This window comes from Populus alba, chromosome 8, assembly GCF_005239225.2.
Source record: "Populus alba chromosome 8, ASM523922v2, whole genome shotgun sequence".
Lineage (NCBI taxonomy): Eukaryota > Viridiplantae > Streptophyta > Magnoliopsida > Malpighiales > Salicaceae > Populus > Populus alba.
In genome coordinates, this window is record NC_133291.1 from 8,341,610 (window position 1) to 8,406,094 (window position 64,485).

The 64,485-nt window shown below is 33.3% G+C and overlaps 4 protein-coding genes, 2 long non-coding RNA genes and 1 pseudogene across 14 annotated transcripts; 4 read left to right on the forward strand and 3 right to left on the reverse strand.

The window, feature by feature from the left end:
• Window positions 1-9,755: 9,755 nt before the first annotated feature.
• LOC118039889 (lipid phosphate phosphatase 2) lies at window positions 9,756-13,305 on the forward strand. 3 transcript variants are annotated; one of them, XM_073410872.1, is made up of 9 exons: window positions 9,756-10,092; window positions 10,815-11,031; window positions 11,240-11,327; window positions 11,443-11,552; window positions 11,905-11,995; window positions 12,346-12,534; window positions 12,630-12,689; window positions 12,802-12,864; window positions 12,989-13,305. In XM_073410872.1, the coding sequence occupies exons 2-9, from the start codon at window positions 10,831-10,833 to the stop codon at window positions 13,165-13,167; spliced, it is 981 nt and encodes a 326-aa protein (XP_073266973.1). In that variant the 5' UTR covers window positions 9,756-10,092; window positions 10,815-10,830; the 3' UTR covers window positions 13,168-13,305. The 3 variants fall into 3 exon arrangements, with proteins under 3 accessions (XP_073266973.1, XP_073266972.1, XP_034902605.1); XM_073410871.1 differs by having other exon boundaries at window positions 9,760-10,092; window positions 10,810-11,031; XM_035046714.2 differs by lacking the exon at window positions 12,802-12,864 and having other exon boundaries at window positions 9,784-10,092; window positions 10,810-11,031.
• Window positions 13,306-15,935: 2,630 nt separating this feature from the next.
• LOC118039888 (amino-acid permease BAT1 homolog) lies at window positions 15,936-26,265 on the forward strand. 3 transcript variants are annotated; one of them, XM_073410870.1, is made up of 9 exons: window positions 16,673-16,691; window positions 22,424-22,508; window positions 22,620-22,880; window positions 23,949-23,967; window positions 24,056-24,275; window positions 24,390-24,571; window positions 24,851-25,140; window positions 25,238-25,367; window positions 25,710-26,265. In XM_073410870.1, the coding sequence occupies exons 3-9, from the start codon at window positions 22,756-22,758 to the stop codon at window positions 26,055-26,057; spliced, it is 1,314 nt and encodes a 437-aa protein (XP_073266971.1). In that variant the 5' UTR covers window positions 16,673-16,691; window positions 22,424-22,508; window positions 22,620-22,755; the 3' UTR covers window positions 26,058-26,265. The 3 variants fall into 3 exon arrangements, with proteins under 3 accessions (XP_034902603.1, XP_073266971.1, XP_034902604.1); XM_035046712.2 differs by lacking the exons at window positions 22,424-22,508; window positions 22,620-22,880 and adding an exon at window positions 15,936-16,329 and having other exon boundaries at window positions 16,431-16,691; XM_035046713.2 differs by lacking the exon at window positions 16,673-16,691 and having other exon boundaries at window positions 22,091-22,508.
• Window positions 26,266-27,740: 1,475 nt separating this feature from the next.
• Window positions 27,741-34,163, forward strand: LOC118039886 (putative zinc finger protein At1g68190). 4 transcript variants are annotated; one of them, XM_073411009.1, is made up of 7 exons: window positions 27,741-27,859; window positions 28,708-28,777; window positions 28,879-29,410; window positions 30,316-30,681; window positions 31,485-31,715; window positions 32,444-32,754; window positions 33,878-34,163. In XM_073411009.1, the coding sequence occupies exons 3-7, from the start codon at window positions 28,886-28,888 to the stop codon at window positions 33,945-33,947; spliced, it is 1,503 nt and encodes a 500-aa protein (XP_073267110.1). In that variant the 5' UTR covers window positions 27,741-27,859; window positions 28,708-28,777; window positions 28,879-28,885; the 3' UTR covers window positions 33,948-34,163. The 4 variants fall into 4 exon arrangements, 3 of the variants coding, with proteins under 3 accessions (XP_073267110.1, XP_073267111.1, XP_073267109.1); XM_073411010.1 differs by having other exon boundaries at window positions 27,748-27,859; window positions 29,041-29,410; XR_012170563.1 differs by having other exon boundaries at window positions 28,708-29,410; window positions 32,444-33,606.
• On the reverse strand, window positions 30,040-34,415 carry LOC118039887 (uncharacterized). Its single transcript, XR_012170564.1, has 3 exons — window positions 34,283-34,415; window positions 31,558-33,770; window positions 30,040-30,644 (listed from the first exon to the last, which is right to left on the reverse strand). It is a non-coding gene; the product is annotated as an uncharacterized lncRNA (long non-coding RNA).
• Window positions 34,416-35,878: 1,463 nt separating this feature from the next.
• On the reverse strand, window positions 35,879-36,861 carry LOC118040038 (alkane hydroxylase MAH1-like; annotated as a pseudogene).
• A 564-nt stretch (window positions 36,862-37,425) lies between these two features.
• On the forward strand, window positions 37,426-38,568 carry LOC140955843 (uncharacterized). The gene is made up of 2 exons (XR_012170481.1): window positions 37,426-38,109; window positions 38,289-38,568. It is a non-coding gene; the product is annotated as an uncharacterized lncRNA (long non-coding RNA).
• A 19,292-nt stretch (window positions 38,569-57,860) lies between these two features.
• LOC118039885 (LEAF RUST 10 DISEASE-RESISTANCE LOCUS RECEPTOR-LIKE PROTEIN KINASE-like 2.5) lies at window positions 57,861-60,430 on the reverse strand. 2 transcript variants are annotated; one of them, XM_035046709.2, is made up of 3 exons: window positions 59,640-60,430; window positions 59,444-59,500; window positions 57,861-59,344 (listed from the first exon to the last, which is right to left on the reverse strand). In XM_035046709.2, the coding sequence occupies exons 1-3, from the start codon at window positions 60,310-60,312 to the stop codon at window positions 58,233-58,235; spliced, it is 1,842 nt and encodes a 613-aa protein (XP_034902600.1). In that variant the 5' UTR covers window positions 60,313-60,430; the 3' UTR covers window positions 57,861-58,232. The 2 variants fall into 2 exon arrangements, with proteins under 2 accessions (XP_034902600.1, XP_034902599.1); XM_035046708.2 differs by having other exon boundaries at window positions 57,861-59,347.
• Window positions 60,431-64,485: the final 4,055 nt, after the last annotated feature.

Consider the following 64,485-nt stretch of genomic DNA (forward strand, 5'->3'; position numbering starts at 1 on the left):
TTTTACCATGAACGCCCCTTGTTTAATTTGTTTTATAAAATCCACAGAATGACATGAATAGATGAAACGGAAGGTAGTGAAGAAGGAAGTGGATTCAAGATTGGACATTAGGGTTAGGGTTTACTTTTTTATTTAAAACCAATTAACATGTCAAAATGACACCGTTAACAAAAAAAAAAAAAAAACATTTTCCGTCAACAAAACCAAAACCAAAAAAACGTGAATAAAGAATGAAAACTTTGACTTAATAAATGCATATTTTTGTATTTAAATCTTTCAAAATTATTCCAGATATTTATTTTAACTATCACGTAACTAAATAAAAAATTGTTTTAATATTTCCCTCGTGCCATCACACGAACGTAATGAAATAAAATTATAGAATGGCAAAGCTAACATTTTTTCATAGATTGGATTGGATTCTTGCTCTGGATTAAAAGATACAGCAATGCATTGAACATCTTAAACCAATCATAATTCTTTTAGCGAAAATGTATATATCTTCAATCAAATTAAAATTCAAAGCTGCAGTAATATATCTAATGATCAGATTCAGCTATAGCTCAAGAGCCATTTTAGCAATGACTCAAGGCTTCCATTTAATAAAAACTTTCTATTACAAATAAATAAGTTATAATATTTAGCAATATAAAAATTGAAAACAGCGGCACCTGTCGTGTCATCCACTGTGGTTTTCTTTATCTTTTCCCATTTGACGCGGTTGTTGTCGTAGCTATCAACCTAACTTCTGTCACAAGGCAACAACCATAGTGCTATTAATTTTCTTTTTATAACAAGATATTTCTTCCTTGATTGGAAGAAAGCCATCGATTTTCAATACATTTTACTTTCTGACTCCTCTATCAAAATCAAGCAACGTAGAACATGGAAAATATTTCCAGCTTTACTGGAAAAAATAACCAAAATTTGAACCTGTTTTCATGGGTGAACAAACTTTTAAAAAAGAGGGAAGACTCTAATTTTGCCCTTGTAAATTCATCAATGTTCCACTTCTATCCTTGCAGCTTTAAACTTCTTAATTTTACTCCAGTAACTTTTAATTTTCCTCTTTCCTGCCAAAATAACTAATAGAAAGAGAACCTTTCATGTTTTTATTTTATTTTATGCTCACCTGTATCTCATTTCCCCCCCTCCTGAATCCACATATATGGTATAATATTCTGAAAAAAACTATAAGGATATAAATGGAATATTGGATGAATACACAGGAGCAAAATTTAGAATAAAGAGGAGCAGGAATTACGTTTACCCTAGAATAAACTCATACTCTGACGAAGGGTATGATGGAGTGCATGAAATAATGTATCGAGAAGCCTGCCAATCATAGTGTTCCACGTGAACTATGTATAAAGCCAATGTAGTCGTCATGATTTGCAGACATTTTTTCTTAATTTAAGTGTCGGACACAGCAAGAAACGATGGTGTATCAGATCGGATGTTCCTAAGAGGATCGTCAAGTTGGTGAAGGTGTAAATAATTATAAGCTACGACACTGACTCGGTTTTTTAATGACTTGGAAGTGAACTTAGCTGAGGTCGATCCTCGTAAGCGATAGACATGGAACTTTCAAGCCTTTAATATATACAAAAGTGCTAGTTATCTATCTCAAGTTTTTGTTTTTTTAAAAAAAATTAATATTTTTTAAATATTTTTATATCATTTTAATTTTAATATGTTGATGTTAATATTAAAAAAGAAAATGAGTGGTTTAGACAAGGATGCTTATATGCTTGCCGAGCCTTGTATTTGCCGAGTAAAGCAGGTACGATGATGTTGACACATGGACAACGTAATAGGATTAATTATTTAATTGCTTAGGAAGTTATCTGTCTTTATCCATGGAGTGATCATTTATATGCTATTATAGATATAAATATACAATGCGTTTATAATTTAATTTTATCATTACCATCCAAATTAACCGAAGAAATTATATTCTAGCCTTTTAACCCTCTTTTATAAGAACAGGATAGTTTAATTGAGTATACAATTCTACATCAACCACCACTTTTATTTTATTTTAACGTAAAAAAATCCAATAATCTTTATAATTAGTCTTCAAAATAGCTAAAATTAACAACCGCACAGATATTTTAATATTTTGTCAAGAAACAACGGTGGCGAGTTTCAAGATAAATAATACTTATTTGCTGGATTTTTTAATGGAACCGTACGTGGGCAGTGGCGTAGCTAGAAATTTCTTCAATAGATTTAATTAGTCAAAGCCATTTTTTAAGAACGATTTTGTTGCTATGACGAACCTTGATGTTTTTATAAAAAAAAATATCCACGATGTATTTTATAAAATCATAACTCAATCAATATTTATTTGTTACGGGATAGATACCTTGAATGATATTAATTTGTTGATTCCAACTACGAAACAATCCATGATAATATCTTATGATTATAGAGAACAATAGTATAAATCTTCTAACTATAATAGACATCACATCTGAACCATAGAAATAAAATTATAATATGGAATGCCGAATGCTCTATACTGAAAAAGAAATATTTAAGATAAAATAATTTGAGTTTGTAAAAATAGACGTGTACGTTAATATAGAAGTTGAAATATAAATATCGAAGAAAAACTTTTGAAAGAGTTGAGGAGCAAGAAAAAAAAGACATCCCGTTTTTTACCCGTACAAGGAAGATGTTAGCCTTGTGCGGGGAACTGGAAAATGCTTTGAAAAAATGGAGAAAAAATAGCTATTTGATTGTTTTATTATGATAGAACGCGTGCCACAGAGGGTATCTTGTGCAAGTATAATAAATATTTTGAAAAATAATACATATCCTCTTCAGTTTTGCCGTATCTATCCATCAAGAGATATCTTGTGCAAGTAGTAAAACCAGAGAGATAATTAAATTAATTTTGTAAAATGTGAGGATTAAAACAGATCTTAAAAATTTATTTGATGAGTAGATGAGATTTGATACGATTAGATTAGATTAGATGGGAGCTGAGGAGATAAACTGGAGAACTATTGACTGGAGAATTTCATTTATAAACACAGAAAGTTAAAGTGACCGAGGCCCTCAACAAAGGAAGGGTCGAACCTCTAGCAATGAACCCGAGAGAGAACAAATTGTGCCGCAACAGCAAGTCAACAAAGGAAGGATCCACACGTAGAGGTTAATGAATGTTTGGTAATGTGATTTGTAATATTTTTTTAAAATATTTTGTATTTAAAAATATATTTAAAATAATTAAAAATAACTTTCTTTTATTTTTTTAAAATTATATATAATTTTGAAACTCACTCATATACAAATGTACAATCCCAAACATCCTATAATAACCCTTACCCTTTGGAAACAGCTAATCAGGTCTGAGACGTGGCAGCTGATTTAGGGTGTTTCATAATGTTAGTTTTCTTTTAAATATTTTTTTATTTAAAATATTATTAAATTAATATTTTTTTTATTTTTTTGAAATCAAAACAATATGAAATCATAAAAAAAATATTACTATAAAAAAATTTTTTTGTAATATTTTTAAAACATAAAAATAAATACACCTTCAAAAGATATCCTAAGAGATTTTTTTTTAAAAAAAGAAGTTACCCTAGCCACGCTCCTTGCTTTCCGGTTCCTCTTTTTCACTGATTTGGTCATCTGACGGGTCTGTTTCAGTTTCACACGCCAGAGACCGAAACTTTTCTGGCACCATTGAGAAAACAAATCACGGCAGTATTTTTTTCCGTAACTCTCTTGATTGAATTCCGGCCCAGGGGAGACCAGAAAATGCCTTTAAAATCTATACAAAAACTAACCATTCCCAAAGTCATGTGATTGGCTGCAGTAATAGGAAGGAAATATTGTTGAAAATTAACATCCCTGAAATGACTATCATCTTCTCTTCACACTTTTGTATGATCTGTGCTTCAGATTTTTGTGAAAAAAAAATCTGGGGGCCATGATCTGTGCTTGTGAGAACATGGATTGAAGGAGCTTAAGTTATATCATGCTGGGTGTATGATAGGTCAGCGTCCTCTTAGACCCGTTTATTTTCAAGGATGATTTTGTAAAAATATATATTCTTTAGATTGTTTAAATATATTAATTTTAAAAAATTTAATATATTTTTTTAAAACACACAACACAGTGGAAAATACACTCTTAATTCTATCTTGGCTCTCATGTTTGGAAGTCTGATTGCGATAGTTTTTTAAAGTGTTTTTTATTTATAAATATATCAAAATAATATTTTTTTTATTTTTAAAAAATTATTTTTGATATCAACGTATTAAAATAATCTAAAATTATCAACAAATTATTAATTTAAAAAAATAATTTTTTTAAAAAAACACGAAAAAACAATCTCAAAATATTAGTTAAGAATTTTAGCTTTGTCAGACTTTGACTCTCTTCCACTATTTCTCTCTCTCTATTTATCTTGTTTAGATTTGTTTCTTTCCCATACCGTTGCCAGTGACGCTTTTCAAAAATGGAAGATAAAATGTTAGGAAGATAGTGGGAGTAAAATAAGAAACGAGATAATCTGAATTGACAGTGAGGATACCAGTACACTCCACCTATGGAGCGACTATAAAATTTTAAAACATAAGAAAATATTATGAATTTTTTTTAATTAAGATAAAATTTTCTGTTAGCATATCTTTTGTTTATCTTAGAAAACACAATATTTTTAAATAAAATTGTTGTTTTTTTAAAAAAATATATTTTATGATTTTTTAAAATAGTTTAATAAAAAAATATCAAAATAGTGTGTCCATAATTTTATATATAATTAAAAATTAAAAAATCATAAATGTGATAAAATAATATCCAAAATATATTAAAATTTTTAAGAATAAAAAATGATTTTAATTGAATTTTTATGAACAATTTATTATTAAAATTATTATTTTCAAACTGGATATATAATAATAATGATAAAATAATATTAAAATTTAAATAAAAATTATAATAGTATTTAAAAACTATATCAAAACCAAAAAATAAATAAATTTAATAATATTTTTATGAAGAGAAAAAGGGGGAATAAAACACAATAAAGGGTAATGCTCTACTTGCCTTTGTTTTTCTTTTTTTTAAAAAAAAACTGCGGATATCCTTAGTTGATGCATACTTCGACCAATCTTCTAGAATCCTGAAATTAATAATTAGATAAATTTCAATAACTTAAAATATTTTATTTTATTTTATTTTATTTTTATTGTTTAAAGAGATAGATAACAAATCTTTTATTTTAATAAAAAAAAAACAATGCAAAAGATATTTGCACCTCGCAACACTCTAATTTTAATTAATTAAACTATGATATAAAGTTATTAAAAAATATTATATATATTTATAAATATAACAGTTAAACAGAGGGTTACTAGTATAATACCCTAAGAAGGGGTAATTAATCTGAAGGAAGAGGACCAAGCAGTTTGCTTTTCCGTACTGGGCTGGATCTTGGTTAACAAAAATCCACCATATGAAATTACGAGATCCAATCTTGTCGGAATATGGTTCATGGCATTATAGTAATTTTCTTACCCGTTCCAAGCCCACCCCGAGTTATTTGCACGGAGTTACTCTCATGTTAATGGTGTTGTCTGTCCTGAAATCCTGTTTAACTTTTTTCTATCCATACCATCTCTGTACATTACATTAATTTTTTAAATGATTATATATTATATTATTATAAAGTATATTATTTTTCTTAATAGCTACATGACACTATAGAAAAGAAAAGAAATTAATTAGAAAATAGATTATCATTGAAGTGTTTTTTCTTTGATTTTTTTTCCTTGTATCACCATAAATTTATTATCTTCAGTTAATTTTTTTCTTATACTTTAAACGGGTTAGAATGAAAAAGAAGAAGAAGAAGAAGTAAATGGGATGTCCACTTTTTGTGCATCGAAGGAGAATACTTTAGTATGATAAAAAAATGCTATAATTTTATTATATAAAATAAATTAAATGGCCAAATACATATATATTTTGTTTACCACTGCTTTGTATTTTCTATTAAGATGAAGTTGAGCAAAAATGAATTAAACATTAGATTAATTATTTCAAATTCAAGGCGTCAATCAGACGACAATATTAATGATGAATCAATGCACAACAGGCTCAGCAACTTTTAAAACCCAAAAGAATAAAAGAATAAAAGAACAGTCACCCACTGTATTGAATATTGATACCCAGAAGCTTATAATGGACTGGATCACCGAATCATTCATCCGCAGCTCACCAGCAACGATGCCGCGAAAGGATTAAAGTTCATAATCATTGCTATTTTCACTTCTATCTATTGCCGATCGATGGAGCAGTAGAAAAAGGATTAAAGTTTGGTGGGTTCGAAGAATTTAACCTGATGCTCTTGGAAAGAACGAATGAATTTTACTCTCCCATTATAAATATTCCACAGGCACTCATTGCCGTCCAAGTCATTGCTACAGTTATCAAAGTGGTACAGTTTTTTTTTTTTTTAAATATTTTTTATTTAGAAATATATTAAAATAATTTGTTTTATTTATTTTTAATATTAGTATATTAAAATAATAAAAAATTTAATTCCAAACAAAAAAAAAAATTCAAAACATTATTTTTGCAGTAAAAACAAACATGTGCCAAATTAAGGTCCAAGACCTTGATACAAATGAGAAGAAGTTTTATTGTGATTTCCGAGTCATCAATTATTTTCTACTTTTCCCTATCACCTAGCACTTGCCTGATTGCTTTGATATCTTTCCCGTTTATATGAAAACGTTAATGATTTAAGTGATGGAACCGCAGAATAGCCAAGTTGCTATATCGGTCGGAGAATAATTGCATTTATTGATTTATGAGCGACCAGTTGCAAATAAAAGATCCGTAGCTGGTGGAGACCACCTCAATATATATATATATTGAAAAGGTAGAGAACAAAGAAATTATTATTAGGATATGTTCGGTAGAAGGTTAAAGGAGGAGGTGAAAATTTACTCTTATAATTTTTCATCTTCCACTCATGTTTAGTATATTTTTTAGAGCAAAGGAAAAATATTAAATGAGATTAACATTTAACCTTGGAGAGGGAGGAGTAAAGGATTATTTTTTCAAGAGAGAAACACTTTGAATTTAATTTATGTTTTCCTTTTTTTTCCCCATCTTTTCCATTATTTTGATTCCATCTTAAATTTTTTAACACAATATATGTTATCTGATATTTTTGATAATCTAATATTTAATCTAATTCAAACGAGACCCACTATTACCTATAGTTTTTTTCAATTCTTACAGTAAATTTGTAATATCTCATCTCTTAATACTTTTTATATCCGTAATATGTGATCAATAAATGCTTCTCTCTCCGAATTTTAATCTTGCACTAAACATAATTTTAGAGTAATCTTTTTTTTTTAAAAAATAATTCTGAGATGGGACGATGATGATGTGATACAAAGGTGTTTTTACTTGGAATGATTCCTTGGAATAATAGAAATGTGATATGAAAAATGGATTTTTGTGTTCGTCAACCCAAAAAATAATGACATGGGAAAATGTAATATCGCATGCTCTTGGCTTGCTTTGAAATTAATGCCTTTATAATCTCTCCATCGTTGAAAGTTTTGCACATCGTTGGTGGCCGACGTGAACACATTTGGATTTCTCGAAAAAATCAGAGTTCCAAGTCTTGCGATTCATTATCACGTGATATCGTGATTTGTATTCTTTTAGCTTCGTAATAATCCCATTTCACACACTTTCTAGCTAGCTTTTCGAGGCCTCAGCCACGGCCCCTGTACGTCGCTGAATCACTTTTCTGTGGTAATTATTTCTATCTCATGCTTCATCATTATCTCTGTGTCTCGTGTTCGACAAGTAGAAATGGAGATCAAAGTTCAAATATATTGGTCTCCAGAAGATATTCTCTTCCATGCGATCCCTTTTTCCCTTATATATAAGCCTCAAACAATCATAGTATAATATACACGCATGCAGCATTATCATTATCAATCAAGATCCTCAGCTAGCCGTTAATTTAGAAAAGATTCCGAAGCTCTACCATTAGACATGATACACTTCTCGACTTTACATTTCAACTCTTGCATGGACTTTTATTCCTCCAATACCAAAGTTTTTTTGAACTCTTCATCAGGAATAGTTGCTATCAAAGAAGATGCCACTACCGAGGCTATCAAATCAACTATCTTTGGGTGTCATTATTGAATCTTCTCATAAATTCCCCAAGGCTTTCACTTCTTCCCCATTTCAAAAAGTTAACAGTGACATCGAAGTCTTTCAATGTCTCCTGCCTGTTGTGAAATGCCTCATGAACTGTTTGAAAACTGCAGATGGAACCGGTTTTTTATTTTCCCTTTTCGGCCTTAGAGATTGCTCGTACTATGAAGTTATAAACTTCATCCTTCCTCACGAACTCATCTCCCACATCTTTTCATTTAAAGGTCATACAAATGCTTCCGATCTGGATCTGTTCCTCGCCCTTCGAACTACCATATTAGGATTTAGTGGAAATCGTTGATCCTCCGTGTCATGTACACTCACTTTCCGACTCTAATGTATTTTCTTCTTATCTGTGCTCGGAGGGTTGCTGTTTTACTCGTGTGCGTCATTCGCATTATGGCTTTTCGCCAGAAACCCGAAGATGGAGCCACCGGTGTCCCTCTCTATTATTTTTATTTTCTTGTTATAACAAATAAAATCATAAAAAAATAAATTATATTATAGTTGTGGACCTGTGGTCCAAGATAAAAAGTGCAAGGGAAGAAGCAATAAATTAAATTATATTTTAAAAAAACAGGGGGAAAGACACGAAAACTAAAGTTTTTCCTTAAATGTCTTCATCGAAACAGTAACGATAACCAAACCTAATGTGTCTTTCTCTCCACTCAACTGTTTCTATTGATTGACGCCTCAACTCCCATGTGATGTCATCTTGTATTGTGAACTCTTCCATTTTCACTCCAGTCTCATGTGCAGATAAAATCAACTGATATTCTTTTGATTTTAATTATTATTTTTAAACTGTAGAGGAACTGATGTTAATGTTAATCATCTAATCACATACTGCAGAAATTCGGATATCAATTATCACTTGGTTTTTGAATTTCTTATCAAGATAAATCTCTACAGTGTCTCTTTGATTTCTACTTTTGGTCCCTGTGGAGGTGAAACATCTGATGTGTTTCGGGCATGTCATCTTAAAAGAGCACGACAGATAATGGATCGATTTTATTTTTTTTTAATCTTAGAAATACGCTCCTACTATTTTTATTCTTATTCTGTATCTTGTTTTTTGGTGGACTAGTGACAGATACGGTGATTAATTTTCAAGTTGAAATCCTAGTGTGTGTTTCTACCATCAGACTGAAAGAGAGTTTACATTAGCGGTTATACAATAATTAGGTTCTTGGAAAACTATGTGTCTTTTTGAGGAGGAGAGTGTCCGAGGCAGCAGTTGTTCAAAGCATGCAACCCACGAAACTTTCATCCGAAAACGACAAGTATTAGTATAAAATACAAGGCCGTCTACGCCGACGGCTTATATAGGGAAAACCTTAACCGCCACCCCAGCGGCAAAAAATCAACTTCAAAGTGCCCTCGTTCTTCTTCCTCCCCCCTCCCCCCAACCGTCAAAACTGAAAGCGCTTTCTTGCCTCCGGGATCCCACCCAAAACCAAGCACTGTCGTGTACCCCTTTATATATATACGAAGGAAAACAGGCGACAACTCTAGTGCTCTATAATAACACACGGTTCGTTTTCACCTTTTTGGCTGTGTATCAGTGCCAAATCATTGTCTTGTCTACCGCCCATGTTTTGCTTTGAAATTACTTAACTCCTTTTCTTTTTGTTTTATTTCCCCCTTCTTTCCCATTGAAGATAAGTATTCCATTCTTTTCACCTTTTCTTGTCACTGACTAGTACTCTTCGTGCCCTCTTCTCGTTCTCCACTTGTCTTCCATTCTCTTCCAGACTCATTCTCTGGCTGCTTTTCTTTTTGTGTAGAAAATAATTTCATTGCTGAGTTAGCGCATCAATGGCGTGGAGTAATATGTTCTCATATTTTTCTTTCCAGAATTTCCATCGTATCTTCCAGGTTAGTTGTACAGTATAATCTTTCCTCTTTTTTTTTTTCCTTCTTCTGTTTCGCCATCATCATCATAGGAGTTCTTTAATTTTGCAGGCAAAGTTTGATAAGTGAAATTTACATAATATTTAATTGTATTTGAAAAGATATCATTTTGCATGCAAGATTTGATGAGATGAATTTACATAATATTTTATTATGTTTGAAAAGATATCTTTTAGGCTTGCGAAGTACTTCTGATAAAATTGTCATCGCTATGTATAATGGACCACAGTTGTCCATGGATTTCTGGGGATTGGACGAGGAACAAGTTTTAAAACTAGATTTCATGGACTCTTTGAGTCTCGGGTTTTCATTTTCACCAGAATTGTCTGTCGGTAAAGATGCGCTAAAATGCTTCAACTGTTTCCAAGTTTTTCTACACTGCAAACAAGAATTGATGGCTTACCAAACAAAACAGATACCATATAGCTGTATACATATGTGTAATATTACTTGAAATTTAATATGTGTAATGCTAATTATAATAAATTTCATGTCCTGGGATTCTGCACGAATTTGATTGAGAAATTAGATTTATTTAAAATAACCACAGCCACAAAAGGGAAGAAAGAAACACGTCACGAAACGGGCAATAAGGAGAGATCGGCTTTTGTCTTAGCACTTAACTTTGCCGGTCTGAGTTTTTAGTTTTTAATTTTAATGTTACTGTATTTTAAAAAAAAGGGCAGAGTGAGGTCGGCAGAGATGGGTACACACACTATCAAATCTCATGGAACCAAAGTTGCGAGGGATCACATACTGGATTGGCTTATTCTAATGCTACTTGTGTTGATTGAGGTCATTCTCTATGTAATCCATCCATTTTACCGATTTGTGGGAAGGGATATGATGACAGACCTGAAATATCCTGTGAAAGAAGACACAGTGCCTGCATGGAGTGTTCCTGTAAGTTAATTTTCTTCAGAATTAGCTCATCTAGTTGTTTGTTATACGTGGACGGGCTTTAAGTTTTCAGAAAGTTGATTGTATTATGTATTGATTGAACATCCAAAGTCAAATTAAGATTGCATAATACTTCATTTTTCTGTTTTTGCTTCATTGCGGTGTTAAGGAGAAGATAATTCATCAGGGTCTTTACCTTTTTGATACTCAGATGTACGCAGTTTTGTTGCCCGTTGCTGTTTTCCTTTTATTCTATATACGAAGGAAAGATGTCTATGATCTGCATCACAGCATCTTAGGTAATTAATTTCGTTTGCACTGTGCTTATTATGTTTTACCTGTGCCTTTTTTCTTTCATGTTTGCTTCGACGTGAGTGGGATATTAATGAAGATTTGTTTATAAACCGAGAGCAGGCCTCTTATTTTCTGTGTTGATTACTGCGGTCATCACGGATGCAATAAAAAATGCAGTTGGCCGGCCTCGACCAGACTTCTTCTGGCGCTGCTTTCCTGATGGGAATGAAGTATGCCTCTGTTTCCGACCCTTTCCTTAACTCCTTGGTGCATTTTTTTAATATACATTTTATATATATATATATATATATATAAGCACGTTTATTCTATCTCTTATAAGAGCTTTACATCCCGTCAATTTTCTCTTTTCAAGCGATGCCTTGACAGCAGTTCTGCTTTTCGACCATTTCAATAATCTTTACTCAACTTTTATCTTCCTTGAAGTTACCATGTTACCATGTTCCCAGCTAGCTGCTATATTCTGATATTGACCTTCGAATATAATTAATTGTTTGCTTCATGTTTAGTTGGCACTGTTACTATTTCCAATCCTTTAATTTTATTGTTGTTTGCCTTGTTCAGCTCTATAATCGGTGGGGAAATGCAGTATGTCATGGTAGAGAAAGTGACATTAGGGAAGGACATAAGAGTTTCCCAAGCGGCCATACTTCTTGTAAGCTACGTACAGTTGTAGCCATATCCTGCAAATTTTTATATGTTTGTTTTGGTTGATTTATACTATGAATTGGAAATCTGAAACCTTACCGATGCTATTATTTGGCCACTTTTGACGTTGCACTTCCTATCATTTGGATCATTATCAAAAAGAAATATCAACTCGATTGTGCAAATTAAACATTTGAGAAACAAAGTACTCTCAAGTTCTTGCTGATCAGTAAGGCTTGGGACTTTTCAGGCAAAAGACAGTCGTTGCTTACTATTTTACAGCAGCTTTCCAAGTAGTGAGATACTTGAATGCCATGTGAGATGTAATAACTGATAAAAAAAAGTGCTGCCATGCAGGGTCCTTTGCTGGATTAGGTTTTCTCTCAATTTACTTATCTGGGAAAATCAAAGCATTTGATCAGAAAGGGCACGTGGCAAAGCTGTGCATCGTTTTTTTCCCTCTGCTTATTGCATCTCTAGTAGGCATCTCTCGAGTTGATGATTACGGGCATCATTGGCAGGATGTGTTCGCAGGAGGTCTTCTAGGTTTGTTTTCTGTCATCACTTGCTGATAGAGAAAGCTATATATATAGACATGGAGTTCAAAATCTGACTTTAGGACCTCTTTCACATGGTAACAGGGCTGGTTGTGGCAGCATTCTGCTATGCACAGCTATTCCCACCCCCATATAATGATGAAGGTAAGATTTCCATCGCCTTTATTTCCCCAGCTTAGTTACAGTTGCTACGGGCTCCATGTTTTCTAGATCTCTGAATAAGATGTCGCATCCCTGCTGTGTTTTCTCTTAAAAGGCAATAGCATCTTTACTTTAACATCTTGTCGCGTGCGGAGTGCGTCATCTGGACATGTTAGAAGTTCGTTCTCAAGCAGCGCTGTGTCATTTTTTCATGAAAAAAACCTGCAGAGAGAGTGAGAGTGACTCTCTAATGATAGTGATGAATTTTTCTAAGCCTTCCCTGTACGTATTCTTGACCGCAGGATGGGGACCTTATGAATATTTCAGAGCTCTGGAGGAGTCACGTTCCAATACAAATTCAGGGGAGTCTGTGAATGAACTTGACGTGCAGCCAATGAGTTTAGCCGTTGTGAGTCAGCAAGTCAGGAAACACGGAAACGAGTTTGCTGCTTTGGAGGATTTGGAATCCGGTAGGAGGTGACTATGCATTTTCTAGCTTGTCATCTACTTTTGTCAATATTTTGTATTAGTTGGATTTTTTCTTCTCTACTTTTCTTTTGGTCAATAGAATGAATTATTATAGTCAAATGAATAAATGAATGGTAGATATTTGTGGATACCTTATAGAGGGATGAGAAAAATTGATTAAATTGAAAAAACTAAAAAAAAATAAATTGAAAAAATCAAAATACAGAAGAAAACTAATTAAATTAATTGAAATATTTTAAAAAAATTGATTCGATTTGGTTTTTATTTGAATAACATGAAACCAAATCAAATTAAAAATAATCATTTCTATTTTGAACAACATATTATACCGTGATCTCATGATAAAAGAGGCACATGTATTTTTTATAATCAAAATATGTATTTTAGTTGATATTCATAGTATTTTCAAATGAATTTATATATATATATATATATATATATTAATTGAGATTAAATGTTTTAATTTAAAAAAAAAAACAAAACAAATTTCATCAACCTTCTAGCTAACTCTGTTGAAGTTATGTGATAAAATTGCTAAGGAATGATGGTCATGTTACTTAATTTAGCCACAATTTAATCAGCTAGGCCTGGTGTCCTTTTTTGTTGGCTAGTATAATTTATATTTCAACCAATTGGCAAGTGACACATTGAAATTTTAAAAAAAAAATGATAAAAAAGATATATTAAAGTTTTGATTATAATATTACTAATTTCATCAAAAACAATTTAATAAAAAAAAAATGTCACCAATGATAACATAAATGTGTCCCATTTGCTTCTAGAGGTTGCGAGTGACTTGACATTTTCTCACGTTGAGATTTAGCATCTCAATGAATACTTTATAATAAAATAAAATAAATTGAAAAGGGAAGTTCATAACTTTATCTTAGTGGTGCATTGCCGGATTCGTTACAATGCGTTACATAAAGCTACAAAAGAAACAGAACATGGAAGGGGACATCCATTAGCAAACTGTGAAATGGTAGGTTGGTGGAATTCTGGCTTGTGATTTTTAAGGAAAGAAATCCGCATGCTTTTGAAGCACAATTTATTGCAGCTAACATGAGCAGAAGAAGACTGGTAGCTGGGATGAAACTTTACAACAAAGCACGGATCGTGCAGCTTTCTGACTCCTTGTATAATTACTATCTAGAAATCTTACGTTGCAATGAGAGTAATTAATAATATTTTATTAAAAAAATACAGATACATAAAGAGAAATCATAAATATAAATATTTTTATCATTTTTAATTAAGGTTATTAATCTTGTTTTCTTAGTTGTAACAACATGTTTCGGTTTCAAAGTGTTTTAACTTGTGTCTTTTAGATTGTATATATGCATATAATTCAAAATATTAATTTAATAAATATAATTTCAATTCAGATAAAAAATTAAATTAACTTGAAATTATATAATTAAAATTTCAAACACAAATAAAAAGGTGAGTGAGATTGATATGACCTTGGTGACTAGATGGGTCTAAAAACAACCTGGACGATTGATAAAAATATTGTTTAACTGAAAAATAATTTGATAAAATATTTTTTTTAAAAAAATATTGAGACGACAACATATTGAGTCAACCCATAATAACTTGAGGTAACCGCTCAAGTTCATGACCTGTGTTATAAGAACATGATAAACCTTAAATAAAGCAAATTAAAACAAAGTATAAAACTCAATTACCAATAAACTCGTAATTGAATGATAAAATTAAAAAAAAATCAATATATAAAAAAGAACATAATAAAATGACATTCACGAACAAAATGCAAAAATATTATCAATAATTTTGCAAGACTTTTCTAAACTATGATTGTTTTAAAATTTGAACTTGAGATACAAAAATATGTGAGGAGACTGCTCTTAATTTAAATCCGATTCAACGATCTGACCAATAGATATAATTGATATTCTAAAACCAAATAATATTTAAAAAAACAACAAAACACTATTTGACCCAAGCAGAACAACCATAACATAACTGTAATGTTCTGGCCATAATTTGGACGGCATTTTCAGGATGGAATAAGATTCTAATCAAAATAAAATCTGCTCCGGTTTGTTTTATCTTTTAAACTAGATATACATACCATTTTAAACGCAAGGGAAGTAGTAATTCTGATATATATGACGTAAATGTTTTTCTTTTGTGACAGCGGAAAGCGTATACCGATGGAAAATGATGCAGTTAGATTACAGGTGATACGCGCATTTTCTTTGAATTTAAAGTGCTCGCCCTTTAACTCCCTGTTTTTTCCCCTTCTCTCAGGTCAGCTACATCCTCTTCTAAATCCCTGTATGCTCTGTTTTCGCTCACTAGTCATCTGAGTCTATGATAACAGCGTGCTTCATGCTATTTCATTTTCCGTTCATCGGAGTCGTAATATTGATGCCCGGCACTGTTCGTTTTGGACTCCATCCGAACTGTTTGTTTGCTGACAAGATGAAGGAAAGGACAGGAGATTGTAACTTGCTGCGTCTTTTTTTGCTCATATATAAAAGGTTCAAACTCAACGTGATTAGACTAGTCAAATCATCTCTCTACATGCCTTTATTTTTATTTTCAAATATTTTGATGTATTGATAAAAATAATAATTTTAAAAAAATAAAAAATATTATTTTATTTTAATATATTTTAAATAAAAATATTTTTAAAAACCCAAGTGACCGGAAAAAACACGCTATAACAGTTTCAATCGTGCAAACAACAACTATACAATTGCCAAGTGGGTCCTCAAAAAGAACAATAAAGAAAAGCAGTATGTGACTCCCACTCTATCATTTCTCTACTTCTTGGGAGCAAAGCTGCTTGCCAGTCGAAAAGGCAAATAAGGCAAGAGATTTACAAGAAAGTTGTTTGACTGTTAGACTGGAATTGCTCCTTTTTACAGCAACCAAACTCCCTTATAGAAACAAAAACATCAATCGATGTTAAAGGCTTGGACATCAATCTTTGAAAAATTCTGAAACAAAACATCACAGTCTCCCTTTCAGCTTCTCAAGAGATGGGAGGCGGAACGACAGATCTGAATGAAGACACAGCAGGTGTTTATCTCCCCCTTCGGAATGAAGATGGGATTGTTAATGCTTCCGATGACAGTCGATTGAAACAGCTGGGTTACAAGCAAGAACTTAGCCGTACCCTCTCGTGCGTATATCCTTTCCTTGATCATCTCTCGATAAATTAAACTTCCCGTCTATGTTTTCTTTTCCGCTGAGTATGGCTTGTTTATCTTGCGACTTGTGTAGGCTAATTGCAAATTTCTCAGTGACCTTCTCCATTGTGTCTATCCTCACTGGTCTGACAACGATGTACAGTACGGGTCTAACCTATGGCGGGCCAGTTACGATGGTATATGGGTGGCCGATGGTGGGTATGCTGACCCTCACCGTGGGGATGTCAATGGCCGAGATTTGTTCTGCTTATCCTACTTCTGGAGGGCTTTACTTTTGGAGTGCAAGGCTTTGTGGCAAAGATTGGGGGCCTCTTGCTTCTTGGCTCACTGGCTGGTAAGTGCGCTTCTTATTTCTTCTTAGCTCTCCTTTTTTTATTTAATTAAAGTAGTCGATGGAGATCCCGTGATCTGTTTAATTTAAACCTATGCATATATCTGACCAGTGATAAAACAATGAGTGGAGTACAAGTCTATTGGGCCTCGTTATGCCATTCTTGTTAGGCCATACATTAGTTTAATAAGATTTCTAAGATAAAAAACTCAAAATCGGTGTTAGGTAAAAAAACAAAAGACCGCACGCAAAGTTTATAAGCAAATTGTTAATAAAAAAAATTATATATTTTCTTAATATATTTTAAAAAATTTATCCAATTTGTAGCGGAATACAAGATAATGTACTAGTTGTTAAGGAAAGGATGGCATAACTAGCCGGGAGTTCTTTGAAAAAAAAAAACGATTTTTTTATTCTTTCAATGAAAGTTTTGGACTTTGAACTGTGGTTTGATAAAAGATGGTTTTGACCATTGAAATTGGGCGTGAAAAAACATTTTCTGATTGTTTATGATTTGTGTCAAATGCCAATGGCATCCTTGCTGTGGCTCCAATCCAGCCCAGAAGGCTCCACTCTCTGTGGTTTGACGGCATCATATTTGACGGGCCCAGGCCCAATTCAGAGATAAAAAAAAATCTAGGTATATCTGTAGTTCAACTAAAGCCGTTAGCCCAAATGCAGAGACGTGATGGTTTTAAGGCCCAATCTGTTAAAATAGAATCCAGGAGGGCTTTACCACTCAAATGTCCAGAATGCACCCAGCATTGAATAAAAAATATATACCTTTAATTTTTTTTTATATCAACACATTAAAATAATTTAAAAATATATATTTTTTAATTTTTAAAAAACATAAATTTAACTATATTTCTAAACACCTGTAGAGTTTATTAATGGTTACAACGTATATGTCAGTCTTTTTTATTTTTTTTTTAAAAAGAGAAAATCAGTCATGCTTTATAAAGATAGGACTCCTAATTACTCATTTTTAGATTTGTAGAATTATAGGAATAGGATTGCTCCTTCTTTTTTTCTTTTCTTTTTTTTCCCGTCACAGGCAGATATGATTGCCTTTCCACAATCGCAACTCGAAACTTCCAACTTGTTAGGATAAAAACACGCGTCCGATATTCTGCTTGGAGTTATCAGCATCGGAGTTTCAACCAGCTATTCTCGATACGTGTTTACACTCCCTACTCCACACTTAGGCAAGTAGTCACAATTATTTTCTGTGTTTGGTTACGTGGTAGCTTTCATATTTAGTGCCATTATAATTTTAATGTGTTAGATTAAATACAAACCACACATTTTATTTCATGGAACCCATAAAAAGCTGCGTTGCAACAGCAGGCGTAGCAAAAGCAACGTGTGTTTGTTTTTAGGGTAATTATTGTAGTTGTGATTAAAAAAAAAAAAAAAAACATTTTTTGCTGATTGGTTCATATAAAATATGTGTTTGGTTAAAATTCTGGTTTGATTTTATTTTGTAAGAAATCATGATATGATATGTTTGGTTAAAATTGTGGTTGGGGTTAGTGTTGTATAGGAAATGACTAAAATAACATAAATTAATTTATTGTTTGTTTTAATATGAAAAATAACATTTAGTACAAACAATAATTGGTATAAAAAGAAAATTGTTCATTTTAAAAATGAGCATTGTTCATTTTAAAAAAAAGGGACATTATTGCCCCATCAAACTTGTTGCAATCCCATCATGAACATAATGCATACGCGAAGCTCTCTAGTGCCCACGTGTTTGTGATTGTGTAACCACGTTAGTTAAAGTATCAGCAAGACCAAAATCAGGATGACAATTAAACTCGTTAAATGCAACATCTTGAATTAACTTCCTTCGAATGTAGTTATGCAGTGTCATTGATGCTACAACAATTTAAACTTGTGTTTTGTAAGGAAACACTGTCATGTTTTGCAAAATTCTCCACATTTTCTTCCAAACTCCAAATGTACGTTCCATTACAGATTTGATAACTTAGAATGCCTACTTTGAGCCAACAGTTGGGATCCTTCCCAACTGAATCAAAGGCTTAAATTTTTTTCCTGTGTAAACAATATTGTCCTCTTTCACTGCCTATAAATAGAGGCGGATTTGATGGCCTAGGAGAGGAAAAAATCAGGTTCAAAGTTGGCCAAAAACCAGCCTCTCTGCCTTATTTCTGCAGTTTTTTCTCTCCCTCCCTCTCTCTACCATTCCAGCCATCACCAGCTCCACCATAGGAAGCCACCAACCGACCAACGCGAGCCATCGTGAACCTTTCTCTCTTCCCTGCAAACCGGTTTCTTTCTCCTACAGCAACTCTAGTGCCCAAAACTTTCCACGAACACCGTTACCAGCCTCTCGCATTCCACGACCAGACTACCTCCAACCTCACTCTAGGAGAGTGACAACAACGTTTTCTCCTTCGCAAGGTTGCCTTCCATTTCACTTTATTGTTTGCAACTGTAAAGTTGCATGCAGAATGTGAACTTACTATTCATGTTCTCCCAATAATTCACTCACTTGGGTAGGGCCAGTTTTGGCCCAGCTTGGCCCCAAAAAATGAAAATAAATTCAAAATCCCCTTTCAATTTTTTTTTGTGATTTTCTCGTATGTTTTTCTATCCATTTTGCATGATATCGTGTTGTATATTTACATCGTAAAATACAAATTTGGTATTAAAATATCGGTTTTCTCCAAAATATTTCAAAACAAATTCGAAATATTTCCAAAAAATCTCAGAATATTTTAAATTAATTTCTCCTTTCTAAAACAAACAAAAAAAATATTTTGTTTTCATGCATATAGTCAAATCCTAAAATTTTTCCAAGCATAGCTTTATAAAAAACAAAAATTGCATCCTTTTCATATTAATTTTTTTTTTCAAAAAATAGATATTGTAATCAGTTTATGATTATCAATTAGGATTTAGCCAACAGGTCAAAAATCTTTTTTCAATTTTTTTTAGGATCTAAATGTAGATTTTAATACTTGGGGGGTGTAAAATTACATGATAAAGTAAACTCTCATGTATTAAAGATGCAAGATGTAAAAATACAAAGCTAAAATTCAGACTTTAAAACGGTTAGGATTTAACCTAATAAGGTTGGGACTTTCTCATGAAGAGAGATCTGCCTTGAATTTTGAAAAAGACCAACAAATAGAAACCCGATTTAGAAAAAAATAATTAAACAACAATATAGTTTATCTTAGGTAGGGTGCACTGTAGGTGATACGTTTTTTCCTTGCACAACTAGTCCCTTACCCGAATTTTTACAAATCATAGGTTTCTAGTGACCATAATAATAGGTGGCGACTCCAAAACATTAATCATGATTTTATGATTAAATTCAAAAACCATTCTTAATACATAACACCTCACACAGGAGGCATGATAAAAAGCCTTCACAATCGCCAAACGACATCGCAGCGCTCGCACCCCGCACGCAACACATATCATGTCATGATTTTTAACAAAATAAAATCAAATCATAATTTTAATCGAAAACACATTTTATATGAACCAACTACAACAATGAAAGTAATTTAAAATTACTTTTATCGAACAACATCTATAATAATTTTTTCACATTTTCCCGCTAGCATTTATATCATCACTGAACGCAAACAGCTAGCTCTGGTGATTGTTAGGCTTTTTCAGAATCAGTCTGACTGATAAGGAAGGGTCTCAGGCCTGACTTGTACATTGTATGTGAAACGAAAGTGCCTGCATTTACAAAATATATGGTATTCAGGTTTGATAGTAGGGACCATCTTGACAATTACTATTCCAAGTCTCGACCATTGAATTTGTGCAGTCACATTTACTGCATAATGTATGAAATGAATATAATATATAGTATGTCTCCTGGAAAATATCCTCCGGTGAGAAATTCTCTTGGCTCTTGGCTCTTGGCTCTTGGCCAGGTCGAATCTTGAAAAGGAAAGTTGATATCTACAGATGGAAAATGGATATCCACTGTATGGAAACATAATGCATATACATGAACCAGGAAAAAGAAGTACATGCAGCCAATATAAAAAGTAATAATTGCATGTACGGTAACCTTTAGAGTTAGCTTAGACCATTACACTATCCAAGCCTTGGATGCATATAGTGATATAAACCATCCCAATCCTACTCATCTTCGAAGAATTGGTCTGTGTGGTTACTGTTCATGACGAACTTCATCCAGCTTCGAATCTTATATTCAAGCTCAATTGTCGGTTTCTTAGTAAAATGATAAACGTGTATCATTTCGAATGTTTAATGAATTTTATATCTGCACTCATTTTTGTAAAAAAAACATCCAGTGTCAACTAAAAATAAATATTAATTTTAGGATAGGTTTAGCGTCGTGTCATGTAGCACACGTCGTAAAAAAAAACATGTTTTACATGTTTTTCTTGAGATGTGCCACGCAAATAACACTCTCTTAAATATAAATATTGTTTCTTAGCCTCATTGTAACTGCAGGCCTTGTTTGATTTTATTTTTTTTCTAATTATTTCTGGAGAGATTATGTGAAATTTTCTTTCGAGTAGATTTTAATATCTTCCCTTGAAATATATGTTTTGTTTAGATTTCCCCCTAAATCTTGTTTTCATATCAATCTCCCCTGAATTTCCAATCTTGTCCTCATCACATACTTTTTTCAGACTCTTTTTTAGAGCTGCAACTTGTCAACGAGATTGATAAACCCATTATTTTACGTGCTACTTCTCGCCCCACCTCACCTCACCACTCCCATTTTCCTTATCTTCTTTTGCAAAAACTTTAAATTTAAACATGACTACTTTTATTTAATAAACCACAGGGCAAGACATGCTGAGAATTTCATCACCGGCGTTAAGTGATATCCCCTAGCTCCCTTTTCCCCTGAAAAAGCACCCACACAAAATTATATCCGGACAAGAAAATCCTCGCAAATCACAATCCAAGATTCTCTTTCGTGTTTCTTGGTAAAAATATTATTTCCTTATTGTCCCTTTTAACTTTATGTGACCAAATATGAAAGCTGCCATCAAAAAATGGAAATTATTTTTCTAAGAAAATCGTTGGTTGGTGAGAATAATAGTATTTTAGAAAAATAAGCTTTAATTAAAAGAGATGAGTAAAAAAATAGAGAAAGAAAGAAAATATCTGTAAATACATTGAATCAACCCTGTATTATAAAAAATATTTTCATAAAGTGTTTTATGAAATTTTAAACCTTTTTTTGCTTTAATTTTTTTATTTTTAGATTATCTTGTACTATATCAACAATAAATTTTAAAAATAAAAAATATTTTAATATATTTTTAAATAAAAAAACATTTTAAAAATAGTTTTTATTACACGGAAATAATGAAACCAACAGTACAAAGTAAAGTTAAAGTCTTTAATAATGATTGGGATGGTCACGCATGCTATCGAAATACAAATGATATTAACCAAACTGTTCATCAAAACTTTCTCATCGCTTATTATTTTGTCTAAACGACATTAAAAAGGAAAAACACCCTGCCCTTGGTGTACTATCCACTTATCCAGGATAGCAGTGAGATGTTTACCATAGTTAACTATAAAGATTGCTTGCGTCGACAACAGGCAAACAAAGATAAAATTTAGACATGCTGTAGAGTACAGGAATGGAGGGAACATAACAGACAGAGAGTTAGAAAGAGAGATTGATTGGTTTTTTGCTACTGATTCTCTATCTCTCTCATCTTTCATGGGTCTTCCAACTCATACAGCTGAAAACGGCGGCGGTTTCCTTGATTCAGGCACTGCCCGTCTTAAAGAGCTTGGCTACAAACAAGAGCTTAAGCGTGATCTCTCGTAAATCTCTCAAGAACCCTTTTCTTGTTTCCTGTTTTGAAGCTTTCTTGGCAACCTTCTCCTTCTGATGAATCACCAATGAATTGGACCAATATGGTTAAAAAATTGCAGGGTGTTTTCCAACTTTGCGTTTTCATTTTCGATCATATCAGTGCTGACTGGTATAACCACACTTTACAATACTGGTCTCAATCTTGGAGGGCCAGTTTCGTTACAGTATGGGTGGTTCATAGCTGGTGGGCTCACCATGATTGTTGGCTTGGCAATGGCTGAAATTTGCTCTTCTTACCCAACTTCTGGTGGTCTCTACTATTGGAGTGCAAAGCTTGCTGGTCCTAATTGGGCACCCTTTGCATCTTGGATAACTGGCTGGTAATATTTCTTGTTTCCTATAGGTTTCTTGGTTCCTAATTCATCTTGCTAGCTTAGAATTTGATTGTGTTTTTGGAATTCTGTGGTTTTGCTTTCACAATTTATTTGCCTTCATTTCTCATGACCGTATCGTTGTTACCACCAACTTTGTTAGTCCTTTACTTCAAAACATGGAACTTTTTAGGCTGCACAAAATTTCCCGCAGTAGCAGCCATGACATAAGGGTCTCAATGTGCTTGATGCTCTCTATTTTCCTTTCTGGGTCATGGGTTCAGAATCCCTCCATTTTTAACTGTGGGAACCGTTTATAGGCTGGTGTTTTTCACATTATAGGCCGCGAGAACTTGAAGTTTTCTTTGAAATTTTATGCTTGAACTTTGCTCATTGTACTGCAAATTGAATTGGTTAATTAGTAACCATAAGCATGGAGTCAGAGTAATATTGTGACGAGCCTGAAACAATCACAGGAGGATGATATGCTGAAATATAATGCGCTGGAGTGGTATGGACATACTCCTTTTCTTATTATGCAGTACGGTTGAGTTCATGAATTTATTTAGCTTGTGTGCGCATGCTTCAAAATGTATTATAGCATCTGCATTGCAAGAATAAATGTGGGATCCAACAAGCTTTCTGGGGGATGCTTGCAGAGAAATTCAAATAGTTTTAGCCACCAAGGAAAGAAAGAAATGGTGATTCACTAAATGTAGTTTTCACACTGACCTTCATTTCAGTGAGGGTGAATTAAGACAAACGATTGATTTGTTTCTATACAACACCTCAGATATATACCACGCTTGAAACTTGAGTCAACAAACCATAGTAAGTGCTCTTATTCTGTATTGAGCTGAATCTTCAGGGAATTGTAGGGTATCAATTTAATTATCTAGCATTCATTGCTTTTCTCCAGCTTATTCTTTTGAGTTCATATCACTGATATAGTTATGTTGTCCTCTTTGGTTTTTCAAGGAAAAGTTAGATATATAGCTGGTACAGTCAACCACTTTTGCTAAGTTGGTCCTCCCTTGAACAAACTCTAATGCAGTGAATTGTCTTTTTTCCTTGCAGGTTCAACATTGTTGGTCAGGTACATCTAAGAATCCATACTCGATTTTGCTGCCTTCAGTTTCCACTGTTATAAATTCTAACCACTTCATGTACATTCTTATTTCCAGTGGGCTGTTACAACCAGTGTAGATTTCTCACTTGCACAGCTGATTCAGGTTATCATTCTCCTAAGCACAGGTGGAAAAAATGGTGGTGGATATGAAGCATCCAAGTATGTAGTTATTGCTATGCATGGGGGGATTTTACTCCTGCATGCTGCACTAAATAGTCTTCCCATCTCAATCTTATCTTTCTTCGGACAGCTGGCTGCTGCCTGGAATCTTGTAGGTATGAAAAATTCCGGCTACAGTTTCTCTTTGTTCTCTTGAGCCAACCATATTTTTTTCTCGCAGTTTTTTATTTTATTTTTTTTCAATTTTTACTGAACCTTTGCATTCTTAGGTGTTGTGGTTCTTACAATACTCATTCCCCTTGTTTCAACGGAAAGGGCTAGTGCCAAGTTTGTGTTTACACACTTCAACACTGATAATGGGGATGGAATCAATAGTAAAGCTTACATTTTTGTTCTGGGGCTTTTGATGAGTCAATATACCCTCACTGGGTATGACGCATCTGCTCATATGGTAAGTTGAATTGTTCTTCGTATCATGCGGAGTCCTAATTCCTATGAATTCAGTCCTGGGAACCTCAGATGTTGCTTTACTTCTCACGAATATGTTTCATTGTTTATAAACTCAAAAGTCAAACCAAGAACATCCAGTTTGTTGAAATCAAGTAGTTCCTTCTTCAAAAGCATTACGAGCTCACATATTTATTTACTTGCATAATAATCAGTACATTAATTAACTGTCTTTCCTTTTCACTTTCCTAAATAATCTTTTCTTTCTTACTGTTACTTCTAGACAGAGGAAACTAAGAATGCTGAGAAGAATGGACCAAAAGGAATAATTAGCGCCATCGGGATATCAGTTATATTTGGATGGTTTTACATACTTGGTATCACCTTTGCAGTTACCAACATCTCTTACCTCTTGAGTGAAGACAATGATGCTGGTGGTTATGCCATTGCTGAAATATTTTACCTAGCTTTTAAGAGAAGATATGGCAGTGGGGTTGGTGGAATTATCTGTTTGGGAGTGGTTGCTGTTGCCATATTCTTCTGTGGAATGAGTTCCGTTACAAGCAACTCTAGGTAATCTCGCTTGTTTGATATCTCATGTTATCTGAAACTTGTGACGAGTTTACAATTCTTACTGATTGCTGAGTAATCTTTGAATGTTCATTTTCAGGATGGCCTATGCGTTTTCTAGAGATGGAGCCATGCCACTCTCATCACTTTGGCACAAAGTGAACAATCAGGAGGTCCCCATAAATGCTGTTTGGCTCTCTGTGGTCATATCATTCTGCATGGCATTGACGGTATTCAGTTTTCACCATTTTCACTTTGCTATATTTGTCGTACTTTCTGAATTTCATTTCAAGAATCTTATTGCAATCATGCTGTGGAGTTTGTCGTTAAACTACATTCGGCAATGACTATTTTATTTGCTCATACTTTTGATTGCCTATGAATCCAGGACATGATATCAACTACAAACTTGGTTCAGGAGAGTAGGCACTGACCTAGTAAAAAGCATGTCATTTTTGTGGTTGGCCAAGGCACACTTTTGCATTTAACCTCTAATGTCTGCATGCATTCTACTTATTGCTTCTTCCTGTATGCTAACTGTGTGCCCCTTGTTTGCTCGTTATCTTCTGCAGTATCTTGGAAGTGAGGTGGCATTTCAGGCCATGGTTTCTATTGCTACGATTGGGCTGTACATTGCTTACGCCCTACCCATCTTCTTCAGGGTGACTTTGGCACGCAAGTCTTTTATCCCGGGACCATTCAACCTGGGTCGCTATGGTGTCCTTGTTGGATGGATTGCAGTCCTTTGGGTAGCAACTATCTCAATCCTCTTCTCATTGCCTGTAACCTACCCCATCACTAACGAGACACTCAACTACACTCCTGTTGCTGTTGGTGGCTTGCTAATTCTTACCATCTCTTATTGGATCTTGAGTGCTCGTCATTGGTTCAGAGGTCCTGTAACCAATGTAGAGAGCTAAGTACGAGCATAAAGTGATTTTCATTTCTTAGGAATGTTAATTTTTATCGGCATGTATATTCGACGCATCAAGGAAAGACAAGTTTGAAGGAAAGAAATTCTATTGATTATGACGAGGATATTCATCCTATCATGAAGTAAGAGGCCTTGATCAGATGTACAAGGGAATAAAATTACAATAGATAAGCAAGGAAGTTGATGTTGATTTAGCACATCCTTTCGAACATTGTTCAATCTAGTTAAAACATGGATCAATCTACTTTTCTTATCATTGTCTGATTAATTTGGTGCACTTGCAGAAGAAATCAAGAAATTGTGTCAGAAAAAATAATAATATGTTTGTTAGTTGTCTTCTGCAATTGTCCTTTCCCCCTCCGTGTGTTAGGAACAGATTAAATCCCAGTGTTTTATTCTTTAACATTAGCACGGTTCTCTAGGTTCACCCAGAACCAGAATTAGAAAAAGAAAGCTCTATATATACAAGCACGTATCAATGGATAGAGGCTGATGCTACAGTAAGATGGTTGCCACTGAGCCCAGAAAAATCCAGACCAATGGTTGGGTTTTGGGATTTTTAATGAAAGGTTTTGGAAGGCTGAGATGAAATTTAAAACAGGAGACATACCTCTCTTATGTAATTCAAAATATGTCCGGTCCCTTGATGGAAATCTTTTTTTATAAAATGTGTGATTCAAACACAAATTGGGAAAACTAATGTACCTTATATTTTATTAGCATGTTTTCTAGAAACCATCCAAAAAAGAAAAGGAAAGGAAAAACAATAAAAAGTGTCCGTAGGCACGTGTTAGAAAAATCTGGTGGGAAGTGTAATTAATTCCTTTGGCGCGTGAATTTAACAGCCTCAAAAAACCTCATAACTGTCATCTTTTGAACCTCGTAGACGTGTTGAACAGCGATTGGCTCGATAAGGAAGACTTTTGGATCACAATCACGATAAGTCTTTCCTCACTCTCTCACACACAAAAGACGATTTGCTAACATCTTTGAAACAATTTAATTTATATTTGTAGTTTTTTTAGTTATTAAAAATTGAATTTTAAATAAAATTTAATATCATGAAAATAAATTATAGATCAACCCTTTTTATTTAAAATTATAATTTTTTATGTTAAAACTAATTTTTTAAAAATACTCACTTATCTATTTTTTTTAGAAACCATTAAATAAATAAAATGAAGGTAATGAAAATAATATATAAAAAAAATAAAATAAGTTCGATCACATCTAAACATGTTAATTTAATTTATTTATTTATTGAATTAAAATGAAATGCTATAATTAAATTTAATTTCACAAGATAATTAGTTCTAAAAAAACCTAAAAAAGAAGAAGCTATTGCCTGTTGGCAAATGTAATTGATTCTAGGGTGTCCCTAATTCACAACTTAACAAATAGTTACATTACAATCAACCAAGTATTTATATGCAAGATAAAAATAATTATATGTAAATGGCTACTGTTAAAAATAGTTAAACTGTCATTTTTCTATAATAAATAAATCAATATCCTTTTATAAATAAATAATAAGTTGGGTGGGAGGGATTCACATGCAGAAGGATAACGCTAGGTGGTGGGACCCGTGATGAAACCACGTGTCTAGTTCCACGTCAGCAAAAAGTTCACCCTTCAAGCTTACACGTCAGCCTAAAAAGGTAACGATGAACAAGAGGGAGAAAGCTAAGCAGCTTTATTTAAGTCTCCCCCACTCTCTTCTTGTTGAGCTTAATTTTTCCGATCATTTTCTGGAGTCTCCATTCTTCCGAAGAAATTAATCACAGGCACGTAAAGAAAGCCTCTCCTTTTTTTTTTTTTTATTAGGGAATTATAATCTACAGTAAATGCCATCTTTTGTGCTAGATCTGTTATTTGATCATGTCATTCTTTGATTATTCATTTGGGGATGAATAGGTTTTTAATTATTTGAGGGAATTTAATGTTTTTCAGACTTTTTTTTTTTTTAATTTTAGGTTTGAAATCACCTCCGTGACAGTTGTGTACTCACATTTTTACTGTTTTTATTATTATTGTTTTTTTTTGGAATAAAATTAGTGTTGATTGAGCGAATATTAATCTTTTTGATGATTTAGTTTAAGATAAATTTTATATTATTTTGGCCATTTCTTCTGATCTGATACCTGTGATGCTCAGAAGGCCCTCTTTATTTATTTATTCTTGCAGGTTCAGACCTGAATGCATATATTCCCTCTCTCCCTCGCCCCCTTTCCTTCTTATCTTATACACATGCACTCAAGTTATCAATAAAGGTTTCCTTGTAAAGTTTTTAGCAACAGACATCTTATCCACTTGAATTGATTCTGTAAGCATGCGGATGTCACGCCTGAAAGAATAAAAATAATTTTTAAGGATCATAGAGTAATTATTCATTGTCAACGAACCGATGAATTGACCATGTTTTGCAAAATACATTTTGCGTAACCCAGAATTCATTCTTCTTTAACTCAAGTCTGAACACTCCCCTAAGTGGATAACTAGCAATTTTGAGGTCTTGCTGGCCGCTTTTAGAGGATTTTGTGGTGGTGAATTATTTTATTTTTTTCTGTACAATGGGAAGAAAATTCCAGCTGCTTCACTTACTATGCTACTGAATTCTTCATTTTGGATGCAGGAAGCTTGTTTCTGCTCTTGGAAACTATTGCAGAAAAAATTTACTAAAAGGAAAGCTGTCTTTTAATGTTAAAGGTATCTGTCAGTCCTGAAACGATTCATGGAGTTATTATTTACAAAACAGAAACTTTAACCTATGAGTTTTTGGATTTGTGGGATCATTGATGACCTGGAAGTAATTAAATGGAGAAAGTTTGCGAATTCTGCATGGCCTTGAGGCCAGTCGTTTACTGTAACGCTGATGCAGCATATCTTTGCCTTTCCTGCGATGCGAAGGTCCATTCAGCTAATGCACTTTTTAACCGGCATCTCCGTACCCTCCTATGTGACTCATGCAGGAACCATCCAGCTTACGTTCAGTGTTTGGACCACCGGATGCTGATGTGTCCTGCCTGTGACCGGTGCCTGCATGAGGTCTCCTCCCACCCTCAGAAACGGCTAGTCAGTAGCTACTTAGGATGCCCTTCTGCTAAAGATTTTGCATCACTTTGGGGTTTTGAATTTGGGGATTTGGATAAAAGTATCGTTAAAGATCAACTAGTTTCCACCCCATGCTCTTCTTCTGTGCAACCTAGTGCATCAAAATATGACATTCCAGGGAAGTCTTGCCAACAAATTGGACGCTCTTCAAGAAAACCTAGAGTGATTCACTCAACTTTGGTCTCTGGTGCAGAGTCTGATGTTGGATCAGGCAATCGACAACCTGAGGTGCGACAAATTTTAAAAGATTTTTAAGTATGTTTATGCTTGCCAGAAGTTTCTGCTGTTGATTTAATTGGGGCTATAGATTATTATTATTAAAATTCATGAGAATTTATTTTTATAATATAAAACACCAGGTAGCTGCTTATATCTGTCCTCATGGTTTCTACCATTATATTTTTGTCAAGAAATTAAAAAAAGTTAATCCAGGGATGAGGAGTGCACTCAGTAATATATTAGGAAGATGATGTCAATTGCAACCCAATTCAAGATTTTTGGAACTTCATATGCATTGATATCCATGTTCTAGTTACTGATTGCTAAATTATAAATTTTAAGTTAAGTTGATTGTAACTTTGTAAAATATAGATTTCAGGAACTTCATGTGCACTGAATTTCCATGTTCTAGCTACTGATTGGTAAATTATAAAATTTAAGCTAAGTTAATTGTAAATTTATTCATCATGATACTTTTCATGACTTCAACATCTGGACTACTGAGCCGATATATGAACTATAATTTAATATCTCATTTTCTTTGCCTGGTAGAAGGATGAAGTTAAGATAGAGATGATCATGGGCTATTGCTTCTAATGAAATTGCCACTTGTAAAAATTAATCAAAGCAGTTGCAACTAGGATAATATTTAATGTCTTGTATATGAAATATTACAAATTGATACAACAACTTTGTATAAGAAGTTTAACACAGAGCTACCTGTTATTTACATTATTTACTTTGCATCAGAGGAATATGATTTTTGTAACCTGCTATTTCAACCATAAAAATGGTCTTTTAGATTCACTATTAGGGAACCAACAAAGAACTATGCAGTAATTTTTCTTTCTTTCCCTTTGAAGACTCGAAACCCTTTCTAGTTTGCATTCTCAGTCTTTTTCATCATCTTTCAGTTATCGTACAAAGGTCCACAGCAGGAAAGTACCTGCTTTATTCTGGAACAGATTCTTGATTTGAAAAGGCTTCAGCTCAATGATGTCAACAACAATACTCCTATGAAACGCGGTCAAGAACAAAAAAACATTTCTTCAATGCTGAATACCTCAAAGAAGCTTGACTACAATCTCAATCATTCACAACATTCTCAAGATCTTGTTACCAATCTTCAACAAGCTGACTGCCAACTTCAGGGTCTAAAAGTGGATTCTTTGCCTTTGCCATTTTCTCAGCCAGAACATTTACCTTTCTTTTCAACTGCCGCAAATGCTTTGCCTGGAGAATCCTTTTGGCCATGCAAAAGTCCAATAGAGAATAGTCAGGTTTGATCAAATCATTGCAAAAAGTGGGTGTTGGATAATCAGCTCTAGTTATAATTGCCTTGAGTACATGGAAAGTTTTTCTCACAATCAATAAATTCATACATGATAAACTTAGTCCTATTCTTCTCATTGAACCGGCAATATGAATTTCTGCATTTCCTTTTTGTTGCCATAAGTTTATCTCACATCCATTATTTTCCTGAAAGAACGCTTGCAGATAGCATCATCGGCAATATTTAGAAGCTACTTTCATAAATGAACATGTCCTTTACTCAACAAACTGCATTTTCATCATGCAATATGTGCAGCTGTGGTGCTATTGTGAGTGGACATTTGTATCAAATTACTGGATGTTTTTTTCTATCTTTTTCTACCATAAATCACTATTTTGTTTTTCACTGACTGTTATGACATTTATTTACCGGATGCATCACCTAATCTATACAACAATAGATTATCTAATGACACTATTATTACATGATATGAATGTGGAACTGAAAGTGGATGTTCAGAAAAAAGCTACAAAAATATATTAATAGGTGTGAAAACGTTGAATTTGAATTCGAATTAAGTTACTTTATGATTTGAAGTTTGGTTGTTTTGTTTCAAAATTGTGTAGCATCAATCTTCAACCTTTGCTTGAATACGGTTGCACATAATCACCACAATAGCATGACATTTGTGGTGCTTCCTTGCTCATTAGTTATCAACATTAAAAAGGATGGCTAGATGTGACTAGAAAATGATCCTAGATTGCCGTTTGAAATTAACCTCTTGACTCTTTTGTTAATTAACTTTTGCAGTTGTGGTCTCAAAATATGCAAGACCTTGGGGTTTGTGAAGACATTATTTGCCATGATGATGATTATATCATACCTGATATGGATAAAACATTTTGCAACTTTGAAGAATTCTTTGGGGGTGATCAAGATCCAATTGGAGCATTTCTTGATGAGAATGATTTCTCATGCTCCTTCATTGAGAAGGATATGCCTCCTGAGAAATCCAATAACAGTGATGGAAGAGCAAGGAAGGTATGGTTTGACACTTTAATTTATGAAAAACAATGTCAGTTGCCAAATACAATGTGCACAGTGGTTTTTGAAATTAGAATTTGGATAGTAGCATACATCTTTCAAGTTCAGAATTCTTTTCCTTTTGCGCTATAACTATACTATTTCATGGTTGTTTTCAGCATTAAACACACTGTTTAAACAACTATCTGATTAAACCACATGTTTATATGTTCCTCTTACAAAATCCTCAAACTTAACTATTCAAGATAGAAATAACAGTTCTAGTACGTCCTAAATCTTTATGCGAGTGAAAGGATAAATTGTGATCTCTGTACATTGAAAGTCCCTGATCTATTGCAGTTTCATTTATATTCCAACTGTCTCAAAATTTCTTAAAATTTAAAGTCCTCTTAAATATCGAGAGAAACTTTTGAGGGTAGATGTAACCAAAATAAGAGAGAAAATTAGATGAACTGTTGTTTGTGGGGGCTAATTGTAACATTGATAGTCGACTTGAGAGTGGCATCACAAAAGGAAAAAAAAAGTGTTAAGGTGCATATGTGAGGGTGTGGAATCCTACATGGGTTAGGAATGAAGGAAGTTGAGTTCTTATATACACAGATGGATGCATGGTAACAGCTTAGGCTCTTGGATTCAGGGTGGTATCCATCATGTTTATAAGTCTCCACACGAGCAGGTCAATATCTGTTCTTTCTCTTGTTCTAATTTTTTTAAAAAATCTACAGGATGCTTCTGTTACTTCATCTGTTTACATAAGCTGCTCTGTTCACATTGACAATGACAAGGATCCTTCCAACCAAGCTTATAACTTTCCTGGAAGTCTTGATCCTGCTCAGACAATCAGGTCTCCTTATTCAAGATACTCCATTTCAAGTCATGGTGCTGAAAGCAGGAGTAATGAATATCTTGACAGTGAACTTTCACCATATATATCTAATGGTGAAGCATCATGCTATTCACCCGACCTTGAGGATGCACATACAGAGGCCCGAGAAAATGCAATGATGAGGTACAAAGAGAAGAAAAGGGCTCGGATGTAAGTATATATACCCCTGCCAGGATTTTAAAACAAGTATCATGGATTTTATTTCTGAGGTTCTGAGTCAAAAACTTTTGCTGCTTGGTTCATCAGCAACATTATCTTCTCCAATTAGTCATTTATTTTATTTGGTCTATCTATGACTCCATGTAACTTTTGATACATGACTACCTTCTTTTAACCAGTGAACAAAAAAATGTTATCAGATTAGTATCAAGGTCTGAAGGTCATGAATCAGAACAGTCCAAAACTAAATTTTATCGTCTATAGTTACAATACCAATATCAAATTGGAAAGGGCATAGAGCCATAACGCTAGGATATACATCAATTGCATGCTAGCACTGTAGAAATGCTGCAAATGTCCAAACTTTTCCCTCCCTGTATCTTATTATTAATATAAAAAAAAGGTGCATCTATTTTTATGCAGTTTCTCTTTTATCTTGGGTGACCAAAAAAAAGTAGCATGCCCGAAAATAGATTTAGTTCACTCTGTTTTGGCTTTGAGCATCTATATGTAAAAAAACCACAGCACTGTAAATGTTTTTAATAGCTGATTGTTAGGATGCAAAAGTTGTAAATCACATGGAATGTGTACGAGACGGGCAATAGTATCACTGGGTTAATTAATCATGGAATATTGGGATTTAAAAGTGGATAATGGCCTTGTCGTAATCCGCCATAATATATATGGCTCTCAAGTGCACAAGGAGATGATGTCTGCATACTAGACTTGCTAGTAATGGATAATGATGCTACATCATATATCATATGGCTTAACTCATGCTCTGCTCAAAGATTTCCCGTGGATGAGTATTTTGTGATGGCATGCTGGAGTTCCAACAATAAGGTAATTGTTGCTTTATATTGTTCATACACTCACTGAATGTGGTGCATCAGGAGTGTTCTAAATCATCCAGTTTGTGGAACAAAGATGGGGCCTAGGCCTGATTTCTTTGGCAGAGACCATTGTGCTTTTTTCCGCGTACAGAAAACTTGTATTTCGGACTGTACCTGTGTGTAATTTATTTATAACTTGCAGTTTAAATTCATGAACAAAAAGTATGTATAATTTTGATTATGCTCTCTTACAATATTTGCCTAATTTTTCTTTTTTCCAGGCAAGACAAGCAAATTCAATATACTCCTAGGAAACCTAAGAATGATGTACGGAAGCGTGGAAATGGCTGATTCGTGAAGCTAGAAGGTTGTGGCTGCTACAGTTGATGTAAAGATTTTAGGTAAGTTAGAGATTCTTTTATTTGAAGAAATAAACTAAAATTGGCTCTATAAAAAACTGTATTTATGAGTTTATTTATGTATGGGGATCGCTCATAACATCTGTCACTAATTGTGGCTTGATAATTGTTTCCATGAATAAATGATATTGGTCCAAATATATGCGCAGAGAGATATGTATGGAATTATGGATATACAGTATGATTACATATCATCGGACTTGGCTATCTGTATGATTTTACCATCAAAACTGAACTAGACTAGAACAAAAGAGTTGAGTAACATACCTGGTGTAGATCTTTTGCCTCCAAGCTTAACATCTCTCATCTTGGTCTTGAATGGGATTTAATTTAGAGCTATGCCGATGAAGTTTTTGAAAATCTCCACTGCAAACGTTATTCCAGGACGGATGAGGTTAGCTGTTGATAATGTTGGGCGTGGACATCCATAATATTTGCAAAACAAGTTTCCCTGCGGGCTCGAGAACCCTCCCTTAAGTAGGATGCAAGACTAGTGTTTAGTTGCAAATAAAGTATTACAGTTAGACAAGAGGAAGAAGATGAAGTTTGTAATGAGAAAGAAGATCTTGCTTTACCTTTGGGTTTCAGGTTATTTATATAGCCTTGAACTCCTACTCCTGTTGTGTGTATGTACAAGGATAAAGTGTTGTGTACATACAAGGATAAAGCGGTCAATATATTTGTTACCTATAGTTTTGAAATACTCGAGAACAAAAGCCCAGAAGTGACAACGGATTCATTCGAGGGTCGGCTTTATCCTTATTTGATTAGGGTTGATGACATGTTGGATCGTCAACGCACCCTTGGGCCCGAGCTGAGGGTGGCAGACCTTGGAGGTGTGTTGGGCTACCAAGACAGCCCCTGAACCAAGTTCACAAAGGCACCTTCGGATCCAAACAATGGCCCATTTCCACACGAGCTCAATCTGTCTGCTTTCATTCCGGTAAACTTCGGGACACAATGATTTTGGGCTGGCATTCAATCCCTACCCAATGTTAAGTGAGTGTTTATGGGCCTTGTTCAAGGATTGTAAATCTTGGGCCCATTACTAGGTAATTTACTTGATCCACAAGCTAGGACGGTATATTTTATATTTCAAGTTGTTCATTTGAAAAAAATTAAGGAAATGATAGATGATGAGTCTTCTTCCATTTCCTTAATCAGTTTCCTAAGATAAAAAGAAATTAGAAATGAAATGATTTACTGTGACTTAGAAAGGCCAAGCCTTTACTTTGGTAGTTGGAAACTGCAATGAATTACTACAAGTGAAATGGTCCACTCGGAGGTTGGGACTGTCAACTTCTGGGACGGTGGGTCTTCAAGCCCTTGAGAAATCTTCTGGATAAGATCGAAATCTGCCAATTTATGCCTGGGGGCGCGTGGAAAGTTATCGAATCTCGATAACGACAGGTGTCGGCATGGCTCCCTAGTCCCAACTCCTTCTCCCATAGCCAGCTACCATTGTCTAGACTCTATAGCATTCTGGTCAGACCAAGAGATGATTTCTCTGAAACAAATTACCCTTTTCATTTATTTATAAACCATCGAATATTTTAGTTAGAAAGACTTTGAACCAAGTCATACTATAGGAAGAACACATGTGGTCCATAGCTAGAGTTTCAGCATTTACATTCATTATATATGATCGCAATAATTATGAGTATAATTTAATTAATTATATTTTAAATTTAATTTTTTAGAGATTATAATTCTGATCTTATAAATTTTATAATCATTAAAAATTTATATGATTAGTGCACGTAAATTTATTTAGGCACCTATATATATATATATATATATATATATATATATATATATATATATATATATATATATATAAAAGCTAACTGACAAATTAAGACATCAAGTCCATCTGCTGCTAATCCTAGCCCTCTAACCATGTTTCATTTCAAGAATTATACTAGATTTAGGGGTCACAGGGCGGGTTTCCACAACTTGAACATGGTAGTTATAAAGAATAGTTGCAGCGGCGGCCTCCATGATACTAAACGCCATCTCCTTCCCAGGTCCTGCGTTGAAGGTAAAGAACTTGACCGGTCTTTCATATTTAAGATCTCCTTTCTCATTGATCCATCTCTCAGGCTTGAATTCATGGCAATCCTGTCCCCATACCCTAGCCATCCTTCTAATTGCATATCCTGACAGAACAACAATTGCTATTTAGCTGCCAATTTTGACCTTCCTTCACTGAGAAATTGGTGTCAAGCTCTTCTCTGGTTTTAGTTTCGACATGCGGGTTCTTTGAATGAAGCCAGAAGAACCAAGAGAGAGTTGCACTGGAGGTGTCATATGCTGCAAAAATAATACCTATGGTAATGTCTCTTACAATTTCATCAGGGTGTTCTTTGTCGTCGACATCATTTATAGTCAAGAAAGATCGCAACACATCGAAGGTCTCTTCGTCTTCCTTTGTTTTCGCTCCTGCACTAAGCTCCTCTCTCTTTGTTGCCATATAATTTGTTACAATTTGACGTATAGTACCCTTTGCAACACTTAGTCTCTTTTCACTTCCAATCTGTAACCACATTAGCAACTTCCGGCATCTTCCTGGCAAGATGTGCCTGCTTAACATTGCTACATAGGCATCATCCATGGCCCTTACGAATGCATTTTCCTCAAAACCAATGGAGAGGGTTTTGGGGTTATGTCCAGTAGCGATCACTCTTTTCTCATTCTTTGCTTAATCATCGATTCATTACTGATTTCTTTCAATTCTTGGATCACAATTATAGTGAAAAAAAAGAAGAAATTTCTTAGAATAAGAACCGCAAACCTTGATGTTGATTAATGGGTATCATTGACGGAGCAAGAGGGCGAGAGCACATCCACTAACTTGTCTCTCTAGCTTAGAAAAAGCCCACACCATCTACAAGTGTGTTAGCTCATAGCCCAGAACATCAGCCCTAATAACATTAAGTAGCCCGTCGAAGAGTCTAATCCATATACATCCATCAATTTCTTGTTTGTTTCGCGTTATAACATCACATCACCTATGTTTACTCAAGGCAAACCCTACCGTCAATTTTTTAGGTCCAATTACCATAACTTTTGAGTAACTACGTATTTGAATTCGTAGCCTTGATTTTTCAATTTATTTTCTTTATCATGAAAGTTTTGTTGGATACATAAAAAATATTAAAGAATCTAGTATAAATAAATAAAACATAAAAAAAATATTCTTTAATATTTTTTTATTTTTTATAATTAAAATTAAAAAATCAAATAAAAATTTTGAGAAAAATAATTTCACCTGTGGAAAGAGAAGTGGGTGGAAAGTAGAAATGGTAAGTGTGTTTAAAAAATATAGTAATAATTATTTATTTAAAAAATATATTAAAAATAAAAATTTTTATTTTTTAAAAATTATTTTTAATATTACTCCATAAATAAATTAATTAAATTTTTAGAAAGCCGAATTTTAAAAGCGTTCCCAGACAGCATCGACGCTGTTCTCTTTATTGCCTCTTTACCCAGCAGGTACCATCCACCTTCCAGGTCCACTCTCCACTCTCAACTAGTGGCCAGAATGTCTACTCTCTTTTTTTTTTACATCTTATCTCTACACCAACCACTTTTTTGGCATGGCCCGTGACATTGGACTTGGAGCATCAAACGCGTCTTTTTGAAACTGGTGTTGAGAGGTTAACAATTGCTAGTTTGCTTTCTTTGCCTATATTAACACCATCTAGAAAGCCATCGTCTTCAACCGCTCCTGTCTGTGGTGTGTAATAGATGAGAGAAACGGAGAGTCTTAGCAAGTCTTTGGAGATGGGAGAGTATGCAAGAAGGAAAAATTCATGATTTAATATCCCTTCTTGCCTACTCCTCCCATTCCATCTGCTTTCTGCGACTCCTCTCTTTCCTTATTCTAGACAAAAGCGTGATCTAAAATTAATCAAGGAGCAAGAGGGAAAGGAAAGAGGGTTGCTGGGAGTTACGGGTATGGGAGGATTGGACAGGACTGCTTCGTTTTAATTAACCAAAGTCTGTTCTTTCCAACGCCTCCCATACCGGTGATCTCCAGCTGTTTCCTCCCTTTCCCTTGCTTGTCCTGCTTCGGATCCTTCAATTTGGTAAGATCTGCCCCTGTATGCATGTCGTTGGTCTCATGATGATGATGATGTTGCGTGCTCTTCTTTTGTTTTTGAAAAAAGAATATCATTTCGTTGACTTGTTAATCTTGCTTTTATGCGGGATATTGCTATGCGTCTTGTATAATGATTTTTATTAGCCCTTTTTTTTTTATGCTCAGGTGACAGAAGCGAGTTGTTGGTTATGGAGTATTGTTGAAAAGATTAGAGAAAGTTTTGATCTGTTGGTAGATCTGAGTAAATCATCTGTCAATCCAGCTAAATTTAATATTAGCAACTGATAAATCATGTGTTTTGAAATGACAACTGTGATATTCACAACATATCTGTTCACGCCTCTTCGATTCCGGGGATGCTGTCCCAGTTAGTTCTATACTGCAGTGCTTAATTAGCTCTGATGTTCCTTGATCTGTTCTTTGAATTTGGAATTTATTTTGAGCATCTGTCCACGCGTTTCGTCTATTATGGATGACCCCAACATGATTCATACGATGGGTGGATGAAACCATATCATACGGGTGTGGTCAGCTTTGTTTCTGTGAGTAAGGTGCAAAAGTCTGAAGCTTTAATGCTTATGATTCTATGGCTTGATGTGTTTTATTCTGCTAATAAGGTGGAGGTCTTTTGAAAGACTTGCTATTGATGTCGATGATTCTGTCAAATACGAATTTCTTCAAGATTTAAGTTTTCAGACTAAGAAGTGACACACCACACCAACAATAATAATTATGATCATCATATTATACAGAAAGCTAAAGTTAGTGGGGGAGGAAATCACTTTTCCACACCTATTTTATTTGTGGATTATTTTTTTATTTTTTTTTGCTTTTGTGTTTTTTTTACTTTTAATTTTTGTATTTCTTTTTTTACTCACTGGTATTGCTCTTTTTTTTAGTGCATTATTGTTTATTAATTTTATTATTTTACTACTGAGTTGGTTAAAAATTTTGTTTTGTAATTTTTTTGTTAAAAATTACTGGATTTCTTCACATGATTTTTAAAAATTATATATAAAAATAAAGTATTTTTTTAAAAAAAAGTTATAAAATGAACAACTTAATATTAAAAAAGAATAAATTTAATCAAGATAATTTTAAAAATATATATATAAATGATTTAATAAAAAACAGAAAAGTGTTATAGGAAAAAAAAAAATGAAAAAAATACAGAGAAAGTGCTGTATAAAAAAAAAGAGAAGGGAGTAACATATTATGAGTGAAAAATAGAAAAGAAATGAAAAAAAAAAGAGTGAGAACAATGAAAAAGCTTAAAGGGAAATGGGTTAATAACTTTTTAAAAAAATATATATATTTATTGTTGATTTTTTTAATATTAAATTGATTTAAAATTTGGTTTTTTCATTTTTTTTTTGAAATATTGTTATTGCTGCCATATGTTTTTTTTATAAATGTTTTTTAAATTATTTTTTGATATTAAGTGGTTAAGAATCAATGTTTTTCTTGCAAATTACAATGGATTATTACATTATTTTTTTGTTATATTTTTTTTTCTAAAATTATCTGTATTGAGAATTTAGCTCTAATTTGTTTTTTTAAAAAAAAATATTATGAATTGCTGCAGTAATTTCCCATATGATTTTTTATTTTTATTTTTTAAAAAAATTATCTTTGTTGGTTTTTTTTAATATTAAGTTGGTTAAAAGTTTTAATTACAATAAAATTAAATCATATAGGGAAAGTTTTTTTTTTTTCACGAAATATTGTGGATTGTTACAGTATTTCTTAAAATGGTTTTTTTATAATTTTTTTTTAAAATTGTTTTTGTTAATTTTATTAGAAAAAACATGTAAATTTTCTCACAAAACATTGTCAATTGCTATATCGTTATTTGTCAATTTTTCGTTATGAGTTGTTTTTCTTCCAAAATTATCTTTATGTTTTTTTTGTTACAGTAAAATATTAGGGACTAAATAATGATATTCTCATCTCCAAACTTTAATATGAAAAATGCGAAGACAATTAGGTGGTTTGGGATTGTCGTGTACAGCATAGCGATGAAAAAACATACACTCTCAAAAACTTATTATCTAACGTGACAAATATGTGGAGAGGGATTCTTGTATGTTATTAGTGGAAAAATAGAATGTGAGTTGTTACTTAATATTTTGGTCACTAAAACCCTAACTAGTCTTTGAGATCGAGTATGAGAACTGGTTGCGTAAAGAAAAGATATTAATACCCCAAATACGTCTTACTTAAGATAGATTACATTGTTTATTGCCTGATGTCTTGCTGTATTTTTGTGGTTTTTGGTCTATTTATGGTCTAAGAAAAGTTCTTATCGGTAAAGAGATTCTTGTCTTACATGTGTGTGTATATTAAAATATTTTTTTAAGAAATTTATATACACACACATGTAACAGTATCCAGCTAATTATAATTAGCCGGATACTGTGCTCATGCACAGTAACCGGTTAATTATTTTCCTTGCTGCAGAAACGTGAACACACGTTCTGCATGCAAGGGACCAGCAGGGCAGACGAGAAGAAGGAGAAGAGAGTTACCTGGAATGGAGATGCTCTGGTAGCTGGGCTCACGGTGGCGTTGTTGTCGCGGTAGCCGGCTGTGGTGGCAGACATTGCTTCTCTTTCTTCTCACCTCTGCTCCGCCGAGCTGTCTGTTTCCTCTGTATTTCGTTTCTCCCGTCAACAGTGTTCTTGCCTCTCTGCAGTGGCTTCGTGGCGGTGCTGCTGGTGCTAGCGGTGCCGCTGGTGGCGGCGAAAAGGAAGACTGGCTATGGTGCTGACTGGCCGGCGGCTCTTCTTTATTTCTCTGTGTTTCCCTTCTGCTTTTTTTTTTTCCTTCTGCTCTGCTCTTCCTCTTGTTCCCTATTATATTCTCTCTCCCTCTATGGTTTTCTCAAACGTCCCCTGGAGCTGCTGCCTAAACGTTTTTTTCTTTCCTTCTGCTACTGTTTTCATTCCTACACTCTTCTTCTTCTTCGTTTCTGATATGACGAAGACGATGGCAACGCTGGTTCTGATCTCAATGATTTCCTCTTTTTACATTATTTCCTTCTGCTTTTCTGATCTTCTCTCTTCCCGGCTCATCTCTGTTTTTCCTTTCCTTTCCCTTCTGTCCCCCCTCGCTTTTTTCTTTTCTTTTCTTTCCTCTGTCTCGTTCCCCCTCTGTTTTTATCACGTTCTGTCCCCCCAGTTCTCTCTTTTTTTTCCTTTCCTTTCCCCTCTCTGCTCCTCCCTCTCCTTCCCCTCGGGGTCCTTCCTCCTTTTTATAGCCAAAACTGCATGCATTTTTCTTTATGATGAAGACGTTCGGCACCATTATTACAGTGGTAACGGTAGAGAAATAGTAGCCGTGAAACGTTTCCCATGATCTGCGGCATTTGTTGCTGAAAACGGTTCCTGTCTGCTAAATCGGTGGAGAAGGTAATGAATAGTGCCTCTGAAACGGCACCATTTTGCAACTTTAAATGATATTTCTGATTTGATCCTTGGCTGTTTTTATAATTTTGTAATCAAGTCCTTGGATAAATTCTAGTTGGATCGCTTGATTTTAGTGCCTTTCCTGGTTTAGTTCTTGGTTTCGGGTTGTTTCAATCAAGTTTTTAATTGCCATCAAACTTCTATAATTATGCAATTAAATCCTTGATTTGGCCTAACCAACTTTTCAAAATTATAATTGGATCCCAGAAATTTAATTTCTTCCAATAAAAACGTAAATTGACTTAAAAATTATTTTTTCTTGCAATCAAACCCTCCTAAATTCAACTAAACCTCAAATAAAATTTAATTGAGTTCATAAACATATGATTTTAAATATATATATATATATATATTAAAAAAAATTGAATTTTTTTGTCAATAGAACTCTCATCAGTTAATGATAAATTGTCAAATTTCAACCTTTTATATTTTTAAACCTCTTCAATTAATTTTTGACCATTTTTTCAGCATTACAGTATCCTTTTCTCGCTCGTATTATTTTTTAGATTTTTTTTGAATATTTTTTTATATATTTTTTTATTTTTATGTGGGAATCCAAAAATAGATAACAACATGGATTACAGTGATGGTTTCATTAAAAAATAATATTAAAATAATATTTTTTTTATTTTTTAAAATTATTTTTGAGATTAATGCATCAAAACAATCCAAAAATATAATAAAAATTAATTTTTAATATAAAAATATTTTTTAAAAAAATATATAGTTGGACCCTTTTCAAACTGTCCTAAAAAAATTAAGAATTTACCTGAAAAAAATACAAGCTACGTGGTGCCCCTCTAGCAAATGAAGCTTTTGAAAATTTGAGATCTAGCTTCGCTTTCACATAGAAGAGTTTAGCTGGTAAGGCGCCCATGTTACTTTACAATGTGAACATAAATGTATACATGTCAATTTGCGAATTTTTCGTCACTATTTTTTTCGGGTGTTATTCTTACTTGGTATAATCAATTGATCGTGTTTGGTAAGTACGAGATGACATACCCGCGCGCTGCCGCGGGCTTATAAAATAAATACACTTAATAGTATTATAACTGTGAACCAATGCTAGATAAGTAATAAAAATTAAAGGTATGATAGAGCAAATATTTCATGACGGGTAAAAAAGTTGTGTTGATGATCAAAAACTCAGAGACTGAACAAAATGATTTATAGATATCTATAGTGTTTTGTGAGGAAAGATACAGTGTTTTCACTACATGATTTAGTTTTTTAGTTAATAAAAAGAAAAAAAAATTACAAAGCTACATTCTTTATCAACTTAATATTAAAAAAAAACCAATAAAGATAATTTTGGAAGGAAAAAAACCCATGAGAAAAAATATTGCAGCAATTGACAATGTTCTATAAGGAAAACTATAGCGCTTTTCCCAATAAAATAAAATAAAAAACCATTTAGAGAAATATTGTAGCAAATTCACAGTGTTTTGTGAGAAAAACTACAACGCTTTTCTCATATAATTTAGCTTTATTATAATTATAATTTTTAACCAACTCAATATTAAAAAAAAATCAACAAAAATAATTTTGAAAAAAATTAAAAAAAAAATCACATGGGAAAACATTGCAACAATTCATAGTGTTTTAAAGAAAAAAAAATATAAAGCTAAATTCTTAATCAATTCAATATTAAAAAAAAATCAACAGAGACAATTTTAGAAAAAAAAAAACAAAAAAAACACCAAAAAAAGAGAAAATTATTATGTTGGAAACACTGTAGCAATTCACAGTGTTTTGTGATGAAAGTTACAGTGCTTCCCCACATGATTTAGCCTTATTTGTAATGACTTATAATTGTAATTCACAAACAACTCAATATTAAAAAAAAAAAATGAAAAGGATAATTTGAAAAAAATTATAACAAAAAAAACCATGCGGAGAGACACTGTAGCAATCCATAATGTTTTATGAGCAAGGCTACAATGCTTTCCCCACATGATTAAGCTTTATTACAAAGTTAAATTCTTACCAACTCAATATTAGAAAAAATAAAATGTACGAAGATAATTTTGGAAAAAAATATTACAAAGAAAATAAAAACACAAAAGAAACTGGAAAAAAAAACCATATGAGGAAAAATTGTATTAATCCATAGTGTTTTGTGAGGAAAAACTTGTAATTGCAATTCTTAACCAGCTTAATATTTAAAAAATAAAATTGACAAGGATAATTTCAGGGAAAAACATAACAAAAATAGGAAAAAACCATGTGAGGAAAAAAAACTGTAGCAATCAACAGTAATTTTTGAGGAAATTTACGTTGCTTTCCTCACATATTATAACTGTAATTTTTAACCAGCTCCATATTAAAAAATAAAATAAAAAAAGATAATTTCAGAGAAAAAAAAAACCATGCAGAGAAACATTGCATAAATCAACAATGTTTTAAAAAAAAATTTACAAAACTAAACTCTCAATCAGCTCAATATTAAAAAAAAATCGACAAATATAATTTTAAAAAATTAAAAAATAAAATAAAAAAATATGTGAAAAAACATCGCAGCACTCCACAGTATTTTAAAGAAAAAAAATTAGAAAGCAAACATTTTAACCAAGTTTGAAAAAAAGTTAAAAGTAAAAAATAATATTTAAAATTTAAAATCAACAAAAATAATTTTGAAAAAAAATTAATAAAAAATGAAAAAAAAGAAAAAATAGGAAAGTTGAAAAAAAAAAGAAGAAAAGAAACGGAAAAAAACAGGAAAAGTTAGGAAAAAAAAAGGACTGTTAAAAAATGAAAAAATAAAAAAGTTAAAAAAAAAAAAAAGAGGAAAGCACCGTGGATTACTGTTGTAATCCACAGTGCTTTGTGTGTGGGGGAACAGTGATTCCCCCACACCATTTAGATATTGTTAATAATAATAATTCTATCTTCAACTACTCGTTTTAAAGGGTGTTTTCTATCTCCAGCTACCTCTTTTAAAAGATGTATGAGACTGTGATTATTTTTTAGTATATTTTATTTAAACATATATTAAAATAATATTTTTTAAAATTTTTTAAAAATATTTTTTTAATATTATCATATCAAAATAATCTAAAAATATTAAAAAATATATTAATTTAAATAAAGAAAAAAATACTTTTAAATACAAAAACAAATCCACTCTGATAAATATTTACCGTTACCATGAATAATTCGGTCATTTCAGGATCATATTATATACGATTGTTTTTCTTTGCCAAGGAATCAGAGGTCCGTGCCTTTCAGATGGGCTAGAAGGATAAAAAAGGAGAATGCTTGCATAGTATGACAGGAGACGGGATTTTAATCGTGGCTTCGTAAATTTTTGTCCCGTTCCTCTCAATTACAAGCCTTGTCTGTGGGCTATTGGCATTTGTATTGTCTATTGATTAGTTTTTAATTCATAGCGGGTTATATTAAAGTTTACAAACACAGTAAAGCAATCATAGAAAGAACAAATTTTATAAGTGAAAAGTATAGCAAGTTTTAACCCTAAATTCACAATTTATTATATTATAAAATAAAATCCAATAATATATCTAAGAGATTTATAATATTTTTTTTATGGGCTATAAAAAAGGCAATATATATTAGGTAATGCAATTAGAATCCTAGAACATAAAAAAATAGTAAAAAAATCTGAAATAACACAAAAAATCTAGAAAAAAAATAGTGAAACAGGACATTCCAAGCCTATTTCTAGGAAATTTATGTTGTGAATAAATTGCTAAAGGGAGTTCCATTTATAATTGGGTGCTTAAAAAATCTTGTATAAAAATTTGAATTTTATTCAACAATCAAGTAAAAAAATAATGGTTTTTTAGTTGCTATACTACTTTGGCAAGACTAACCCTTTTCTTAGGTCAGGCCTTATTTATTGGTCCGTAAAAGTATATGTGAGACCATCTATTTAGTCTACTTGAAACATATCTTATAAAGTGAGTAGCAAGAAAGCTTTGAAGCGTGAAAATCACTATATTTAAAATATTAATTACTCTTATTATGTTTGATACAAGATTAAAATAATATGCTAAATTTTACAGCTATTAGCTAAATTTGATGTTTAGTATTTCAAGTTATTGATTAGTCTATCCACTGATTCTTGGTGTTGATGGTATCGAGCTCGAAAACTTTCTGGTTCTGAACTTGTTCGATGATTGATACCCAGTGAGGGCTGACACTTTAGTTTTTTTTTTGAGTTTATATGATGAAATCCACAGCTCTTATTTACTTCAACTTTTAGTTCCTCATTTCTGGACTTCCTGCAGGGAGAGTCAATGATTTAAGCCCTCCTCCAAGTCCAAAACCAGGCAGAGTACGACACATGATACCTCCCGAGATTCCACCAATTACCCGGAGGTCACCACCGTCGCCCCCACCCTCTTATCTGTAATGAGTGCTAAATACACGAGCTCATTTATTATACAATTTGTACCACTGTCACGATTTCTTGCTTTAGCTCTTTTGTTCTATGGTTTTATGTTGGAGCATATGTGATGAGAAAATGGATGTTTTTGTTGGAAATTCAAGTTAAACTTGGTTATAATGTTTCAAAAATTTCAGTGTAATTTGGATAATTGATTAATTAATTGATTTTAGTAATCTCATTTATTTTTTTTAGTTAGATGGTTGATAATTTATAATTGGTACTTCGTAGGTCAGGGTAGTTTATAACTAATAACTATAACAATATTTTTTTTTTATGGAGATAGAAACTCTTTAATGCTTAAATAAATATTTTTTTAGAAAAAAAAAATACAATAATATTCTAAAGATAAATATCATAAAAATATATATGAATTAGAGAAAGAAGATTGTTAACTTTTGTTTTAAAGGTCTTATATATTTATAACATATGAATCTTGTTTTTTTTTTTTTTTTTTTTTTTTTTTGTGAAGAGAAGGGTATGGAGAATAATTTTACCCTTACAATATTTTAAGTTATATTCTACTCAAAATAATACATATTGAATTAATATAAAATACTAAGAGATATTAGACCTGGACATCTTGGGCTTCTAGTTGTATTTTGAGTTTAGGATACCAAACCCAAGCCCAAAACATATTCTTTGTTTTAGAGGGTTTTTTTTTTATTTTATTTAGATTCATCCCTTGAAATATGGGACCTAGCTCATTTTAAACAGAGAAGAAATACAGTTAACACAGTGATAACCCTCATTGCCATCTTCATCTTTATTTTCCAACGACGGTACAACAGTTTAGCTGCGTGGCGAGCCACAGTAATGCATTACCATGTTCTAGTTGGGCTTTGTATTTCCCTATTCCCACTATTCGATCTAGAAGAGTTGAAATCCTGGCCTTCCTTTCATTTAATGGAAGTGATTATTCAATTGCTCAAAAATAAAGATCATCCCCGTTTCATCTTGCAAATCCAAGTAGAGCAATATTAAACAACCATCAAATAACTAGTGATCAATAAAAGTTGACTACAGAGTATGAATTTATTAAACTTCTAAACCAGTAATATAAAACTCGGCCAACTTGAACAATTAATTTTGGATCCAGAGACTTAATTGGATTTTAAAATGACAAAACTCGAGCATATAATTTGTCTCTAGTTAAATCCGGTTGACCCGTCAGATTAACCTAAAACTTGGGTGATTTAATTTATAATTTTTATAGTGATTTTTTTTATATTTTTTTATAATCATGAAAATATAAAATTAATTTATGAATACTTAACTTTATATTTTTTTATAGCTTACATTAACATGAATTGTTTCCTAATTTTTTGACATGTGATACCTTTATATAATCTATATCCACATGAAATGTTTTTTTAATTTTTAGATGTGGAATAACTAGATATAAACTATATCCATATAAAGTGTTTCTTAACTAATTTTCAATGTGAAATTAATATATATAACCTACATGCACATGTATTATATGCTCTGCCAAAATCTAATATTGTTCACGTATGCTGCCACTGCTCATGCATTATGCTACTATCAAACAATGTCTTGTTATTATTATTATTACTATTATTGTGAACTGCTGAAAACAAATATGGACGTGAAACTTATAAGCATATCTTAATGTAATGATTCAACCCTACGTGTTTATTTTTGAAAAACTTTCTTTTCGTATTTTATTAATATTTTGCATTATCCTATCGCTTCCATGGTTTCAATAGTTCAATTCATAGAATAAGACGTATGATTCCTCCAAGCGTTTCACAAGTTCAGGATCTTTTTTTTTTTCAACCCTTCTTCTGCTCGCTTGATCATTTCCCTATAACATTTGCTTATCTTGGTGAGCTGATCAAGTTTCGCATACCTTGTTATTGTATTTTCCGTTCACCCTGCTAGCTAGCGTAGAGAGAAGAGTTGCATCAAATCAAATCAAAGTAGAAAATTGATGGGAGGAAATAAAGGCAAAACCGGAGTGGAAGATTCTGAGTAATTTCGAGAACTTAGATTTCGACAACACGCGTAATTGACAAGAATAAAGAAAGACGTGACTGAAGCGTTTCTATTTCATTTCTTTGCTCGTCTGTCCTTCTCTCGCTGACCAGAGACTAGTGTATACAATACAACAGATACTCAAGGCCCAGGAAATTAAGTATTTTTATACTTGAGCACTTTAAAAAATGAATAAAATAATAATAAAAAATATTTAAAAAATTAGAACAGTTTAAAGAATTGCGATAATTTCACTCGTTATTAATTGCACAAGTCAATGAAGGAAATTGATGACTGTTCAACCTTTTGACTTGTTTGCGTGAATGAATCATTGTCACGTGATGCAAGATCCTTCAAGATGGAAAATTAAAGTTTATCGTGTACCCTGAACGGGTTTTTTCCTTTCCCTATTGACACGTAGCAATCGCTTTTAACAAAAACGCTCAGCCATTTCTTCTGTCGTTACTTCCTCAGTTTACTAATCATGTTTATTATTTATTATTATTTTCAGACCGTATATATTTATTACTTTTTCTTTAATAATTTTTGTGCATTCCTGACAAAAACAATAGATCACATCTGAATAAGTCAAGTAGTTTTAAAAGATGAAATTGATTCCATTCATACTTAGAATTTGAAAGTATGAGTGTTTCAATCGAATCACTTTGAAAATTGAAAATAGCTAATATTAGCAATTCTATTTTTTTTTATTTAATAGAAATATCAAATATATACAAAGAAAAGGGTCTAACATGATAAACTTATTTCCAAAACCAAGAAAAGGAGGAAATTGTCGCTGTTTTCACTTGTGAATCTAATTTGCTCTTAATAAAAATTACACAGAGCTTGGCTTTGAGTTAGATTTTAAATTCGAGGCTCTACACCAAGGAAACTAAGCCCAAAAGACAGTTTGTTTAATCAGCCTTATTAATCTGTTAAAAAAAAAATAGGAGTTATAATAATTGTGGTTTAAAATAATTTTTGTTTAAAAAAATATTAAAATAATAAATATTTTTATTTTAAAAAAATTAATTTTGATGTTAATATATTAAAATAATCTAAAAAATAAAAATTTAAAATTTTTAAAAATAAAATTTACACTCCATTACCGAACAGACACGAAACCAAACAGCTACTCCACAAGGAAGCAAATATCATGAAGAAATGGAACATCCTTTTCACTGGTAGGGAACAAATCACTAGAGGACAAGAGAAAAGAGAATAAAGGGGCCCACAGTAAGCACAAGCAAGATTAGCCAATCATTTTTGAAACTAGTGTGCTGACTGTTGTTATTTAAGTATGATTTACTCCAAGAAAGTTTGTCAAGAGTGTAAAAAAATACTGACCTTCATGCACATTCACATGGCCCTCAGCTTCTTCTCCACTTTCACACCAACCCTCACTAGTCACAGTGAAAAGGTTCAAAAAAACAAAAAGAGGAACACCATCCTTGCGGGATCCAATGTTAAATAGTCGAGGAGGGAGGAAGCATGCGTGTACTCACAGCTATTTCCTTTTCCGTCAAAAAGATCTTATCTTGGTAAGAGCCATTGCTGTTGGAGGAGATAAACTTTCGAGGCCTCACGCGCCGCTCCTTGTCCACTAACTGCGAGACAGTGAAAGAACAGGCTGCTCTCTTTGGTTTTCTAATGGGACATTTAGCCGTAAATGAGGCCGTCGAGTATCAAATGATTGATCCTTTTCAAGCTAGCCCGCGGGCTGCTGTCTTGCCATTCCCACTTGCACGCCCGCAGATGGGGTTTATGTTAATATGTACACGTGAGTCTCCCGTAATTCTTCTCAGTTAATTTGTTGCAAACCAAGTTTTTTCCTTAAGGACAGATCTGCCATTGATTATACAATGAAGGATTGAAGCTTTGTTTGACGCAACTAGTTTGCTTGATATCATGGCCTGTCCCCCACACTGGGTTTTGTTCATTTCCAAAAGTTGGATAAGGTTTCCCCTCGGCTAGCTGGGTTAGGTTATCCAAAGATCTAGTTTCTACGCTGCATGCGGGCTACAAATTTAGTGAACGAGCGGTGTTATATATATATATATATATATATATATATATATAAAACATAAGAAGTCTATGATCATAATGCATGATGACCAGACTATCTTTACAGCAAAGTAGACATTATTGTGTGATTGATATGAAAAAATATTTATTAATCTTCAAGAAACTGTTGAAAAAGTAGTGTGTACACTGTACAGACATTTTTTTTTTACATTTCTGTCAAAATTATCTTTGATTAAAACTCTATTTTTTATTTAGGTATTTTTTTTCTTTTACAAGAACTTTTTTTTGTATTCAAAGCATCGTTTTTTAAGTAAAAAGTTATCATGGAAATCTTTTATTTAACATGAATTAATTAAAATCAAAATCATTATTTTTTAAAGTCATAATATGGTTGACCAAGAGTTTTTTCTCATTGCTATTTTATAACTATTTTCTTCTTCCTCACTTAGCAACCAATAAAATAAAAACAAATATTATTTTTTATGATTAAAGTGTAATGCAGGAATAATATTTGTGAAACCTACGTATAAGAGAATGTTATCTGAAACAAAACACCGCATATAAAACTACGACACCATAACTTGAAATAACTAAAAATAAAAAAACAAAATCATAACTAAAGTGAAAAAAAATGAAAAACTTGGGATTTAAAAAAAAATTGTTATAGACAGCTGGGTGAACATCTTGTTGTAGCCTAGACATAGTATCAACATTGAGCTCTTTTAGTCCATTGTGCTAATGTGATGGATGATGACGAACAAATCGGATGCATGAGATTTTCAATAACTAGCCAATAAAAAAAAATCAAACTATACATTAAAAAGGTGTTTGCTTAACGTGTTTAACATCTTAAAAGCATGCTCACCCAAAAAAAAAAAATCTGAAGATAAAGTTGTATACTTTTTCACACCTCCAACCACTCCTGCTTGGGTTTAATGCAACAACCACTGAAGCAAAGCTTACGTCATGGACGCCAAAATGGCATCATCAGGACGTGAAACGCGGTGTTTAGGTCACTGTAATCACCATTAGTGCAATGGACGGCTAAGATTCAACTCACCCATACAATATAATATAAAGTATTTATATTGCTTGGAGCGAAGCATCCACCTGAAAAAATTTTCATTATTGGCCCATAATGAGTGTGAAGTGTGTGAAGTGAGAAGTACAAGGTCAACTCTGAACAGATGAAGGCGTGCCCCTTTCATTAAACGCTTAAGGTTAATTTGGACATTTGCTAATGTTTTCTCTCTCTCAATATATTAGCATTATTAGACAGACACTTTCATTGAACGCTTAAGGTTAATCCGAGGCTGCTAGCTGCACTACTTTTAACTGTCTGGTCTGATTGATGGAGCGGTAAAATTAATGTCTTAAAATGCTTTTTGTTTGGATATATGAAAAAATAATATTTTATTATTATTTTGAAAAGAAATTTTCAAAATTAGAGAGTGAATAGAGAAAAGATATTAAAAGAGAATCTCGCCGCTGACTTTACAATTCATATCTTTGCTTTTTTTAAAATGTCACAGACAAATCTACTGTAAAGCGACTGTGAGGCACAAACTTTATATACGCACTTGCTCCTTCCTCTATCAAACTCAAAAGCGTGTCTCTACGTGTCCAAGTGAACATCTCTGTCCTACAGGGAAGACTAGACAATTACCAGTGCACTTATTTCTTCAAATTCAAGCCTGCATACCCCACTTCATTTTTGACAAAGTGTTGCCTTTTTTTTTTCTTTTAGTTTTTTAAAATGCCACTAAAAGAAATATTTTTTCCGGGATGATTATGAAATAATTGGTATAAGTATAAGGTATTAATGCGTTTATACATAGTAAAAAAATAGAAAACAAGTTCAACGAGGCTCCAGTGGCAAACCATGTATATTAAATGCATGATGATACAAATAATAATTGATTTTTTGCTTTTGAACCCATGGATAATTACGTGTCAATTTTCCACCTCCATGTAGAATTGTGCGTCCTTTTCATGAAAAGAAAAAAAAAAAAAAACACTTCATTACTCCACTATCCCTGTACAGCACCACCCAAGTAGGCACACAGTCGATTAATTTTTACTTATGAACTCTCAATATTTGTCTGTTTTCAATTTTCACGCACAATGTTCAAGTTAAGGACTAATCAAAAGATGGCCATGGAAAATAGCGTACACTTACCCTCCTCTCAATAACAAGGTAATTGAACTAAAAAGTGGGCTCTGAAGGCCACTATTTTTCTGGAGCTAAGTGACTACTAACTATTTTATAAAATGCAGTGGAACAAGCCACGTTCAGACAAATAAACCTCATCAATGTCCACTTTGTTTTTAATTTTTTTTTACCTCCATGAGAATAATATGAAAACTCCAAGAGCCTCGGAAAACGAGTGAGTGGAGTTATTTGCATTCCCCCACAAACATGCCCTAAAATAGCTTAGACCAAGAATTCAACATCACCTTTTTTTAATAAAAAAATAAAAGAGAAAGAAAAATTAAATAAAAGAGAAAGAAAGAACCAAAATAAATTCACATTATAATAGGAAAGAAAAAAATCCCACTCACGTCGGACCAAAAGCTACAATCCTGCCTTTATATATGACCCATCATGTCCCCCATGCCCTATATCCATACTCGTTCTAGTCTGTTTTTTTTTTTTTTTTGCTAGTAGCTTAGCTACTATTCTAAGGTGTCGCCTCATTTAAGCTTAGACATTAATAGCTACTTGGTAAAATTAATCATGATTGGTGGTAACCGGCGGCGGGCGTCCGTCGATTATGGTGGTGGCTACAAAGGAAGTGGTGGGTGGTCGTGGTGGCATCAAGGAGGAGAACAGTTCTTTTGTAAATATGGGTGAAACTGATGGCAAAAGAACACACAAACGAGGCTTTGCAACTGCACTCTCCTGAATTTCTAGCCTGGTGAAGGGCAGAATTGGGAGAGTGCATCGTTGCATCGCGGGGAATTGAGGGTAGCGGTCCGATTTATCTGAACTTTAGTTCTTTTATTTTTCATCCTGTTTCTTTACCAGTTAACGTTATGCTCTGGGTTTGTTACGCCTTCGTTTGCTCTTTCTGTTTCGTTCTCTCTCTTTTTTTTCTTTTTTGTTTGCCTTTTTCTGGTTTGTATTATATTATACATGGGATGTAAGAGATGCATACGAGGTAGCTAGCTAGTTTGTTAAGGCATGTCTTGATAATCTGGTCTTGAATTAGGGTATGGAAATGCTGCTGGGCATGCATCACTTACACCTATCATGTACTATTTGCTTTGTTATGGAATGGGGATAAAAGAGAAAGACTTGGTTTGCTACTTTGTGTTTTTGTTTAATTACTATATATCAAGCTAGTATCTCCACCTTGCTTGCTTTACTGATTTGTACTAGCCTGAGACTTGGTGAAATTCCACGCTTTCGTTTCCTGACTCTATGGCTTTTTCGTGTATTTTGGATCACTTTGATTATGATCTTAGTTTCACTAACAAGCAACATGCATTGAATCTTGAGTCATAAGAAGCAGTATAGAATTGCTTTGAATTGTCCCTTTCAACTTCATAATATGGCACCGTATTTTCCACACAGAATTGCGAGTTTCTTTTTATACAAATCAAAAGAATTCTAACATGTTGATACAGACATTCCCCCAACAGGTCGTTTTACAGTGGGGTTAAGGCCTCCTGTTCAAACAACCTCAGTCTTGTTCAGATTTAAGATCGCTTTTAGGTGCATTAGCCAGCTTTCTGTTTTTTCTTTCTGATTCGGAGAAAAAAACAATAAATGATATATGATGTTACATAGGAGCACAGTTAAAGAACCCATGATTTGGCTTCGAGTCTTCTCGAGAGATCGAGTATCACAATTAATGTTATCTTCACCATTTAATTTATCAATAATCATTAACATAAAAGCAGAACATGTCTGAAGATATATACACGTAAGTATGCCTAAATCTTAAAAGAGCAACCAGTTTCATAAAAAAAATAAAAAGAAAATTCCTAAGCAATAATGAATCCAAAAAGGAAAATTTTATCTTTTCGGGTGATCATAGAAAGAAGTCATGATGTATCTGTATCTTTTTCTTCAGTACGTAAATGCGCCGTAGAATCATTGCTGGGTTCCACTATCCCTTGCTGTATTAGATGTTTTGTCATGAATTATTACTAGTTCATGGCATGCAGATGATCGAGTTAGGCCATCGACACAATTGGAACTCTTTTTATTAATTAATGAGATGATCAAGTAGTAGTCATAGTAGTTTAAATATGGAACCGAAAAAACAAGAAGTGCTTGATTAATTGTAAAATATACTAAAACGGATCAGTGTTTCACTGTGTATTGCACTGTGCAGTCCACAGTAAAACATTGATCCCTCCTGCTTGCTCTTTTTTTTTTTTTCTTTGTTTTTGTTTAATGGATATTTTACTGATCCCTGTGCTTTACCCTTTTTTTTTTATTATTTTTGCTTTTTTTTTTAAGTCTTTTTTTTCATTCTTTTTTTTTTAATTGAGTTGTCTTTTTTTTTTTATTCATTTTTTCTTTGTTTTTTGTAATGGATATTTTTTTAAAATTTTTTTTGTTAATGTTAAATTTTTTTGTATCTCAAACTTTTATAACACACATTTCAGGTTTAACGGGTTAACCCAGATTTTTTTTCTGGTTTCATAGGTTAACCAAATTAATTATGGGCTAACCCGTCAATTTTTTTTTCTATGCAGTTATCAAACTTTCATGACGCGAATTCCTGGTTTGACGGGTTAACTTGGTTTGAGGGTTAACCCAATTAATTTAGATTTTTTTTTTTTTACTTTTTGCTTTTCTTTTTCTTCATTTTTTTCTTTGTTTTTTTTTAATGGATATTTTAAAAATAAAAATTTTTATTAATGATAAATTTTTTTTTTCCATCTAAAACTTTTATAACACGCATTCCAGGTTTAATAGGTTAACTCATATATTTTTTTTGTTTTTTTTTTAATTAATTTTTTCATTTCCATAGTAAAACACCGATTCCTTAGGCGTTTTTTTTTTTTTTTAAGTTGTCTTAGTTTTTTTAGCTGTATTTTTTTTATGTTTTTTGGGATTTTTTTTTTTTGCTTCTTCCTTTGTTATTTTTTAACAAATTTTTTTTGTTTAATTTAGTTTATTAATGTTTAATTTTTTTATTTAGTTGTCAGACTTTCATGACACGTTTACCGGATTTAACGGGTTAACTTGGTTTGACAAGTTATTTTTTTGCTTTTTATTCTTTTTAATTAATTTTTTTTCGTTTAGTTTAGTTTGTTAATGTTAAATTTCTTTCTTTTTAGTTATTACACTTTCATGACACATATCCTGAGTTTCACAAGTTAACCTGGTTTCACGGGTGAACTTAGTTAATTCCGGGTTGACCCGTCAATTTTATTATTATTATTTTCATAAATGTTTTTGTTTAATTTAGTTTGTTAATGTTAATTTTTTTTTTTTTTTAGTTATTAGACTTTCATGACACAGATCCTGAGTTTAACGGGTTAGCATGGTTTGACGAGGTAACCCAGATTTTTTTTCTTTTTAATTAATTTTTTTTGTTTAGTTTAGTTTGTTAATGTTCACTTTTTTTTTATTTAGTTACCAGACATTCATGACACGAGTCCCAGGTTTAACGGGTTAACTTGGTTTGACGAGTTAGCCTGAATTTTTTTTTAATTTTTTTTTTCATTTCGTTTAGTTTGTTAATATTAAATTTCTTTCTATTTAGTATTTTTTTCTTCTTAGAGGTTTTTATTTATTTTTATTTTTTATTTTAATTAATTTAGTTTATTAATATTAAATTTTTTTTCTAAGTATTTTTTGGCTGATACCTTTAGTTTTTTTTATGCCTTTGACTGTGGACTGCACAGTGCAGTCCACAGTGAAAAGGCTGATGTCTTTTTTTTTTTTAATTAATTTTTTTTAATTTAAATTATTAATGTTAAATTTTTTTCTATTTAGTTATCAAACTTTCATTACACGGATTCCGGGTTTGACAGGTTAACCTGGTTTGACGAGTTAGCCCGGTTAATTCTAGGTTAACCCATTAATTTGTTTTTTTTTTTTAATTATCAAACTTTCATAATGTGAATAAGGCATGACGGGTTAACCTGGTTTGAAAGGTTAACCCAATTAATTCATATTTTTTTTTCTTTTTTTTTTCATTAGTTTTTTTTTCATGTTGGTTTTTTTTTTAACTAATCTATTTAATTATCACACTTTTATGACATGGCCTTGCAACCAGACCCACGTCCAATGCTATTGGATCTGGTATTGTAGTCCAGACACTTTTATGCTGAGGGTTAACCCAAGTTTAATGTTATTATTAATATTATAAACATTACTCTTGGATCAAGCGATGCAACCAAAACTGAGATTTTTTGGTATAACTTTACAAAAAAACTTAACACTTTTAAATCTTGATTATTTTTAAAATGCAAAAAATAATTGACCCGCGGCATCGCGCGGGGCATGTAACTAGTTATTACTGATTTTGAAAGCAATAATTGCTGCAGAAAGGTAATTTCAAAGCTGATGCTGCTCAAGTAACAAAACAAAGTGTTTTTTTTTTTTTTTTGGTTGAACAGCCACGTGATTCAGGCAAAATCAAATCTGAAGCTCGTGTTTTCTTTCTTTTTTGGATTTAAATTGAGAAAATATGGTTTCTTAGTGGAAATTTCGCTGTCAGACCTCCAGGCAGGATTTAAACGAGTCGAGAAGACTGAGTTTTAAAATATTAATGGCTCGATTGTTTTGAAATTTAATTTCACTCATCAGAAATAGTAAATAAATTCAGTACATTCTTCTTCTTCTTCTTCTTCTTTATGTAATTTATTTACAAGAAGGTGGATATGGAAATTATTGGAGAGATAGGATCGACTGAGCCCACACAATCAGTTAGACAGCTCGACTGGTCCCAAAATCTGGATTTATTTATTGGGCTTGGAAGACTGGACCAAGTGCAAGACCAATTCAAGTTAGAGGCAAAGGCGGAAGCTTGTCCTCATGGGAAGCTGTAGTAAATTGTTCCTGTCTTTAAACAGCCAACAAATCTACAAATACCGATCAGCTACAACAATAGGAAGACAATTTTTCGGTTTAACAACAACTAAGAAGGTGTCATCTATCCCTTATAATTGATAGGAAGCCACATCGGCCTAGCTAGTCTCGGAACTAATTTGATAGTTCAAACTATTATATCAGTGCAAGAGAGCGTGGCTTTAAGAATTGCTGAGAAATTTCTCATAATTGACATACGCACATATACATGAAATAATCTAATTTGTCATCTTTCTTCAAGTCACCTCTTTTAATCAAAAAGGAAAGACAAGCTGTGGAGTATAAGGGATTAAGGGAAGATCGATGAAGACGAGATGCTATCAAATTATTGTTTTCTGCAGAATATGCAGTGTCATTATCTACAAATCGCAAACTTCGTTAAAATCCGGATCAGGGAAGCAAAAAAGAAGATTTTTTTTTTCAAGATAGTACAACATCAATAGAAATACTAAAGTAAAGGCTGAAAGACAGCGAAAAAATATGAAAAAAAAAAAAAAAACAGACAAAACACTAAGCAATTTCAAGGCAACAGCTCTAGAAATTGAAACGATAATGAAAGCTAGCAAGTCAGTGATTATAATTCAATCACAATCAGCTGTTTAGACGATCCAATCCTTTGACAATTAAGCTTTCAGCTTATCATGCAATTGATGATGGGTTTAATAAATCAGGGAAACACATAGATGAGCAGCTTGTTCTTGTGTGAGGTAGAAAAGCCATAGAGCACGCATTTCTTCCTTCCTCAAAATAAACATTTTGATACGCAACTTCCATAGCAATTTTACGAATGGGTGGTAGAAAATCTATAAAGTACTGAAATAAACACAGGGCACTGGCAGCAGCACGCATGGGTATGGTTAATCTGAGAACCAGTCCGTTTTGGTTTTTCAGGATTAAGCCAAAACATATGCATCTGTTTTCTACGATCATATAACAAGTCCCTGAACTCCACTCTACTCAACTAAAGTTTAGTGTAAACATACTGAGTACTGGGCAGAAAGCATGTAGACATATAATTACTGCAGCTATACAAGGAAATAGTCTAACACATAAGTTGAGGTATTTCCCCAAAAAACTGTCTCAACATCGAAACTCCTGTCATTTTCTTTCTTTCTTCCTGTAATTTTTTTCTTCAGGTAACCAACGTCATTCTACAAGCTTTGATCTGCTGTCTCGGGTATTAGCAATTCCGTTGAGGAATCTGATTGAGGTTCTTTGGAAATAGATTGGGGAAATGATAGAGCATTGGAAGGCAATTGCAGATCATCGATGTTTGCTCCAAGCATTTCCACCACTTTGGTCATGGTTGGACGATCTGATGCTGCCTTTTGGATGCACCACAGCCCAACGATACACAGCTTTCTTGCTATTGCAGCCTCAATTTCAGTGACATTCTCAAGCTCTAAATCTCCTCCCTCACTGAGATGGTCATAAACCCATGATGGGAAATATACATCGCTTGAGCAATTTCCCTTTGAATTAGACTTCCTTCTTCTTCCAGCCATTTCCAACAATAACATCCCGAAACTATAAACATCTGATTTGCAAGAAACAGCTCCGAGGTTCCTTGAAATCATTTCAGGAGCAACGTACCCTACAGTTCCTCTGGTAGTACTAATCGATACAAAATCCTTTTCCCTGGGATAAAATTTTGCAAGGCCAAAATCTGAAACTTTTGGGATGAAATTACTATCTAGCAGCACATTGTGAGGCTTAATATCCAAATGAAGAATGCATACGCTGCATCCACCATGAAGATGCTCAATCCCTCGAGCTGTGCCTACAGCTATCTGAAGGAGTTTCTCCCAACTAACTAGAAGAAGTTCTGTTTCTCTTGAAAATAAAAGCTTATCAAGAGATCCATTAGCCATATACTCGAATACAAGAGCTCGGTAAGATCCCTCGGAACAAAATCCCACCAGCCGTACTATGTTAACATGATGAATTCTACCAATTATGGAGACCTCATTAATGAAGTCCTCGTCATTGCATTTGGCATTGCCAAGCATTTTAACGGCAACTAAAAACGCATCACGAAGTTGTCCTTTATATACATTCCCAAATCCACCTTGGCCTAATTTATCTTTGAAGTTGTTTGTAATTGCAATAATGTCAGAGAAAGTGTACCTCTTGGGCATCAAGTGTTGCTGATTGACCAGAAATATCTCTTCGTTGCCAGACGCCTTCTTTGTTGTCATATACTTGTGAATGAGGAATCCAAATATCCCTATCGGAGCGAGGATGAATCTTCCAACAAGATATACTGCTGGAATCAAAATGAAATTTGTTAATTTTGAGAGAACCAAAACAATAAGCTCAGCGAGCGTTAGGACTTGGGAGTTCCGATTTGTGAAATATATACCTGACAAAAAATCCCAAACCACAGAGAAGGCTGCAAGCCATGGGGGAAGATAATAATCTGCACAGACACACAAGCACCGAAAAGTTAAGCCTTTTACGACTTCACTCAAGAAATGATTCACAAGAGTCTGCGAAAAAAAATAATGATAATCAAAGCAGATCAAGAAAAGAAGGAATGTTTTTGGGATGTGACTGGCCTGATCTGTAACAACCATAGCTAGATGATGAGTACCAGCACCCGATAGACCAATCAAGATCAAACCCTGTTTGCATCAATTGCAAGATACTATCATAAGAGGGGAACAGCACAGCCTGATAAACCGTAGGCACTCTTGAAACGAACAAGCAAGATCCTTGGAGACTAGAAATTATGTAGGTGACATAACTAACATAAACATTAGTCCCATTTCCACTCAAACAAGGAACTAGTCTATAAGCTTGGTCACTCAAATTACTCGAACACTTGATAAAACTTGTATAAGTAGTAGCGTCTAAACTATAGTGATCATCATCCATAAACTCATCAACCGACACTGATTTGTACGGGAGGCTGCAGGTACCATTAGCTAAGTTAACATCAACGACACGGAGTCTCTGAACATCATAGGAAATTCGCTTAACAAGATACTTCCCTGAGTGGAGTTCTAATATGGTCTTGTTGTTCTCGCAAGAAAGTTCGAAGTCTGGTTCGCCACAGCCAGCGGGATCGGTCTTCAGGCGAAAAGGGTAGGCGATGATTTCAATATCTCCACATGAGGAAGGGGAGCAAACATGTGGGATGAATCTTGCTAGAACTTTGGTTGTGAGTAGAAAGATTAGCAGAGTAAACAGAGTGGCCGAGGCTTTAGGTGAACCTCGCGTCTTTGTCATGGTTTCTTTTCTACAAGAAAGATGTGGATTAGGGTAATAAATTCACAGAGGATTTGTTTTGGTAGAATTTCTAGCACTAAAAACACTTGACCTGCCAAGCTGTCTTCGATGCTAGTCCACCAAGTCAATGGCTTGAAGCTTAATGATTAACGTACGACCAAAATGGTCATTATACGTGGGAGATCAATTTACCTTACTAGCCAACATTTATTATGTGGTATTATTATGTAATCATTATGTTCTTTGCCAGATAATTAGTTAAGCACCAAATATAAATCTCTATATTTAATATTTCTTTGCAATTTAATCCTTTCTTTAATTTCCACGATCAATTCACCAAATATAAATTTCTTTAAGGACCAATAATTGCTGTGTCTATTCTGAGTTTAAAGCAATCAATAAATTCAAACATTGGAATCTATCTCACGGGCTTGGTTTTCAGTTGATTGGGTTTAGTATAATCAAATAATGGAGAAGTGGGTTTTGATCATGAGGAAGCGTTGGGTACATTTCGAGCTTGTTTGCCAAAGTACGAGAAATTCTTGAGATTTCTAAGAGAAACTGGAGTGTTGATCAATCTCTTCCAGCTGCTGAACAAGGGTTCTAGTAATCTTGATTTGCTGTGTCTTTTAATAATCAAGAAAAGGAGGATTATATTCATAAACCATGTGCATGAAACACAAGACAAATCAATTCACGATGCATCAGCTTGATCAATATTTGCAGGGTCAGTACACTTGGTTTTTAATGGGTCGGGTTTTTGTTTTAGCTACGGGGACTGATTTAGATAAAACACATTAAATGGGGACTGACTTGTGGAATCTATAATTGTGTGGGGATTAATTTGTAGTTACCCCAGAATGAAAAGGTCCATAGACCAAATGGTTAGCTCTATGATAGGCAAGTGGACCGAGGATATAGAGAGGAAACTAGATGGCCCCTAATTTCAACGGGCCAAACCTACTTTTCCATTGGGTAATTATCAGCCCATCAGGAGCGGACACCTCTCAATCAAGATCTCAAACTCTGGTTAATTTGTAAAAAGACCTTTCTTTACCAGTTAGAACCTCGCTATTGGGTTTGGTATGCAAGTATTAGCCTAACTGTTTCGATCCTGTTCTGTTTAACATTTTCTCTGTTTCCTGAACAAAGAAATAGAATCCTCGTATTTATAACACCAAGAATTTATCCAGAAAATAAAGGAGGTGTATTTAAAAAAATCTAACGCGCAGGACTGAATGGGAATAACATGTCTTTAAGATTATATGATAAAAGACATAGTCTCAGTTGATACATAATCTGATTTAACGATAATCTTCATTGTAAGGAAAAAAAATGGTTACATGTAACTATCTCCTTCGTTTATGTCATTCTATTTTCATTTTAATTTCTTTACCCTTTCCTGTTCCCTTTCTCTTTTGATAAGTATATATATATAAAGCTATATTCCATTTTGTAATGTCATGTGTTCATAATACTCCAATCCACATGCTAGCTACTGTGGTGTCAGGACGAACATCTTTCATGCGTGGGATTCAACAGATTTTGTAAGTTGAGGTCGAACTGAAGTCATTGTTGAATGCTTCAAATTGAAGTTCCCTGTTATTAGTGTTTTTTTTTTTTTGCTGACACAAATTAATCAAAATATGTGAGAGATTCATAGAGTCAGACCGCCAGGACGTCACGGGCATTGATCACTGCTGGTGATTTGGGTCCAGTGTCGCTGAAATATGAAGATATAGAAGCCATGGATGATCGTCTATTCCACACGACCATCGTTATCCTCTTCCCATTTGGAGGACCAGTCCATGCCCGTACAGACATCCCCATACACTATACAAAAAGGAAGCTTGTAATATTCGGAGTATTTAAGAAGCATAACACTCTTAATCTACCCATTTCAATTTGCTATTCATTTGATACTTTGGAGGGCTGAGACTGTCAGCCATGATCATTTTTGTCATTTGGTCATGGCTTCTTTTCTCCAAGAAAGATGGGTGGGGGGATTGGACAAACAGTAGGATAACAAACGGAGAGGCAGAATTATGCTTTGACGCTTTTGCACTAAAAAACATAATTGTTATGGTTACAAGGGGTCAACTCAATCGATGTCTTGGAGTATTTGTGTTTCGATTAAATCATGGAATACTTGTTGGAATGGACAGGATTAATGGAAAACAAAAATAACAGCGGGCATTCCAAGAATCGATACGGGAAAGAAAACATCTACAATTAAATTTGTTTTATGATAATAATTGTTATGAAAGAGGCATAGAGAAGGAAAGAGGTGACGATGATGCAGTCTAACCATGGCCAATTTAGATCACTGCTAGAGTTCTTCTGGTACGTAGTTGATGGTGTTAGTATATAGCTTGAAATTAACTCGACAGCTCACTCAATACTGCAGCCATGGGATTTTAGAGCCACTGCCCAGTTGCTCTTCCTCCTTTCTTTCTTTGCTTCTGGAATTCATCTCAATCTCTCTGCCACAGACTCTGGTGATGGTAATTGAACAGCTCTCCTTCCTCTATCCTCTTCTTCTTGTAACTTCATTTTATTTCTTTGATATTTCTATTATTATGATTACGATCCATATTTTATCGTCTATATTGGATTTATCTCATTTCCAACTGCATGTTATCAAGCCAACAACCAGTAGTTTATGATTTGAGCAATGGTTTGTGTGGTATTTGCAGCTGAAGAACTCCAATCCCTCAAGAGTCATTGGCAAAATACACCACAAATCTGGGATCAGATCGATGATCCATGCGGAGCACCATGGGTAGGAGTTACATGCACCAATTCAAGGATCACTTCATTGTCAGTGCTGAATCCCTCATCATGATCAGTAACTAATTATTATTCACCGTCTCTAAAGATTGATCAAGAGCAAGATCATTCTGATCCTCAGTAAGAATTTTATACATTTCAGGAAGTTACCAAGCATGAGCCTCGCAGGGAATCTAAGGGATCGTATTGGAGGACTAACGGAATTGAGATCCTTGTAAGTTACCTATTTTCTTTATTTTAAGCAAATTCAAATTGTAGTTCTACCTCAGCAAGGTTGCTAATAATTAAGCATTGAAACATTGCATATTTCCACAAATGGTCAGATGCGTGCAATAATCTATCTTAAAATCTTAACATTCAAGCTTTGAGGTGTTTTTATTGCCGGGACCTGTCATTTAATCCAAAAGTTACAGGATCCCTCACTCCACGGTTAGGAGATCTGAAAAACTTGAAAATCCTGTAAGATGAAGCACTCAATTTTCTACATGGTCAGCCAGCATATATACTTCTTCCTTGAACATATCATAAGTGCAATTAATTAATGCCTGATGCATAAACAATAGCTAATTTTCTGAATTTGCAGCCATTTCAATAGAAACCAGCTTTCAGGCTTCATTCCACCTGTACTTTTCAGCTCTGATATGATGCTGATACACGTGTAAGTTGGTAACGACATAATGGTTTTGTTCCTCTAAGCATGTTATTTCACCCCAATTCTGCCCTTCTAATTGATTTGTGATTCTTTGATGACAGAATCTTCCACATTAGGTCTAGTTCAGACTCTTGAGGTTCTGTAAGTGAAAACTGCCCTGGTTTTGTCTTCCTCGTTGCGAGCTCAATTAGGACTGATATAATTCATTTTGTTTGCCGCAGTCGACTCAATAGAAATGCTTTATCTGGGGAGGTTCCAAAAAATCGGAACAACCTCACGAATCTCAAAGAATTGTGGGTACTTTTAATCTACTCGAACAATTTATAAAGGCAAGTGGTTTCAGTCTGTTAAACATGATGATACTTTTGCCTTCCTAACTCACAGGAATTTAGCAAACAATGAACTGGCGGGCCCTTTACCAGATTTAACTAAAATGGACTCCCTCAGTTACCTCTTTAAGTCAATTTAATTGGAAGATCCCTTCTGTTCTTTTAACTTGTTCTTTTCATGTTACCGAATTCTGATCCATAATTTATTTTTGCAGGGATCTCAGTAACAATTCCTTCTACTCTTCAGAATCTTCTGAATGGTTCTCAACCTTACCATCTCTCACCACCTTGTAAGTCTCCATCACATCAGAAATATATTGTGAAGAAACCTATAGATTGTTTTCTCATTTGGAAATTCCCCTTATGGTGCAGAGTTATAGAAAATGGATCTCTTCAAGGGAC

What these genes read in the sequence shown, in the direction of transcription:
- LOC118039888 (XM_035046712.2), top strand. Translation starts at nt 16,187, where the DNA reads ATGGGAGGCGGAACGACAGATCTGAATGAAGACACAGCAGGTGTTTAT. An exon ending in ATGACGCATCTGCTCATATG is followed by an intron (nt 24,572 to 24,850) that starts GTAAGTTGAATT and finishes TGTTACTTCTAG; the next exon opens with ACAGAGGAAACTAAGAATGC. An exon ending in CATTCTGCATGGCATTGACG is followed by an intron (nt 25,368 to 25,709) that starts GTATTCAGTTTT and finishes TATCTTCTGCAG; the next exon opens with TATCTTGGAAGTGAGGTGGC.
- LOC118039885 (XM_035046708.2), bottom strand. Translation starts at nt 60,312, where the DNA reads ATGACAAAGACGCGAGGTTCACCTAAAGCCTCGGCCACTCTGTTTACT. An exon ending in CTATGGTTGTTACAGATCAG is followed by an intron (nt 59,501 to 59,639) that starts GCCAGTCACATC and finishes GTGTCTGTGCAG; the next exon opens with ATTATTATCTTCCCCCATGG. An exon ending in GGTTTGGGATTTTTTGTCAG is followed by an intron (nt 59,348 to 59,443) that starts GTATATATTTCA and finishes TTTTGATTCCAG; the next exon opens with CAGTATATCTTGTTGGAAGA.
- LOC118039886 (XM_073411009.1), top strand. Translation starts at nt 28,886, where the DNA reads ATGGAGAAAGTTTGCGAATTCTGCATGGCCTTGAGGCCAGTCGTTTAC. An exon ending in CAGGCAATCGACAACCTGAG is followed by an intron (nt 29,411 to 30,315) that starts GTGCGACAAATT and finishes ATCATCTTTCAG; the next exon opens with TTATCGTACAAAGGTCCACA. An exon ending in GTCCAATAGAGAATAGTCAG is followed by an intron (nt 30,682 to 31,484) that starts GTTTGATCAAAT and finishes TAACTTTTGCAG; the next exon opens with TTGTGGTCTCAAAATATGCA.
- LOC118039889 (XM_073410871.1), top strand. Translation starts at nt 10,033, where the DNA reads ATGGCGTGGAGTAATATGTTCTCATATTTTTCTTTCCAGAATTTCCAT. An exon ending in ACCCCCATATAATGATGAAG is followed by an intron (nt 12,690 to 12,801) that starts GTAAGATTTCCA and finishes TTCTCTTAAAAG; the next exon opens with GCAATAGCATCTTTACTTTA. An exon ending in GTCATCTGGACATGTTAGAA is followed by an intron (nt 12,865 to 12,988) that starts GTTCGTTCTCAA and finishes TCTTGACCGCAG; the next exon opens with GATGGGGACCTTATGAATAT.